General features: G+C 38.6%; 2 protein-coding genes and 1 long non-coding RNA gene across 5 annotated transcripts; 2 read left to right on the plus strand and 1 right to left on the minus strand.

The window, feature by feature from the left end:
• Positions 1-1,258: 1,258 nt before the first annotated feature.
• LOC125253440 lies at positions 1,259-24,640 on the plus strand. Of its 2 annotated transcripts, XM_048167395.1 has the most exons (6): positions 1,259-1,298; positions 11,337-11,371; positions 17,138-18,170; positions 18,475-18,630; positions 20,517-20,609; positions 23,516-24,640. In XM_048167395.1, exons 3-6 carry the CDS (start codon positions 17,145-17,147, stop codon positions 23,840-23,842), a joined length of 1,602 nt encoding a protein of 533 aa, XP_048023352.1. In that variant the 5' UTR covers positions 1,259-1,298; positions 11,337-11,371; positions 17,138-17,144; the 3' UTR covers positions 23,843-24,640. The 2 variants fall into 2 exon arrangements, with proteins under 2 accessions (XP_048023352.1, XP_048023351.1); XM_048167394.1 differs by lacking the exons at positions 1,259-1,298; positions 11,337-11,371 and adding an exon at positions 14,594-16,897.
• Positions 24,641-36,478: 11,838 nt separating this feature from the next.
• On the plus strand, positions 36,479-41,438 carry LOC125253451 (hydroperoxide isomerase ALOXE3-like). The gene is made up of 5 exons (XM_048167410.1): positions 36,479-36,727; positions 37,074-37,195; positions 37,679-37,779; positions 38,219-38,389; positions 41,177-41,438. Exons 1-5 carry the CDS (start codon positions 36,702-36,704, stop codon positions 41,354-41,356), a joined length of 600 nt encoding a protein of 199 aa, XP_048023367.1. The 5' UTR covers positions 36,479-36,701; the 3' UTR covers positions 41,357-41,438.
• A 4,318-nt stretch (positions 41,439-45,756) lies between these two features.
• Positions 45,757-48,159, minus strand: LOC125253463. 2 transcript variants are annotated; one of them, XR_007181452.1, is made up of 4 exons: positions 47,118-48,159; positions 46,826-46,887; positions 46,702-46,749; positions 45,757-46,625 (listed from the first exon to the last, which is right to left on the minus strand). It is a non-coding gene; the product is annotated as an uncharacterized LOC125253463 (long non-coding RNA). The 2 variants fall into 2 exon arrangements; XR_007181451.1 differs by having other exon boundaries at positions 45,757-46,749.
• Positions 48,160-72,089: the final 23,930 nt, after the last annotated feature.

The raw sequence follows: 72,089 nt of genomic DNA on the forward strand, positions 1-72,089 counted from the left end.
TTGACAATTATAACTGACAACTAAGGAAAATCCCGAATTCAGTATCTCAGAAAATTAGAATATTACTTAAGACCAATACAAAGAAAGGATTTTTAGAAATCTTGGCCAACTGAAAGGTATGAACATGAAAAGTATGAGCATGTACAGCACTCAATACTTAGTTGGGGCTCCTTTTGCCTGAATTACTGCAGCAATGCGGCGTGGCATGGAGTCGATCAGTCTGTGGCACTGCTCAGGTGTTATGAGAGCCCAGGTTGCTCTGATAGTGGCCTTCAGCTCTTCTGCATTGTTGGGTCTGGCATATCGCATCTTCCTCTTCACAATACCCCATAGATTTTCTATGCGGTTAAGGTCAGGCGAGTTTGCTGGCCAATTAAGAACAGGTATCCAATTAAGAACAGGGATACCATGGTCCTTAAACCAGGTACTGGTAGCTTTGGCACTGTGTGCAGGTGCAAAGTCCTGTTGGAAAATGAAATCTGCATCTCCATAAAGTTGGTCAGCAGCAGGAAGCATGAAGTGCTCTAAAACTTCCTGGTATACGGCTGCGTTGACCTTGGACCTCAGAAAACACAGTGGACCAACACCAGCAGATGACATGGCAAACCATCACTGACTGTGGAAACTTTACACTGGACCTCAAGCAACGTGGACTGTGTGTCTCTCCTCTCTTCCTCCAGACTCTGGGACCCTGATTTCCAAAGGAAATGCAAAATTTACTTTCATCAGAGAATATAACTTTGGACCACTCAGCAGCATTCCAGTCCTTTTTGTCTTTAGCCCAGACGAGACGCTTCTGACGCTGTCTGTTGTTTAAGACTGGCTTGACACAAGGAATGCGACAGCTGAAACCCATGTCTTGCATACGTCTGTGTGCAGTGGTTCTTGAAGCACTGACTCCAGCTGCAGTCCACTCTTTGTAAATCTCCCCCACATTTTTGAATGGGTTTTGTTTCACAATCACTGAAAAAAATTAATCTGAGTGGATGTAAATGTTAAGTAATTAAAATGCGTGATATCAACAATAAAATGTTAAGTTTGTGTCTTTACATTAATATATCTAGTTTCGTATTAATCTGCATTTGTTCAAAACACAAGACAATGTGTATTTTATTAATTTACAAAATTAATCTAAGTAATCCCAGCCAAGCTTTTTGGGTAAACACGCACAACAAACAATACCTTGTTTTATTTACTCACTCGGTACAAAAAAAAAAAAAAACCCTCCCCCTCCTGTTTCGTTGGTCTGGAAACCCCTTGCATTCTTGACGAAGACGAAGACGCGGGCTGAACTTAAGGTAAGAATAAAGCTAGCAAATTAACAGTTAATGTTACTTGGGTTGGTACATTCTTTAAAGTTTTCAAATTGCTGTACAAAAACTAGGCTTTAAATGTAATTTGAAGATTGTTGTATGTGGATTTTCTAATTAGCATTAGGCCTACCATGTGGTTAGGTGGCTAACTTAGTTGCTTTAACGTAATGGTAGGCCTAATTGAAACTTTGCAAGTGGCAATAAAATAGTTTGTTGTAGTGTAATTTGAAGCTTACATTAGAATGCAGCAATAAAATAAGGCATGTAAGGTAATGTAAGCACGTGGATTTTTAGAACATCCATGATCCATGTATAATGTAGGGTAACGTCGTTTTTTTTCAATCAGGGTCTTATTTTATTCTTTATAAATTTATGTTTTTGTGATTAAGTGACTGATGGGCACAACAATCTTTTAAATCGGCCATTAGGCTATAAAAGACCGCTGCAGTCTGCAGAGACGGAGAGACGAAACAATTAACGGTAGGCCTACGTTAATGGGCAATTGCGTATCTTTAATTTACATCCACAAAACCTGCTTATTTGCCACTGACATGCTCAGATTATTATTCTAAGTGTCTGACAACATTATGGAAAGGATTCCTACGTAGGTCACGGCGGTAAAGTTAGTTTAATGTTTGACATTCGTCAGACATTCGGTTTCATACCCAATTAAACTCTAAGCACATTTCACGTTTTCAGCCCAAACCAACTCAGATATGCATAAACAAATGTCCTTTGCATTGCACAAGGCTTAATTTCACCAAATAAAATATATAATAATTAGCCCTATAAATCAATTAAACAATTTAACTATATGACATTATGATATCAAACTAATGGTAAAATGTTCAGAAAAATATCCCCTTTATTGCACAAGGCTCTGTTTTTGGAATTAGCATTTCACTTATTTTATAATATTTTTTATTTTTATTTAAATGTATACAATACTGTAAATCCATTAAACCACAACACCATTTGACCTGAAAGTATCAAACCAACTGTAAATTACTCAGAATATTATTCTCTATGATGCACAAGGCTTATTTTCCAGAGTAATAATCTGGTATTTTTTATACATCTTATTTTCCAGATTATTAATCTGGTATTTCTCATATACAGTACTAAACCCATTTATATCCATTAAACTACAACACCGTTTGACCTAAAACTGTCAAACCAACTGCAAATTACTCAGATTATTCTTCTCTATGATGCACAAGGCTTGTTTTCTAGATTAATAATCTGATGATTTTATATTCAGATTATAAATCTGGTGTTTCTTATATACAGTACTGTACCCATTTAAATCCATTAAACTACAACACTGTTTGACCTAAAACTGTCAAACCAACTGCAAATTACTCAGAATATTATTCTCTATGATGCACAAGGCTTGTTTTCTAGATTAATAATCTGGTATTTTTTATACGTCTTATTTTCCAGATTATTAATCTGGTGTTTTTTATATACAGTACTGAACCCATTTAAATCCATTAAACTAAAACACTGTTTGGCCTAAAACTGTCAAACCAACTGTAAATTACTCAGAATATTATTCTCTATGATGCACAAGGTTTATTTTCCAGATTAATAATCTGGTATTTTTTATACGTTTTATTTTCCAGATTATTAATCTGGTGTTTCTTATATACAGTACTGTACCCATTTAAATCCATTAAACTACAACACTGTTTGACCTAAAACTGTCAAACCAACTGTAAATTACTCAGAATATTATTCTCTATGATTCACAAGGCTTGTTTTCTAGATTAATAATCTGGTATTTTTTATACGTCTTATTTTCCAGATTATTAATCTGGTGTTTTTTTTTATATACAGTACTGAACCCATTTAAATCCATTAAACTAAAACACTGTTGGGCCTAAAACTATCAAACCAACTCTAAATTACTCAGAATATTATTCTCCATGATGCACAAGGCTTGTTTTCCAGATTAATAATCTGGTGATTTTATATTCAGATTATTAATCTGGTGTTTCTTATATACAGTACTGTACCCATTTAAATCCATTAAACTACAACACCATTTGACCTAAAACTGTCAAACCAACTGTAAATTACTCAGAATATTATTCTCTATGATGCACAAGGCTTGTTTTTCAGATTATTAATCTGGTGTTTTTTATATACAGTACTAAACCCATTTAAATCCATTAAACTAAAACACTGTTGGGCCTAAAACTATCAAACCAACTCTAAATTACTCAGAATATTATTCTCCATGATGCACAAGGCTTGTTTTCCAGATTAATAATCTGGGCATTTTATATTCAGATTATTAATCTGGTGTTTCTTATATACAGTACTGTACCCATTTAAATCAATTAAACTACAACACCATTTGACCTAAAACTGTCAAACCAACTGTAAATTACTCAGAATATTATTCTCTATGATGCACAAGGCTTAATTTCCAGATTAATAATTTGGTATTTTTTTATATGTCTTATTTTCCAGATTATTAATCTGGTATTTCTCATATATAGTACTAAACCCATTTAAACTGCAACACCACTTGGCCTAAAACAGTCAAACCAACTGTAAATTACTTAGAATATTATACTTTATGATGCACAAGGCTTATTTTCCAGATTAATAATCTGGTATTTCTCATATACAGTACTAAACCCATTTAAATCCATTAAACTGCAACACTGTTTGGCCTAAAACTGTCAAACCAACTGTAAATTACTCAGAATATTATTCTTTATGATGCACAAGGATTGTTTTTCAGATTATTAATCTGGTGTTTTTTATATGCATTACTAAACACATTTAAATCCATTAAACTACAACAACGTATGGCCTAAAAGTGTCAAACTAACTGTAAATTACTCAGAATATTATTCTCTATGATGCACAAGTCTTGTTTTCCAGATTATTAATCTGGTGTTTTTTATATACAGTACTAAACCCATTTAAATCCATTAAACTACAACACCGTTTGGCCTAAAACTGTCAAACCAACTGTAAATTACTCAGAATATTATTCTCTATGATGCACAAGGCTTGCAACTCTGTGTTTACCGCATTTGGGGAACATCACACGTGAACCGATGTCTGAAAGCCAAGTATCAAATCTCTCCAATCCTATTGGCCGGCGACAGCCTATGACATCATCATAGCGTGACCCGGAACTATATAAGGAGCACCTAGAGAATCAGTCAGTATCTTATTGTCTTGATAAGACGATAAGATCTGTTCAGCAAGCAGCCCCGAAGCATGGCTAAGCAATGCAGAGTCTAGTTTCCTGTTCTCAGGGAACCATGGTTACATACGTAACCGGAGACATTCCCTTTCGAAAGGGAACTCATCTCTGCGTTTACCGCATTTGGGGAACGATATTCCCACGCCGCCATGCTTGAGGAGAGTGCATGCCAAAGATGGCTAGACAAACGTCAAGCAGTTTCAAAAGAAATGCCAGATAGCAATGCCAGATAGCAACCCTCAGATCACACAAAGGCTGTCAGTGACAGCATCCCTATGGCCAATAGCCCAAGCTGAACCTCAAAGAGGCCTTCCGCAGAGAGCCTACTAAAGCTGCTCCAAGGCTTATGGGACCAAATCTTCCAAAGAAAGACGGTCCCGACCTGGTCTGACAGAGGACAAACTTAGTCTTGGCCAACCCTGTCTGAATACAGAGTCTCAACAATGCATTCTTCAGAGAAGACAGCAAGTGAGAGTGACTGAAAAAAGCAGTAAGTAACTCAAACCTACACGTAGAGACAGGCATCCTGGAGAGCAGAACTCAGCTGAGTGCTATGGACCCTCTTATTGAGGGGAGTATACTCTGCTCAATCCTAGGATCTACTCAGCGCCTGATTATTTGCACTGAGCAGGCTGTGTGCTAAGAAACCCTGATAAAGGGGAGCACAAACCAGTCTGGGGGCTGATCCTCAACGGGAGGCCTCATGGAAGCCTGCAACCAATTATTAGCTTAGGGAACTAAGGACTATACAAGACAACCCTAGCAGGGGAGTATAAAGCTCAACCTAACAGATAGACCATACTGTAGGCACATAATCACGGAGGCCAGAGAGGGGCCTACAACATGACAATAGTTCTACATGGAGTAGAAACTCATACATGTCATTCTGCTTAAGTCACAACCCCAGAAGTGGGAGTGGGAAAATCCAAGGGCGGCCTGTCAAGGCCACTCACCTTGAACACCAATCTTGCTGGGAGCAAGAAATGACTAGAAGACAGCAACAGCAGATAAGACTGTAAAGTGCCCACATAACAGTCCACCTAACACAATCCAACAAGCAGTGTACTCAGAAAAAGCACCTTTTACTCTTTAAAGCAAGAGGAGTACAACATACGCCATCATGATCTAAAGGAGGCCCAAAAATGGGCCTACAACTTCAGACAGACACGTGGCGTCAGCACCTGGTGTAGGTGCAGAGGGTCCTTAACAATCTGGAACACGCAGACAAAGGTACCTTGGATTAAAGGTGTGCTCTCCTGAGCTTAACCTTGTTGCAGATGTTGTTACTGTCTCGCTGGACAGAAATTCTGAACGTAGTGTTTGTTAATGTCTTTTTCCTCACAGGCTAGAGGCTCAGAATGTGGTCGTCTCTGTTGCTGCCTCACAAGCTGTAAACTCAGATCATGGGATATGTTGTTGTATCTCTGGATGAACCAGAGGCTCAGAACGGTGTTGTATCTGTTAGTGTCTCAGCTTCGCAAGCCGGGACTTGGTATATCTGTTAATGTCTATCCCTGTACAGGATAGACTCAGAACAGTGTATCTGTTGTGTCTTTCCCCTTTGAAGGGCAGACTCAGAACTGTGTATCTGTTAATGTCTTTCCCCGTGCAGGACAGAGTCAGAATGGTATATCTGTTAATGTCTCCCTCCTTACAGAGTTAAGACCCAGAACAAGGAGTGTCTGTTGAAAGGGTATCTTTATCCCTTTCCGAAGAGGAGGAGATTGCAATTTGGTGCTTCTCCCTTCGAGTGCTGTGCTTGGCTGCTGGCATCAGAGGGGACACAGAGGGGACACAGTGTGGCCCACACCTCTCTCCCCTGTGGAAATCATTTGCATAAAGCACAAAGTTGGAAGTCTTTACAGTGTCTTTAAAGTTTACCAATGCATTTCTCACTTTCAAAACTACCACCAGAATACATTTGGCAATATTCTAAACAAATAAAGACTAAACATGATGAAAAAAGATTGAACTGTCATTCAATTGTAGATTAACAGCTGAATTTGTGCCAGATGTTGCACTACAAATAGCTGTCACTTAGAATACTTATTTATTTGAATAAGTATGAAATTGATGTGTAGTTTGCATCAGTTCTAAGGTTTTCAAACATCATTTTGAATGGATTTGGATGGATCTTTGTGATTTCTCTTTGTTTCACCTATTGCTGCTAAGGTCTCGTGGAATTTTTATGGCGGTCTGTGGCCAACCTTAGGAGGTAGTCTCTAGATGGGTGAAGGGCAGAAACTGCCTGTGGACCAAAGATAAGTCCTGTCCTTCCTAGGCTTGGTACAAGAGGTCTTCTTCTTGCCCTCTAAGAGAGGTCTTGATGTTGTCCTTACATCTTTATCTGATGGAGTTGGACAGTTTGTTTGTGTTAGTCCACCAAGATCCAATCAAAATGTAGCAAACCTTTGTCTGCTGTTACGGACAGAGTGGGGCCCAGCCATAAACTGGGCCCTGGAATGTGCTGTTCACTACACCAACATGCAACATAGGAGGCCCAGAAGGCCTACAACTCGCAAACACGTGGCATCTGCTAGTGGCAATCATGAACATACCAGCCAACAGGCCATGCACTCAGTAAAAACTCCTAAACTCTTAAAACAAGAGGAGTACACACTCCACCACAATACTCTGAGAGAGGCCTTACCTAGGACCTACTCTTAGCAGAGACGGGGCGTGGCCAGTGGTGGTGATGGGCCATACAAAACCAACACAGAACTATGCCAACATGTAATCTGAAAGGAGGCCTTAATGGGGCCTACAACTTCAACAACACATGGCGCCAGCTAGTGGTTATAAAGGGGATAAAGCTCAAAGGGCTCTAAACCCAACAAACAGTTGTGGGAAACTATCTCAACACAACCTGAGCTAAGTCTGCACATTCCAACAGGCAATGTACAGGAATTTACACAGTTACAGGGGCTGAATGAAATGCTATCATGGTCTAAGGGAGGCCTACAAATGGCCTACTACCTCAAACTAACACGAGCATAGACCTCTGGCAGTGCTAAACTAAGTGAGCAAAACTCATGACCATATACCAACAACACTTGTGAACACAAGCTGCTAAACTAGAAGGAGGCTAAATCCATTAGAGCTAAATAAGAGGAAATAAAGCAAAACTCAACATGCAAACAATGTGAGGTGGCCGATTAAGGCCAACACTAGTCATAAATATTAACTGATGTGACGAGTGCTAACTCAAACTTATTCTAGTTAACACCAGAGGAGAACCTACTCTGTACAATGGTGGCTAAGAGGCGGCCATTTTGTGGCCTGCACAAATATCATTCTAGCCAACCTAATAAACTTTGCCCAAAAAACCCTAACGTTTTCCGACTACATACTCAGGAAAAACCAAGCAGGAACACAAGGTCAATATATTTATACACATAAACATAAACCCAGCTTACCTTCCTGCAGCTCGAAGACCGAAGATTCCTCATTTTCCACATGAAAGGATAGAATCTAGGGTTCTTTTAAGCCTAAAAGAGCCCCTCATTATCAAACCGGAAAAGCGGGCCATCAAAAAAATAATAGCCATAATATTATTAATCTTGAAAAAAAGAAGCCTTGTGCATCATAGAGAATAATATTCTGAGTAATTTACAGTTGGTTTGACAGTTTTAGGCCAAACGGTGTTGTAATTTAATGGATTAATATGGGTTTAGTACTGTTAAAAAAAACAAAAAAAAAACACCAGATTAAAAATCTGGAAAACAAGTCTTGTGCATCACAAAGAATAATATTCTGAGTAATTTACAGTTGGTTTGACAGTTTTAGGTCAAATGGTGTTGTAGTTTAATGGATTTAAATGGGTACAGTACTGTATATAAGAAACACCAGATTAATAATCTGAATATAAAATCACCAGATTATTAATCTGGAAAACAAGCCTTGTGCATCATGGAGAATAATATTCTGAGTAATTTAGAGTTGGTTTGATAGTTTTAGGCCCAACAGTGTTTTAGTTTAATGGATTTAAATGGGTTCAGTATTGTATATAAAAAACACCAGATTAATAATCTGGAAAATAAGACGTATAAAAAATACCAGATTATTAATCTAGAAAACAAGCCTTGTGCATCATAGAGAATAATATTCTGAGTAATTTACAGTTGGTTTGACAGTTTTAGGTCAAACAGTGTTGTAGTTTAAGGGATATAAATGGGTTTAGTACTGTATATGAGAAATACCAGATTATTAATCTGGAAAATAAGCCTTGTGCATCATAGAGAATAATATTCTGAGTAATTTGCAGTTGGTTTGAAAGTTTTAGGCCAAACAGTGTTGTAGTTTAATGGATTTAAATGGGTACAGTACTGTATATAAAAAACACCAGATTAATAATCTGAATATAAAATCACCAGATTATTAATCTGGAAAACAAGCCTTGTGCATCATAGAGAATAATATTCTGAGTAATTTACAGTTGGTTTGACAGTTTTAGGTCAAACGGTGTTGTAGTTTAATGGATATAAATGGGTTTAGTACTGTATATGAGAAATACCATATTATTAATCTGGAAAATAAGCCTTGTGCATCATAGAGAATAATATTCTGAGTAATTTAGAGTTGGTTTGACAGTTTTAGGCCAAACAGTGTTGTAGTTTAATGGATTTAAATGGGTACAGTACTGTATATAAGAAACACCAGATTAATAATCTGAATATAAAATCACCAGATTATTAATCTGGAAAACAAGCCTTGTGCATCATAGAGAATAATATTCTGAGTAATTTACAGTTGGTTTGACAGTTTTAGGTCAAACGGTGTTGTAGTTTAATGGATATAAATGGGTTTAGTACTGTATATGAGAAATACCATATTATTAATCTGGAAAATAAGCCTTGTGCATCATAGAGAATAATATTCTGAGTAATTTAGAGTTGGTTTGACAGTTTTAGGCCAAACAGTGTTGTAGTTTAATGGATTTAAATGGGTACAGTACTGTATATAAGAAACACCAGATTAATAATCTGAATATAAAATCACCAGATTATTAATCTGGAAAACAAGCCTTGTGCATCATGGAGAATAATATTCTGAGTAATTTACAGTTGGTTTGACAGTTTTAGGTCAAACGGTGTTGTAGTTTAATGGATATAAATGGGTTTAGTACTGTATATGAGAAATACCATATTATTAATCTGGAAAATAGCCTTGTACATCATAGAGAATAATATTCTGAGTAATTTAGAGTTGGTTTGACAGTTTTAGGCCAAACAGTGTTGTAGTTTAATGGATTTAAATGGGTACAGTACTGCATATAAGAAACACCAGATTAATAATCTGAATATAAAATCACCAGATTATTAATCTGGAAAACAAGCCTTGTGCATCATGGAGAATAATATTCTGAGTAATTTAGAGTTGGTTTGATAGTTTTAGGCCCAACAGTGTTTTAGTTTAATGGATTTAAATGGGTACAGTACTGTATATAAAAAACACCAGATTAATAATCTGGAAATAAAACGTATAAAAAATACCAGATTATTAATCTAGAAAACAAGCCTTGTGCATCATAGAGAATAATATTCTGAGTAATTTGCAGTTGGTTTGACAGTTTTAGGCCAAACAGTGTTGTAGTTTAATGGATTTAAATATATACAGTACTGTATATAAGAAACACCAGATTAATAATCTGAATATAAAATCACCAGATTATTAATCTGGAAAACAAGCCTTGTGCATCATAGAGAAGAATAATCTGAGTAATTTGCAGTTGGTTTGATACTTTCAGGTCAAATGGTGTTGTGGTTTAATGGATTTACAGTATTGTATACATTTAAATAAAAATAAAAAATATTATAAAATAAGTGAAATGCTAATTCCAAAAACAGAGCCTTGTGCAATAAAGGGGATATTTTTCTGAACATTTTACCATTAGTTTGATATCATAATGTCATATAATTAAATTGTTTAATTGATTTATAGGGCTAATTATTATATATTTTATTTGGTGAAATTAAGCCTTGTGCAATGCAAAGGACATTTGTTTATGCATATCTGAGTTGGTTTGGGCTGAAAACGTGAAATGTGCTTAGAGTTTAATTGGGTATGAAACCGAATGTCTGACGAATGTCAAACGTTAAACTAACTTTACCGCCGTCTGAGGTCGACACGTTTGTTATAGAGTAAATACTTTTTATTTAACCTCTTTAGTTTACGTAGAAAAAATATTGTTTAATATTCACTGCACGTTAAAACATTTACTTGATCGGACTCAAGCTTGGATATTTGGACACTATTTATGATAAAACTAAATTCTTATTTGTGTTCAAATAGATGCAATTGACAGCGTCCGTTAGGACTCGTCCAAACGTGCGCGCATTTGTAGAAATATCGATTTAGTTTTCAAACTATTTCGTCATACAGAATGCATACTCCATGAATTATGCGATCTGAAGAGCTGAAAGAGTGCCCATTAGCGCGCTCTGTCTGTTTCTCTATGTGGTTTGCGTTTGTTAGGACGGTAGTTTTTACGGTCTATGGTTAGAGCGTTTACAGCTGTCAATCATATTACGTGACCATAATCCTGCCTTCTGCATGACGCGGTTCCCTGTACACTTTCTCATCTGAGCTCCGAGGAAAAAAAACACACAAACATTTCATATGAAACTGAAGACAATTAGCTGTCTGATCGGCAGGTCAACTACCTGTAGTGTTTGTGGAGAGAAGAAAATGTGAAACTATTTTTAATTATAGTTATAGTTACATGATTTGCTATGAATTGGGTTTCTTGCATTGGTCAGTTACTAACCATTAACTTATACTGTGTCCTTAACCAGGTGATTCTCCTGACAGTAGGCTACACTGGATAAAGGTATGTAACTTTCAATAAATTATATTTAAATTATTTAATACATTTATTGTAGTGAGGAAACCGGGGGTAAAGTTATAACTCAGTTGGAAGTTTTTTTTTTTTTGCATTTCACAGAGTAAATTTATAGTCCTGTAAAAAAGAAATTGTAAAAAAAAAAAAAAAAGTGACGACTTAACGTGTATGCACCATATGTTGCTGGTTGCTCAAAGTCTGCCATTGCATTAGTTCAGATTGCCATGATAATCTATTTTTGTTGATCCCATGGTTACATACATTAGCTAAAAAATAAAAAATAAAAACTTAAAGGGGTGGTTACATGCGATTTCACTTTTTTAACTTTAGTTAGTAATGTTGCTGCTTGAGCATAAACAGTATCTGCAAAGTTACAGCGCTGAAAGTTCAATGCAAACGGAGATATCGTCTTTTAAAGTTATATTGCCTACAAAAACGGGCAGTTTGGACTACAACGAGCTTCTTCCCGGGTTGGTGACATCATAAACCCTTGCTATTAACATAAACACGCCCCCGGGATCACGCAACAAAGTGGGCGAGGCCATGTGGCGCAGCACAATGAAAGCGGAAGACTTGTTTACACCGAACGCGAGCTGCGTGACGCGACGCATCAAAAGATATAGAACCTGTGATATTTTCTACACTGGATGCGGTGCTGAAGACAGCTTCAAGAATCTACATGAGTTCAATGCTGGATTTACACAAAGGCTTTTACTGAAAGATGAAGCAGTTCCCACTTTAAAAACAGAAGCAGTTGTTTATCGGCCCCAAACTGTAAGCACGTTTTATTGTTTGTCTTTCAAACATAATGTTATAGTTCTGTTGCTATTTTTAATGCATCTAGGACATTGTTTTTGCAACTCGTTTTTGCTAGCCAGTTAGCTAAGTTCTAGTGCAACAAACACCAACAAACTTCTATATTCATAGACAAACAGTTGTTCATGCTATAAATTAAATGATACCTTTACAAAAATGCGACTACTCAGTCATGTATTCGGCTGCAGTAAAGCTTTAATCAGGATAAAACTGTATATTGAAAGCTAACAAACAGCAGTGACAGCATCTAAACACTTTGACACAAATACTAAATGAAATACCATTCATAAACGTCCTTTAAAAGACGCGATTGCAGAGGTTCTGCTTTTTCCTCTTCATCTGGGTCTGATTCGGCTCAATTTGATACAGCAATATTGGCGCTATTATTTACTTTCCACCTAAGCGCGTAATAACGAATGGTAAGGGGCGTGGCGTTTCCGGACGCTTCAGCGAATCACGACACACTGGGCCAGAAACCAACCTGCTAACCAATCTGAGCACATTGCGTATTTCGGAGGGAGTGGCTTCATAGAAGCAGGAAGTCAAACGAGCCGTTCATATGACAGTGGAAACAGAGGTGTAGAATAAAGGTAAAATATATGAAAAATACAGCGTTTTAAAAAAAACGAAGCATTAAGACATGTTAAACTGTGCCCCAAAACACAATCAAGCCTAGAAAAAAACCATGGAACCACCCCTTTAATTAGTTTACTTCCACCATTTTAAAGTCACATCTTTCTATTTAACATTGATGAGGCTGTGATAAAATCAAACTTACCTGATTACCTGTGGAGAAAATAACAAGATACTTACCTGATGAAGCTGTAAGAATGAAAAGAGAATGCAACCAATCTGTATGCTTGCTGTGGAAAAAATATAAGTATGTTTACTTGATGAGGCTGTCGGAAAAACATCTGATCACCTTATCAATGATGGTGTAATTTTAGATTCTCTTCTTTTAATTCGTCAGTTGCATACTCCCCTGAACAATTGTACGGCTCAGAACAACAGGCCTCAATATTGTCATATTTGACCAATCTACTTATGTTCAGTTAGTGCCCCAAAATGACTCTAAGAATATGCTGGGATCTATGTGATGCACAGGCACCATAAATTAATGTAAAAGTCAAGACACTCACACTAGTGCACACACAGTTGCACATAGACATAGTGCACACACAGTTTTGTTTAAAGATGTCATAGGTGTTGAAAGTAATCCTTCTCTGTAAAGTTCACAATCAAAACAAATGACTTGTGGTGACTTGTTAGTTGAATGTTTCTTTAACAAATGTGATTCGAGGGAATTCCAGGATGGACAAGGGCAATCAGTATGTAAACAGGCAAAAAATAGCTGCCGTCTTTCCTTAATTTGTAGTATTGTTTGGTTAAAGGGGTGGTATAATACCCCTTTTTACAAGATGTAAAATAAATCTCTTATGTCCTCAGAGTATGTGAAGTTTTTGCTCAACATACCGCACAGATAATTTTTTATAGCATGTAGTAAAAAAGCTCAGTTTTTGTATGTCCCTTTAAATGCAAATGACCTGCTGCTCCTGGTTGCATGTTCCTGGGGGCAGGATTTATGTAAATTTTAGGGTTAGTGATGTCACCAACCCGAGTGGAAGCCGTTGTAGTCTCTACCAGCCGTTTGTTGTAGTCCTTAAAAATAGATTTCTCTAAAAGAATATATCTCCCTTTGCTTTGAACTTTGAATGTCGTAACTTTGCAGATGTTGTTTATGCTCAAACAGCAACATTACACACTAACTAAAGTTAAAAAAGTGAAATCATAATCAACCATCCCTTTAAGATTACAAATGATTGACCTGATAAATAAATATATATTTTCTCTTTACATTTTTGAGGACAGACAAGCAGACAGAGAGGCAAACACAACTAAATGGAAGCTGTGCTCCTCACCGGTACCAGTATATGACGAATCTCGAAACTGACTTCCACCACCCTCAGAGAGACCACCCAATTTGCTCCTCATTTAGGGTCTGGATGTACTCAGATCTAGCATCTGGATTATATGGGATGGATTTGCAAGATTTGTACCTTTGTTGCCCCTGTTACAAATGAACTTTTGAGACACTACAGATTAAGGCACAACCACAATGAATTTCTTCCCTGTTTACATGCTGATTGCCCTTGCTCCTTCAAAACCTATAGTGCCCTAAAATCACATTTGAGAAGGACACATTCAACAGAAAAATCAACACCAGAAGCACTTTTTTTTTTAACTGTGAACTGTGCACTTCTTTTTTCTCCACTGAGAAGGATTACTTCCGACATCTTGGAGTTCATCTTAGGAAAAATGAAACTGTGCACTGTGTCTTTAAAGACTGATTTTCAGACAAATGTGTATGGAACCTTTGCCTCACACAGATCCCGACAACACGCAACGCATTCTTCGAGTGACTTTCAGGCACAAGCTGTACATAAGCATATAGATCAGTCCAATATTACAGATAATATTGTTGAAGAAGCACATTGTTCTGATGCATACACGTGTTTGGGAGAGGATGACTTTTCAGGAGAGTATGAAACTGAAGAATTGAAAGAGGATGAAATTGAACTAAAATTAGGCCACCTTCTTTTAAAATTACAGAGCATTTACAATGTTCCAAGCAAGTGCATTAATGAAGTTGTATCAGAGCTCCAGTTCATATCCTCTTCATTGTCAGGTCCTGGCATAAAAAAGACTGTAAATGCATGTTTAAGGAAACATGACTGTGTGCTTGATGACACTGTCGTCTCAGATTTAGTCAAACAGTTGAGTGAGTCCAACTCTGTTAGCACAGCTTTAAGAGCTGATGGTCCTCTTGCCACATCTTACAGAAGACAGCAGTTTTTTAAGAAGATTTTTCATGTGGTTGAGCCTGTCGAATTCATTCTGGACAAGAAGGAAGGTCGAACCTTACAATATGTCCCCATTCTTCAGTTATTGTCACAGATATTAAGCGTTAAAGGCATAAAGGAGAAAGCTTTCAACTCTTCATATGCTGCTCATGAGAGTCGGTACGAGTCATTTACTGATGGAACACATTTTAAAGAAAATGCACTTTCATCTACTGAAGACCTAACACTTTCTCTCCTTCTCTACATTGACGATTTTGAAGTGTGCAATCCTCTGGGAACATCCCGAAAAAAGCACAAGATTACTGCAGTGTATTGGGTATTGGCAAATGTTCCACTACAATTTCGTGCAACACTTAAGTCAATTTATTTAGCTGTACTTTGTAAGGCTGTAGATGTAAAGAAGTATGGTTATGAGGCAGTGCTTGAGCCATTGTTAAAAGACATTGTCCAACTGGAAGAAGAAGGACTCTTTATTCCTTTGTTTGGAAAGAAAATCAAAGGCACAATAGTTAGTGTAGTGGCTGACAATTTAGGTGCCCATTCACTCGGTGGATTTTTGGAAAGCTTTTCTGGATCTCATGTCTGCAGGTTTTGTTTGGGAAAGCTGTCTGAGTTTCAGGTAAAAGAAGTGAGGACTGGGGCCTTCCAAGCAAGAACGAAGCAGGAACATTCTTTTCATGTACAAGCAGCTTTAGAAAGTCCCACTGTCACTCCCTGCTTTGGTGTGAAAAGGCAATGTCCCTTAACTAAGAAATTAAAATACTTTGATGTTTTGTCAGGGTATCCCCCAGACTTGCTCCACGACCTATTTGAGGGAATAGTACCTTTGGAGTTGGCTTTGTGCCTTGATCTTCTGATTAAGAAAAAATACTTTACGTTATTTCAACTGAATGGCCTAATCAGCCAGTTCCCCTACAAGTGGACTGACAAATCTGACAGCCCACAGCCTATCCCGCTGAACTTTGCCACCCGGAAAAGCATAGGTGGAAACGCTCATGAAAATTGGAGTTTATTGCGACTGCTCCCCCTTATGATTGGTTTCAAAGTGCCAGAGAGTGAACCTGCATGGCATCTTTTAATGGATCTTAAAGACATTGTTGAGCTCGTGGTTTCTCCATTTCACACAGATGACACAATAAGATTCCTGGACACCAAGATATCTGAACACAGGCATAGATACTTGCAGGTTTTTCCAGAAGCAAGAGTTCTGCCAAAGCACCATTATCTAGAGCATTACCCACAACTATTCAAGGCTTTTGGACCGCTTGTAGCCATGTGGACCATGCGCTTTGAAGCGAAGCATAGCTTTTTCAAGCGAGTTGTTCGACATACCAACTGTTTTCGTAACATTTTACTGTCTCTTGCTGTTAAGCATCAATTCATGCTGGCTTACCATCTGCATGGCACAGATGTACTCAAACCTGCCCTCAGTGTCTCAAATATGTCCACATTGCCTGTCGATGTCCTCAAGGAAAACATACAGGAAGCAGTGCTTAAAAGGTTTCCTGGAGAAACATACATTCAGGTTGCCAATACAGTGACCTGTCATGGCACGACTTACTCAGTGGGAATGATTTTGCCGTATGGATCCACTGGAGGGCTTCCGGATTTTGTTGAGCTAAATCTGATCCTTATTGTGCATGGCCAGCCTGTATTTGCTGTCAAGTGTCTACATTCATGGTACAGTGAACACCTTAGGGCTTTTGAATTGGAATCCACAAGACAAGTGACAGTCTGCGAGCAACTAGAATCGACAGACTCCTATGCCCTTGCAGCTTACACTGTTGGACAAAAGCGATTTGTCACCCTGAAGCGTCATATACCCATACAAGATTAGGTATTTATATACAGTATATATTTGTTTTCGTTTGTTTCTAAATCCTCAATTCACGGTCATTAGTTAAGTGTTTCACATGACTTTCAAACTTCCTGGATCTGAAAAAATGCAAAACTACCCAAAAATGTCACCCAGAGGCCTCCTTTACAAGTGACCCATATCTAAATTAAAATTGTAAACTTTTTGATTCATTGCATGCCTAAATTTAACTTAACCAATTTTTTTTTTTTATAACTACAGAATCATCATGTCTGCCCGACTTCGAGTTATACTGGAAGAAGAAATTCGCAAGCTTTCCTTGCCTTCAGGAATACCGCAGACTCTAGAGGAATTGAAGCATATTGTACAAGAAACATTTGCAATACACCAAGATTTTAGTTTTCAGTTCCAGGACCAAGATTTTAATGGTCAGTTTTTTACTCTCCTTGAAACTAATGAAATAAAGGACAAAGACACCATCAAGGTGGTCCTTGCTGAACCAGTTATCACAGTAACTTTTCAAGATTCTTCTGAGGATCAAGGAGTCCTGGATAGCTTTGATAGCAGTTGCACTGAGTTATTGGAAGATGTTGGTTCCTGCTCCACTGCATCCAGCGATACCACAATTCTGTCTTCTCCAGGTAGCACCTCCTCCCTTCGTTCTGTGCCTTGGCCAGCTCAGTTTGTAATTCCTACCTTTTCTTTTGACACGGAGCTCATTCTTCAAGCAGCAAATGAAGCTAACCTAAAGGAAGGAACCTTACTTTGCAATCCTGCTGTAAAATCCAACATTCTGGACAAACTAGCAGAGAGCATCTTTGTCTACACCGCCTATCCATCAAGTGCACAAAGGGAGCAGGTTGCTGAGGCCCTGGTTATGAAACACCCATGTTTGAGGGACCCAGTATCCTTCAATGGTTTATATAGTTGGCACAACAGCCTGAAGTACAAACTTGGAAATTTCAGAGCAAAGGTGAAACATCTTGGAATACCAGAGCTAAATGTCAACTGTCTCAAGAGAAAGTCAGCTGCAGATAAAACCCCAGCAAAAAACTTAAAAAAAGCAAAGAAATCTGAGGTAAACTATCTCCCGCCTCATCCTCAAGGCGAAACTGATACATCCCTTGAAAAGGAGAGAGTGGAGCTTCTCTATGAGTACAAGAAGAGAGACAACAACAGTGTCATTAATGAGAAGATGGCAAAAACCTTCTCACTGCGTCGTAAAGATGTGATCCAGAAACCAATTATTATTGACTTAAATGCTCGATGGCCTGCCCTGTTTGAGTTTTCCCAGGTATGTAGAACATTTTAATACTTATCTAATTGCCTTTGTAATACCAAGTACTTTGTCCGACAAGGTGGGAGTAGTGTGGAATTTGCTGAAACTAAGCTGCTAACTTAACTAAACTGAAACCATGCACTTAACCCTCATCCGGTGCAGCATCCCTTTCCAGACATCAGGCCACCTAAATGTTGTTCTCAGTGTATTTCTAGGGTTACTTTTTCTAGTTGGTATACTGTTTCTCTTCCCTGTGTCTCTAATTCTTTTCTTTCAGTATCTCATGATGTCTCTCCATCTCTCTTGGTCTCTTTCTCAGATCGAGGAGGAATTCCGGAGGATCACACTGAAGCCACTACAGTCCACATTCTTTGGGAAGTTGGACGAATACACGCCTAAATTGTTGAGACTCTACAGGAGGAAGGGAGGAGCTGTTGGGAAGAAACTTGATGAGACCCTTGAAATCATGAATGAGGCATGTACTTTTAAAATTGTAGCAGTTACTTTAATGTTGTAGCATTCTGATATCTGTACTTAAAGGGTCACACAAAAATTGAATTTCTGTCATTAATTTCTTACCCTCATTTCGTCCAAAACCCTAAGACCTTCTTTCATTTTCGGAACACAAATTAAGATATTTTTGATAAAATCTGAGAATTTTCTGACCCTCCATAGACCGCAACGTCATTGCAACTTTTAAGGTCCAGAAAGGCGGTAAAAACATTGCTAAAATAGTCCATGTGACTCCAGTGGCTCAACCTTAATGCCATGAAGCGGCGAAAATACTTTTTGTGCACACAAAAATAATGACATTATTCAACTATTTCATCTCTTCCATGTCAGTCTCCTATGCTGTTCACGTAGTAAACACAGCGTTGCCTTTCCGTGTTCTACTTAAACGCCGGCTCAGTATTGGCCTCTGGTTGGCCAGCTCCTGCGTCAGCATCACATGCATGCATCATTGTGCTTGCGTGAACAGTGTCGGCCAGTAGTAAGCCGGTGTTGAAGCGCAACTCTGTGTTTACTACATAAACAGCGTAGGAGACTGACACAGTAGAGACAAAATTGTTAAAGTCGTTCTGTTTGTGTTTTTTTGCACACAAATAAAAGTACTCGTCGCTTCATCACATTAAGGTTGAGCCACTGTAGTCACATGAACTACTTTAACGATACTTCCTTTCTGGGCCTAGAAAGTGGTTATGACGTTGCAGTCTATGAAGGGGGTGAGACAGCTCTCAGATTTCAACAGAAATATCTTAATTTGTGTAATCTTACGGGATTAGAACAATATGAGGATGAGTAATTGACAGAATTTTAACTTAAAGGGGTCAGTTCACCCGGAAATGAAAATTCTGTCAGCAATTACTTGCCCTCATGTCGTTCCATACCTGTAAGACATTCGTTCATCTTCAGAACACAAATTAAGATATTATTGATGAAATCTGAGAGCTGTGTCACTCCTCCATAGGCTGATTGGTAATTGCATCTATCAAGGCCCAGAAAGTTGGTAAAGACATCGTTAAAATAGTCCAAGTGACTACAGTGGCTCAACCTTTACTTTATGAAGCGACGAGAATAATTTTTGTGTGAAAAAACACACAAAAATAACGACTTTATTCAACTATTTATTTTCTTCCGTGTGGGCCTCTGACGTGAGTTCATGAGAGCCCCACGACGCATGTGCGAGAACACAGATGACATCCTGACATAGCCGGAAGCGCTTCACTGTCTGTTTACAAGCAGGGTACATACTGTGTATGTAAGCTATTTGAATTCGACATTGATTATGCTTTAGGTCTCGATGTAGTGTATAAAATGGTTCTAAAGTGTTCGAAATCTGCGGACATATTTACAAAGACAGTTTTATGTACAGTGCGCATCTTCCTCTGCTTGTTAACAGACAGTGAAGCGCTTCTAGCTACGAGGTCGTCATCTTCAGCATCTTCTCAGTTCTCGCGCATGCGTCGTGACCCTCTCATGAACTCGCGTCAGAGGCCCACACGGAAGAAATTAAATAGCTGAATAAGGTTGTTATTTTTGTTTGTTTTTTTGCACACAAAAAGCATTATCATCGCTTCATAAAGTTAAGGTTGAACCACTGTAGTTACTTTAGTTAAATAGTTAACTAAACTGTAGTTAAATACTTTGACTAGTTTAACAATGTCTTTACTAACTTTCTGGACCTTGAAAGTGGTCATGATGAGCTCTCAGATTTCATCAAAAATATCTTAATTTGTGTTCCTAAGATGAACGAAAGTCTTACGGGGTTGGAACAACATGAGGGCGAGTAATTAATGACAGAATTTTCATTTTTGGTTAAACTAACCCTTTAATATAATTCCATATTTCATATATTTGTAGGACAACAGCATTGAGTCCAGAAGAGAATCTGTGATCAGAGGCCTCATTCTCTACCTTGGTGAAAAGACAGAGGAATTATTCAATGACTACCAGGTAAAGAAAAATTATATTTCTGCATAGGGCTGGGCGATATATCGCATGCGATTGTCACGCACATTTCGTCAGTAAAGCCGGTTCCCTGATTACCGCTAAATCGCCATCACCTGCTTTCAAATGGAGCGCCTTTTAATAGACAGAGCCGTAGCTCACTGACAAGCCACGCAATATCGGGTTCATTATGGAAGGCGATTCATCTTCGATAATGAACGCGATTTTGCGTGGCTTGCGTGGCCAGGGAACCGGCTTTACTGATGAAATGTGCGTGACAATCGCATGCGATATATCGCCCAGCCCTGTTTCTGCATATATATGTATACTTAAAGGTTTTCAAATGTATTTCTTGATTTATATAGAATGTTTTACACTGGCACTGCACTTATTTATTTATTTATTTATTTATATAATATATATATTAAGGATGTCCCGATACCACTTTGTCACTACCGATGCCGCAGCTTTGGCTTTTTGCCAATACTGATATCAATCCGATATTTTATTTTATTCTTGAACTAATACTACTAATAATAAAATATATGGAAGCACTTTGCTCATTTAGCCACATAGAAACATCTCACTTAAATGGAGAACAAATACATCTCCAGTATATAGTCCACAACAACAATTGATAATGAAAGACCGCCACCCTTTATTCAAAAGACCTTGAGATATGATTGGTAATTGTACCTGAATGAATTTAAAATTAATTTGCTATTTCAGATAAATATATTTGTTTCCTTACAATTTTAATTAACTTTTAACTCTCATCTGAATTATAAATAATTTATTTCTGTATAAAATAATACTACCATTAAAAACACATTTGATTTTCTTTTTTAATCAATGTAGAATGTGTAACTTAAAAATAACCAGATTAGTGCTCTTTTTTTTAGGACAAGAAATGAAAACGAATGCAATATGATGAATGACCAAAAGATGAGATAATTTTTGCTTGTTGTGTGTGTGTGTGTGTGTGTGTGAGTGTGTGAGAGAGAGAGATTTTGGTTGGGTGACAGTTGTAGGGTACATTTTGACAAGAGTTTACAGTTTGACAGAAGCACAATGTTGTGTTTTACACAAATATAAGTAGGCTAAACACTTTGCAGTTTTAATGATGCCCTGTATGAAAAAAAAAAAAAAACCCGGAACAACCAAAACAAATAGGACGCGCGTAAAGCGAGCGTTTGAAGCAAAATAGACGTGCGTTCAGAGCTAAGGCGGATTAGGTGACTATGCGCGTATCTAACAGTAGTTCCGCATTACATTAATTAATGTGCATGTGAGTTTTATTATTTTTTATACTGCGTATTCTCCGTGTAAATCCATACACCGAACTGTGACGCACGTACCGCTTTGGTTCAGTACGAATACATGTACCGTTCCACCCCATGTGTGTGCAGAATTATTAGGCACGTTGATTTTCTGATCATATTTTATTCCCAGGAACATTTTGCCAATTCCAAACCATATTAATCTTAATAAGTACTATTAAATTTGTATTTAATCATTTATAAGTGTTATATAATTGTTCATGACGGCTGGAAATGAAAAAGAATTATATTCAGGTGTGCAGAATTATTAGGCAAGTTTTCTTTTACAGATAAAATAAGTCAAAAAGAGATTTAACTCAGACTTAAAAGTAAAAAGATTAAATCCTCATGAGAAGGATGCAATACTAATGCAATACTAGAGATAGCAGTTAAGGCATGACCAGTGAAATGCTCATTGGGTCAGCAGGGTCAGACAAAAACCGGTGGAGAAGAAAAGACACATGATAACTGCAAATGAATGAAGAATTAAGGTGAAAAATTAAGTGTGAAACCATCAGGAACCCTTTAGTCTCCAGCGCCACCATTTTCCAGAACTGTAGCCTACCTGAAATCTCCAGAAGTGCAAGGTGTCAGGGTGCTCTTCTGGAGACTCCAGGTAGGCTACAGTTCTGGAAAATGGTGGCGCTGGAGACTAAAGGGTTCCTGATGGTTTCACACTTAATTTTTCACCTTAAAGGGATAGTTCGCCCAAAAATGAAAATTTGATGTTTATCTGCTTACCCCCAGCGCATCGAAGATGTAGATGTCTTTGTTTCTTCAGTAGAACACAAATTAAGATTTTTAACTCCAAACGCTGCCTTCTGTCAGTGGTACAATGCAAGTCAGCGGGAACTTGGGCTATAAAAGTAAATAAAACACGACAGACAAATCCAAATGAAACCCTGCGGCTCGTGACGACACATTGATGTCTTAAGACACGAAACGATCGGTTTGTGTGAGAAACCGAACATGTATTTATATAATTTTTTACCTCTAATACACCACTATGTCCAACTGTATTCATCAATCGATTCGTGAGGTCTGATCGCGCTCCGACAACGGCAGTGATGTCTCGCGCATATACTTCAATGAGTGCTAGACATCACTTCCGTTGTCAGAGCGCGATCAGTTAAATCTCTTTTTGGCTTATTTTATCTGTAAAAGAAAACTTGCCTAATAATTCTGCACACCTGAATATAAGGCGTTTTTCATTTCCAGCCTTCATGAACAATTATATATCACTTATAAATGATTAAATACAAAATTAATAGTAGTTAAGTTTAATATGGTTTGGAATTGGCAAAATGTTCCTGGGAATAAAATATGATCAGAAAATCAACGTGCCTAATAATTCTGCACACACTGTTTGTGTGTGTCTCTCTCCACATAAATATTTTTAAATTCACACAAGATTGTTATTGTTTATAAATGTGGGCAAATCCATGTGGGAAAAAAATTGGCTTAAATCACAACACTGCAGCAACCACGTAATCCCACCCAGATTTTTGTTCCGATGGAGAGCAAAGAGCTAAATGCATTCTTCACATCAGCAAACAAAGAAGTAGGTTCAATTCTCTCTGGTTTATTTCACAGGTTTGTGATGATGACGATGCTGCAGCCATCCAAGAGGCCATCACTTCATTTGTACTCAACATCTTTGCGGTCAGCAAAGCCAGGGATGGAGGTCTCGAGAAGAAAGCTGGAATAGCCATTGAGGGAGTAGAGGTCCTTTTTGGCATTCCCAGTGTAGCACATGCTTGCTCCTACCTTATGGGCCTTATTTATGCATTGGAACTAAGCTACCCAAAGAAACTTAAATACACCTTTGAGGTATTTCAGAAGATCTTCCTGGAGCTGGAGGATGTTAACAAAAACATGTCCTCCAAAATCCACGATCTCAAGATCAGCTTACTGGCCTAAAAGCGATACAGACATTGGGTGAAGTTAGAGGGTTTGAGTTAGGTCCCTCTGTTAAAGTTTTACAGTTCAATTTCTCAGGTTCTCCTAATGCACTCTCAATAGTAACTACTATCGCATTTTCATATAGGGACCATGTTTTGTAAGTCTGTTAATGAGCATTTGAAGGAAACATGACTGTGAAGAAGTGAGAAACGCATGAGTCATGGAAAACATTTTGCACAATGTGAATTTATTGTAATTTTATTTTGATAAGCTACTAACCTACCCAAAGAAACTGAAATGTAGGCTTTCCAGAAGATCTTCCTGGAGCTAGAGGACAGGAACCAAAAAATGTTCCCCAAAGTTCATGATCTCATGATCAGCTTACTGGCCTTACATTGTTGAATGTAGAGGGTTTGAGTTAAGTCCCTCTGGTAAAATTTTACTGTTCAATTTCTCAGGTTTTTTTCAATTCTCAAGTTACACTAATCCTGTTTCATATAGGGACCGTGTTTGTGAGTCTGTTAATGTTAAAGGTGCAGTTGAAGGAAAGATGACAGTTAAGAAGTCAGAAACTATATTGCACAATGTGAGTTTTTTTTTAATAGAAACCCAAAGAAACTGAAATGTAGTTTTCTTAGAAGATCTCCATTTTCACACGGGGATCATACATGGGATCATAAATGTGATCATACATGTGCAAGCGTGTTGTTTTAAAGTCTTAAGAGTATGTTACTGTACAGGACTGAAAAACGCAATTTTATAGAAAATATTCTGTAAATGTCTCTGAATCGTTTCTTCTGAAGATAATAAATTTCCTCTAGCACCACAATGAAGCACAATTTTATTGTACACAATGTCTCAACCTGTGAGGTGGATCTATTTTATTATACTTTGTTTTATACTGACCTTGTCAGTTTTTACTATCAAATGGCCAAAATGTCAGCTTTATGTAATGTAATAACTAGATTTCCATATTTGATGAATACATTCTACTGGCATTCTGTTTACAAGTACCAGTGTTGAACTTTTACTATAGTAGTAAAATAATTACATTTACAGTATAATTTGCATTTATACTTTCAGTAGAAATACTCAGTTGATAATTAGAATATCTGTGTACATGTAACTTTAAAATACACAGTAGATCCCACTTGAAATTTGTAATATTGAAATGCAAAAATTAAGTTGGATTCAATCAAAAATACACATTTAGAATTCTTAAAGTTGTGTAGATCACACACACACAAAAATGACTAGATCAATGCTAAAATTAAGTTAACTTAATGTGAAAATTTTATTTCAACAAACAGAAAAATTAAGTAGTTTGTACAAAGACTAGTCTTGTTAGATCTACGTAATAAAATTATGCAAAAGAATTCATTATATTTTTTTAAGTAAATCAAGCATATCATTTTTATCAGTGATCCTCTCCAGGGTGCGGTTATCCCTATTGCTTGTACACTTTTTTCTACCACATCTTTTCCTTCCCTTCGCCTCTCTATTAATGTGCTTGGACACAGAGCTCTGTGAGCAGCCAGCCTCTTTTGCAATGACCTTTTGTGTCTTACCCTCCTTGTGCAAGGTGTCAATGGTCGTCTTTTGGACAACTGTCAAGTCAGCAGTCTTCCCCATGATTGTGTAGCCTACAGAACTAGACTGAGAGAGCATTTAAAGGCCTTTGCAGGTGTTTTGAGTTAATTAGCTGATTAGAGTGTGGCACCAGGTGTCTTCGATATTGAACCTTTTCACAATATTCTAATTTTCTGAGATACTGCATTTAGAATTTTCCTTAGTTGTCAGTTATAATCATCAAAATTAAAAGAAACATTTGAAATATATCTGTCTGTGTGTAATGAATGAATATAATATACAAGTTTCACTTTTTGAATGGAATTAGTGAAATAAATCAACTTTTTGATGATATTCTAATTATATGACCAGCACCTGTAAGAGCCATTATGTCTGCTGTAATTCTGTTTTTTGACCACTGGGTGGAGTGTGGGCCTTAATGAGTATATAGGTAGGCAAAGAGTAAGAAAAAGCAGGTGTGTAATGAGAAGGAAGCACAACATTTGTAAATATGTGATGGCATTCGATGGGATTTTATATGCACTGTGCAGAGGAACTGTGTGATGAATAAATTTGATAAAGGACGATTTATAAAGGTAAATCGTCCTCCAAGTATTTGGAGGACGATTTATCTTGTTTGGATCTCACATGTCAGAAACCACCCTACAATACCTCAAGTGACAAAATGGCTATTTATGTCACTACATGGGCATTTAAGGAAGTGTTGTGGTGGTTTGTTGCTATAGTGTTTTGTTGCGGGAAAAAAACAAACAAACAAAATGCCTTTATCCCTTGAGGAAATTTAGCCCTGTTGTGCCTGTACATAGTCAGCATGGGAAGACTTTAATTCTACTTGAAAATAATGATTCTGTTTCTGGTTTCACATTTTAGATAAGAAGGCTGTTATATATAACAGAACAATTTTATACAAATGACCAGATAAAAGAATTACAGAAGAGAAGCATCCGCGTGCTGCGTGTGCCACATCTGACATAAGAATGTGGTCTAGATGGGTGTGTGTGTGTGTGTGTGTGTGAGTACAATGTGTGTCTGTGGTTGTGTGAGTAAAGAACATGATGCTTCCTGTAAGTCGCTTCTGTGTATGTTTAATATTGTAAGTGTAAATAAACAGTCCCAGATGTTGTTTTATCTTCACAACATGTTTGATATTATTTCGATAAGGTAATACAGCCGGAAGTGATCTCTCGCATGTATATGTCGCACGTCCTGATTTTGCTGAGTTAGATGCATTCCTGGGTCAACATATTTGGTTGATCCTGGAAAAACATTCCAGTCTGAAAATTTAGTCTTAACCCTATTCCTACTGCTAAACCTAACCCTACCCATAAGTTATCCTAAAAATCAGAGGGAAACGATCGATGAATAACACTGATGTAGAAACACCAATTCATGATTTTAAGCCTAAACTTGACATAATCTGTAAACTTGTCCCTCAAATCTGATTGGTTGATTTGAATGTTGTTCCAGGATCAACAAAAATGTTGACCCAGTAACATTTTTAACTTAGCAAAATCAGGTTCTGCTGTATAGGTCAATGAGCGCGAGAGATCACTTAAGGCATCAGAGCACATTCAGACCTCACACACCGGATGCTCATGGCAGTTGGACATAGTGGTGTTTTAGAGGTAAAAAATTATATAAATACTGTTCGGTTTCTCACACAAACCGATCGTTTCGTGTCTTAGGACATCAATATGTCGTCACGAGCCGCAGGGTTTAATTTGGATTTGTCTGTGCATGTTTGTTTTTTTTACTCTTAAAGATGGAATTCCCATTGACTCGCATTATAAGACTAACAGACTGCAACGGTTGGAGTTAAAAATCATCATTTGTGTTCTACTGAAGAAACAAAGTCACCTACATCTTGGATGCCCTGAGGGTAAGCAGATAAACATCAAATTTTCATTTTGGGTGAACTATCTCTTTAAGTCTAGAAGCACCAGAGCTACGGCATTCCCTTTATCTGTTTTTAGTAAAATATTTACAACTTTTAAAAGTGCAGTTTCCGTGCTGTGTTGAGACTTAAAACCCGATTGGAATTTTTCAAGAATATTATTTGACATCAAATGGGACTGCAGCTGGGTCAACACAATTTTCTAAAGAATCTTAGAAAGAAATGGCAAGTTTGATAGAAACAAGATTGGGCCTTTTTTAATAATGGAGTTACTGTAGCTGTTTTTAGGCAGTCAGGAACAACCCCAGTAATTAGACTAGTGTTAAAAATAGTTAACCCTGCTAGAAATTTTACGTTCCCAGAACATTCTCAGAACATCCACTGGTATTAAGGACGTTGTCTAGTAACGTTCCCAGAACGTTCAGAGACGTCACGATGTGGAGTTCTTTTAAGGGTTGGGGGACGTTATTTGGTGGACCTTCAGGGAACATTCAGGAAGTTATGGGAATGTTTAGGGGACTATTACTATAGGACGTTCTGTTAACTTCCCAAATGTCCTCTTTGTAACGTTCTCGCTTGACCATAAAATAACCAAAATAGAACGTCCCCCTACACTCATATCGGGAACCTTATTAAATGACCAACAGAGGACCATGTGGGAACGTTCTGTTAATGTCCCAAATGTCCTCATTGTAACATTCTTATGTGACCATAAAATAACCAAATTGGAACGTCCCCCTAAAGTCATATAAGGAACCTTGAACTGCAGCACTTTCATTACCAAAAGAGGACATTTTAGAAACGTCCTGAATGTTCTGTAAAGGTTTAGAATTTGTGTCACTTTTAGAGAACTTTTAGGCAAAGTTGCACAAGGTCATGAGAATGTCACCTTCTATGTGGGTGTTTTATAGAAAATAATAAAGTTTCACCGTTATGGAGGCGAGCATTTGCTTTAGATGGGCTCTTGATTCTTCATATTTTATCATTAGATTTTCTCTGGCTGCTTTAACACGCTTGTTACATTAAAAAACGCAAGAGAAATTCTGATCATATGAATTTGGTTATTTAGTGATCGTGTTAAAACATGAAGACAGATTAATTCTATCCAGAGAATAAACTTTTGTTAGTCAATTTAGCTCTAATTTTCAATTAAATTTTTTGACACTTTGCCATAAAGTGCGTATTATATGCACGCCAAAACTCATTTTGCCGTATACATTCCACGAGATTACACACTCGTATTATTGATACGCATTTTCGTGTGATCGGGCTTCAAAAAAGTTATGTGCACCCCTGCCCATCATACACAGAGACTCCTTTGCGCGGTCAGTTAATGATATGCTAAAGCCATTAATATTATAAAGCGACGAGAATACTTTTGTGCAGAGTCTTTATTAAACAATATGACGATTGATTTCAAAACACTGCTTCATGAAGCTTCGAAGCTTTACGAATAATTTGTTTTGAATCAGTGGTTCATAGCTCCAAAGTCACATGATTTCAGTAAACGAGGCTTCGTTACATCATAAGTGTTTTGAAACTTCAATAGTTCACGTGACTTTGGCAGTTTGATACGCGCTCTGAACCACTGATTCAAAACAAAAGATTCGTAAAGCTTCGAAGCTTCATGAAGCAGTGTTTTGAAATCTCCCATCACTAGATATTGTTGAAAAAAGTCACTATTTTGTTAATTTTGGTGCACAAAAAGTATTCTTGTCACTTTATAATATTAAGGTAGAAACACTGTAGACACATGAACTGTTTTAAATATGTTTTAGTAGTTTTCTGGGAACTGAAAAAGGGAGTGTTATTGCCGGCGATGCAGGCCTTACGGAACCATCAGATTTTATCAAAAATATCTTAAAAGGTCTTACGGGTGTGGAATGACATGAGGGTGAGTAATTAATGACATAATTTTCATTTTTGGGTGAACTAACCCTTGAAATCCCAATATAAACATACTTTAAAGGTGCCCTCGAATGAAAAATTGAATTTATCTTGGCATAGTCAAATAACAAGAGTTCAGTACATGGAAATGACATACAGTGAGTCTCAAACACCATTGTTTCCTCCTTCTTATATAAATCTCATTTGTTTAAAAGACCTCCGAAGAACAGGCGAATCTCAACATAACACCGACTGTTACGTAACAGTTGGGATCATTAATATGTACGCCCCCAATATTTGCATATGCCAGCCCATGTTCCCAACATTATGAAAGGCATTACACAAGGGCAGCCAGTATTAACGTCTGGATCTGCACAGGTGAATCAACAGACTAGGTAAGCAAGCAAGAACAATAGTGAAAAATGGCAGATGGAGCAATAATAACTGACATGATCCATGACATCATGATATTTTTAGTGATATTTGTAAATTGTCTTTCTAAATGTTTCGTTAGCATGTTGCTAATGTACTGTTAAATGTGGTTAAAGTTACCATTGTTTCTTACTGTATTCACGGAGACAAGAGCCGTCGCTATTTTCATTTTTAAACACTTGCAGTCTGTATAATTCATAAACACAACTTCATTCTTTATAAATCTCTCCAACAGTGTAGCATTAGCCGTTAGCCACGGAGGACAGCCTCAAATTCATTCATAATCAAATGTAAACAATATAACAGTATACAATACTCACATAATCTGACGCATGCATGCAGCATGCATGACGAACACTTTGTAAAGATCCATTTGAGGGTTATATTAGCTGTGTAAACTTTGTTTATGCACTGTTCAAGGCAAGCGCGAGCTCTTGGGGCATGGAGCACGAGAATTAAAGGGCCAGTAGCCCTGAATTGGCTCATTTATAATGATGCCCCAAAATAGGCAGTTAAAAAAATGAATTTAAAAAAATCTATGGGGTATTTTGAGCTGAAACTTCACAGACACATTCAGGAGACACCTTAGACTTATATTACATATTTTTTTAAAAAGTTCTAGGGCACCTTTAAATGCTTTAGAAAAAACAAACAAACAAAAAAAAACAAATCCATCATCTATGTAGGATCTTAGAGAAACATACGTTTTTGAGTTTTGACCATTTTGGCTCCTTTTATACTATTTTTCTTTTCTTATTTTATTGTTCTAAAAACTGTGAGATCTTGTGAGGTGATTGTGTCCTTTCTTTTCATCATTTTGCTTTTGGACTATCGTCTTTCTCAGTGAAAGCTACTACTTTTGAAATACCTTAGGATATAAAAGGATGTACATCTATTGGTCTTTTTAAATTGAAGCTTAAATCTTTTTAAAAAATCTATCCAACTCTGTAAACATTGACATGGTTGCAGTTTAATTAACTTCTTAATAATTTGTTTTATGTATTTATTTTTGCCTCTAATACAGCAGAATATGTGTGTGTGTTTTTTGGAACTGTTTGTGATATTGTACCGGGGCACTGTGGGTGAAAATTAGCTTTGGGTTAAATCCGGTACAATGCATGAAATGGAAACATTTATGTTTAAAATTATACATGGTCCCTTTTCAAATAAATAAAAATATATTGAGAGATTTTTTTTTTTTTTTTTATTAACTGAAAAGTAAGGATAGTCCAGATAAAGTACAAGCTCTATATTCAGTACAGTGTGTCTGATTGTAGGATGAAGAGCTGCTGGATTCAGTGCAGCAGGAAGTAGGCAGAGGTGGAGATTCCAGGGGTCAGAAAGTAAAAGTCCTGCCATATTTTTATTCCACCCACTGAAGTATTAATGAGATAAATAAGTGATTAATTGAGTGATGATTGAGCATTATTGAAGACACCTGATGATAACAAGCAGAATCACCAAAGGAGAAAATCACAATTTTTAAGTTACCATCATCGAGGTCAGGGTTTGTTTTAGTTGAGCTCTTGACCCTTGCCTTTTTAGTATTAGATTTTGTTTGGGCAGATTTAACTGCATTAAAACCAACCAGACAAGCAAAGTTAAAAGATGATCAGGTGTTGGTTATGTTTTCTCAAAATCATTATTTGATCTGAATCACTGAGCTCATTTAGAGCCCAATCTCTGAGTTAGTTTTACATTATTGATTACAGCAGCACTGTGATTCTGCAGAAGATCAGCTTATACAATACAGAATTTTTTTTTTTAAAAAGTTGTCCTTATCACAAAAAAAAAAACTTCTTTTAGGCACACACAAACATCAAGTATCAGCCTGTGAATCTCAACAACGGTGACAAGCAACATATTCTGATCAACAGATCAACTCTGAACATTAGAAAACAAGCTACTAAAAAGTCACAGAAAAATAGCAAAATTTTAATAGTGAGAATAAATGAAATTACTAAAATAATTAAGCTCATAATTTATTCATGCAGCAATGCATGATGGGAGCCATGGATGAATTTTGATTGGTGGCTCCCAGAATGCACTGCAACATGCTTTATGATGGCCACCACTGTTGAGATTCACAGGATGATTCTTGATGTCTGTGTGTTTAAATGAGCTCTGCTTTTTTTTTTTTTTTTTTAAATCAGAACTCTAAAAAAAAAAAAAAAAAAAAATGTATTGTAAAAGCTGATCTTGTGCTGTAGAATCACAGTTCTGTTGTAATCAATAATGTAAATCTAACTCAGAGATTGGGCTCTAAATGAGTTCAGTGATTCAGACCAAATAATGTTTATGTAAAAACATAACCAACAACACCTGATCATCTTTTAACTTTGCTTGTCTGTTTGGTTTTAATGCAGTTAAAACTGCCCAAACAAAATCTAATATTAAAAAGTCAAGGATCAAGAGCTCAACTAAAACAAACCCTGACCTCGATGATGGTAACTTAAAAATTGTGATTTTCTCCTTTGGTGATTCTGCTTGTTATCATCAGGTGTCTTCAATAATGGTCAATCATCACTCAATTAATCACTTATTTATCTCATTAATGCTTCAGTGGGTGGAATAAAAATATGGCAGGACTTTTACTTTCTGACCCCTGGAATCTCCACCTCTGGAAGTAGGAGAGCAGAGAACAGCAGAGGAACAGGAAGCTCTGGGAGACACTCTGAGCACCGTTACACAGGCTCCCCTCACAACATGAGAAGCTCCCAAGATTAAGACTATCTGCTGCTTCTGCTACAGTATCACAGACGGATTTAGAAATGCAGCCTTTTTTAAAAAATGTCTGGCCATCAATATCCGCTGATGAAAAGAATCAAATGTTTAAAATTAATGATGGACATAAAAAAAAGAAAACATCAATCTTCATCCTTTTCCAGTTTGTTTTTTTACCTGTAGATGTAATGCAGTGGTCTTCAGTCCCTGAACAGCTCACAGTGTTTGAGCAGCTCTGATCATCACAATAAAAACATTTCTTTCCATTGGGGACAGTAGTGCTGGGAGGATCTACAGGAGGAAAAGTATTATTTGATTTTCTCTACTTTCTGTATTTTCTGTAAAATATCTAATGAAACAGCACTCCTTTAGCTGCTCCATTCAATCAGATCATGACAGACAAGATGCACCCTGTTTTATTTCCTGATTGAATGTCATTTGGAAGTAAAATGAGTGTTGACTTTAAATAAGTCATTTGCACATGATCATTGAAGGACAATACCTGGAGCATCTTGGAGGTTACACTCGTCTGTGTCACAGCAGGAATAAGTCTTTGAACTGCCTAAGTTCATGGTCCCATTTTGACATGCAGGAACACAACCTTTAATCTTCATTTTTGAACTAATGTCACCTAAAAAAACATGAATGATACACGAAAGACCAATTAAATACAATTAAATACGTAACATTACTAAGAGAAAACAAATTAAATATCAGAAATCTATGCAGAAGATTTAAGATTTAGTTAAATAAAACAGTACATTTAAATCATATTGGACTTACCAATTTGTGTAACTGTTAAACTCAAGCACCGAGTAGATTCACTGGGACATGTTTTTACCGTTTGTCCCACACAAGAACCCGTCAGATTTATGCATGCATAGCAGTTGAGAGAGTGTCCTTTAGTAATGAAACAGAGAAAAAGGCATCAGTGATCTGTTATTATTCTCAGTAACATCACAAACACTATTTGTCTTTGTACCTGCAGTGAAAAGAATGAAGAGGAGAAAAACTGAGATTTGCAGATCCATCTTTGATCAGGAGGAGAATGAAATAACTTCTGTTTCAGTGTCCATTTTATATCTTATAAAAAGGGGAGGGTCTTCATGAGAAAATGTGTGCTTGTGCATGTGGGTCCATAAAATGAAAGCCAGTGCTGTTTGGACCCAAACATTCTTTAAAATATGTTTTTATATTCTGTAGAAGAAAGAAAATCACACATCAGTACATATAGATTTAGTTATTACCTATTCTGTGGTATGTGAAGTTATTGAGAAACCAAGACTTTTCTGTGAGCTTTTCACTTAAATATACTTTATTGTTGCTACATTAAGCTAGTGTTTCCCAACCATGTTCCTGCTGGAGGCACACCGACTGTTACGCTTCCAGGAACAGGGTGGGAAACAAGTTCACGAGTGCCAGACGAGTCTGGGGTGTGTTTCCCCGAAAGCATCATTAGCCAAATATGGTCGCAAGTTCCGTCGTTATCAGCACAGTTCAACGAGTCAGTGATTCATGAAACCATGGTTCTAATCAGAGGTGGAAAGTCCAGGGGTCAGAAAGTAAATGTCCTGCCATATTTTTTTTTCCACCCATTGAAGCGGTGTTAAAGTTAATGAGCTAAATAAGTGATTAATTGAGTGATTATTGAGCATTATTGAAGACACCTGATGATAACAAGCAGAATCACCAAAGGAGAAAAATCACAATTTTTAAGACACCATCACAGAGGTCAAGGTTTGCTTTAGTTGGGCTCTTGACCCTTCACTCTTTAATATTAGAACTTGTTTGGGCTGCTGTAACTGAGTTATAACAGCCAGACAAGCAAAGAAAAGATGGTCAGGTAATGTTGGTTATGTTTTCACATAATCATTATTTAATCTGAATCACTGAACTCATTTAGAGCCCAATCTCTGAGTTAGGTTTACATTATTGATTACAGCATCACTGAGATTCTACAGCACAAGATCAGCTTTATCAATAAAATAAGAATTTTTTAAAAAGTTGTTCTGATCAAAAAAAGAAAAATTTGTCTTCCAGGCACACACAGACATCAAGAATCAGCCTGTGAATCTCAACAACGGTGGCAAGCAACATATTCTGATCAACAGATCAACTGTGAACATTAAAAAACAAGCTACTAAAAAGTCACAGAAAAACAGCAACATTTAAATAGTGAGAATAAAGAAAATTACTAAGACAATTCATCTCATAATTTATTCATGCAGCAATGCATGATGGGAGCTGTGGATGAATTTTGATTGGTGGCACCCAGAATGCATTGCAACATGCTTTATTATTCTCACCACTGTTGAGATTCACAGACTGATTCTTGATATCTGTGTGTCTAAATAAGAGCCTTTTTTTTTCTAAGAACTTTTCATGAAACCTTTGAATTATTTTGAAGAAAACTGGATCTTGTGCTGTAGAATCTCAGTGATGCTGTAATGAATAATGTAAACCTAACTCAGAGATTGGGCTCTAAATGAGTTCAGTGATTCAGAGCAACTAATGATTATGTGATAACATAACCAGCGTTATCTGACCATCTTTTCTCTTTGCTTGTCTGGCTGTTATAACTCAGCTACAGCAGCTCAAACAAGTTCTAATATTAAAAAGGGTCAAGAGCCCAACTAAAGCAAACCATGACCTCTGTGATGGTGTCTTAAAAATTGTGATTTTCTCCTTTGGTGATTCTGCTTGTTATCATCAGGTGTCTTCAATAATGCTCAATCATCACTCAATTAATCACTTAATTATCTCATTAACTTTAACACTGCTTCAGTGGGTGGAAAAAAAAATATGGCAGGACTTTTACTTTCTGACCCCTGGACTTTCCACCTCTGGTTCTAATAAACATTCGCAAACAGCATCGCAAAGTTATGTGTTTGGAAAAACAGCTCTCGTGAAGTGGTCCTTATATTGAGCAAAATAAGCATGCTGACTTTCACTACAATCTATATATTTTACTTCAAATACACAAATGTAATTTACGTCTTTCAGTTTGTCAAGAGATTTAAAGCACAGTTTTCGAAGTGTGTGTATCTGCGTATACGTGCTCTAGTAAGAACGAGCCAATGCTTCAATCTGGAAATAAAGTAAATAACCGAGAAAAACGAAATTAGTCCCCAGATGCCATGTCCGTCAAAACATCTTAATTCGATCTCAAACTGACTCATAAACAGTCGTGATTAGCTAGTGAATTTCTTCAGCGATGCATCATAACCTACTATGTCTTAGTACGTCAAACTAGCCTGGGTGCCAGCCCGAACCCCGCCCACAACATTTTTTGGACGGGAAGTTCGGTCTGGACTCGATCCATTGTGAGTAATTATGCTCGGCTCCCAGAAGGCCGAGCCAATCAAATTGCCAGGGCGGGCTTAATCGATGATGGACAGGCTATCTGCGGTTACATAACCACCACGTCATCAAAGAGCGCTTGGGTTGAATTGGTTTTCACCAACGATGACTGCAGCTGGAGAAGTAAGATGTTTAGATTCCGCTATCACGTCTGTAATAAAAGAAATCGACAGCGCATTAATTTTAAAAGACGAACAAAGAACCGCAATCAAGGCATTTGTCGATGGGAAAGATGTGTTTGCCGTCCTTCCAACGGGATTCGGCAAAAGTTTAAGTACAAGTTCAACATACGTCACTTACTGCGTTGCTCTGATTGGTTGTAGGTCTATCCAATTGAGTGCAGAGGTTTTTTTTTTACTGGTTCGGTTAAGACACGCCCCATAATTCAAGTGCAATGGAGCAGTATCAGACTCACATTCTGCCTAGAATATGAGTATGACGAAGTCAGGCTAACGTCAAACCCCTGGCTGCCAGGAAACCAGCGGGAAGAGAAGTCTCAGGTTGCAAGGAAGGACGGGAAGAGGAGGAGAGAAAACAAGGGGGAAAAGCAGAAAGAAAAAAAAAGACAAAAGTACAAGGCTGCAGAAGAATGCTAGAGAATAATCATTTTCCCGCCGGAACGCGCTCCTTCAGTTGGACTGAGTGGCAGAAGAACCTGCTGCATGACTGGATTTAATTAAATAGCATTGTTAAAGAGGCACTAGAGGTTCAAACTTCAATTATCATCCAATACACATTTTTGTTGAATCCAGCAAATTTCTCCTCACAATGCCGTTTGTGGTGCCAGATCTTTGTTTATAGCCCTTAAACTAACTTTATGTCATGTGTCTTTTCTCCATTAACTAGTATGCAGGAATAGGTGGAGAGTCATTGGCAACGTTGCTGAAGCGTGCTACCGCCTCCCTGACCTATAGCGCCCTCTGTCTTCCTGATAACATCTCTGAGAGAGGCCTGGAGAATGTACCCCACTACTACTACAGAGATGATGGGATGAAACTGTGGAACATCATCAACAAGTATGACTACCGGTGGAGTTAATCTAGTGTTTTTTTAATAGGCTTTATGCTTTCTACTCTCCAACTATGTGTATGTGTGTGTTACTTAAGACATCCAGGTTTTAGGGCTGAACTAATACGTCCTGGTGCACTTTCTGATTCATATTTCAACAAATACAGTGTCAGTTATACAGGTTCATGAGTTTAATAGTCAGTAAGCACATGCTGTACTGTGTTGCAAGTCCCTTTGAATAAATTCCAGCTTAAGAAATAAATGCAAAGCAATTCAAAAAAAAAAAAAAAAAGAAAAGAAAAAAGGTAAGCTATAAATATGTAAACCTGAAACATCTGACTGTGTTGCTTACAGGTTTGTTGCGGCTTTCTTGTCACACTACTATCAATGTGATGCACACATGCAGAAGGACACAGAGCTGCAGCAATGGATCAGTGAGATATTCACCAATGGCTTCCTGGGAAGAGATGGCTCAGGTGTGTTATTTACCTTTACATTTATTAATTTGGCAGATGCTTTTTTTCCAAAGCGCCTTAGAAGTGAGGAATACAACAAGCGATGAGATATAGACTCAAGAAGTGTTCACAATACAACTTTCAGCATAAGCTACAATAGGCAGAGATTAAAGGAAATGAAATGGGCTAGACCAATGAGTATGCATTTCCAAAGGAACTGTTGCCATATCAGGACATTTAATCCAACAAAGGTTTCCTTTTCTTTTTTGTGATCATCTCAGTATTTGCACTGCATAGCATAGACATGTTTGAGGCACAACCTCTTTTGTAAACCCCACTGTAATTAACTAGAACATTGTCATTGACTAGAACTGAACCAGGTCAACAGTCAAAAGTAGTTTGTAGTTTATGGCTCAACTCTCCATTTCAGTGTGTGTGCGCACGCATGTATAAACATCCCAAATTGAGTTCCTCACAGAAACAGCCTTTCATTCTACTTCACAGGAATACCATCATCTCTTCAGACTGTGACAGAGCTCGTCAAGTTTGTCACCATGGTGATCTTCACTGCGTCAGCCCAACATGCCGCTCTAAACAATGGACAGGTGAGTTAGTACAAGTCAATTCACTTCCAGTCACACAGAGCCATTAAAGCTGCAGTCCCTGATCCTAATCCCATACGCCTTTTCTCAAATCCAGCGTATTGCTCCATACATTCCTCTAGCTGTCCATTCAGTGTCCGAGCTCAAAAAACCCTCTGCTATCCTGGCTCCTTGAATGAGTAACAAACAGGAGCATGAAGGGGAGGGGTTTCAGTTGATTGGCTATTGAGCTCAACAGATTTGTGGACTTTTAACTCTTGTCTGTTATTTACATTACCTCAAGATACTTCAACCCCCTGGAGCAGGTATTCCACAAAGCCAAGAAAAACCTGTCCATATCCACTTTTCATGGCCTAAGTGATGTTAATTATGTGTTCTTATTATTCTTTGTGAATATTTGGCTTACATGTCATAATTTTTCACCACTTCGTTTCCCCCCCAGTTTGACTTTGGCGGCTGGATGCCTAACTTCCCCAGTGCCCTCAGAAAGCCCCCTCCCAAGGAGAAAGGCCAGACCACTGAGGACACGATCCTGGAGACCCTTCCTGATGTGAGCACGACAGTGAATATAATGGCTGTCCTGAGACTGCTGACCCAGGATTCTGCAGACCAAGTGAGTTTGTACATCATCAGAGCAAATGTTCTTGTGTATGGCATGATATTATTCTGGATGTCAATGTCTTACTTACACTGCTTTGCATTACCTTACCGTTACATTACAAAGGACATTTAGCAAACTGTGAGCATAGTGTTGCAGTGGACTCTTGCAGAATATTAGTGTGCTGTCATCAGTGCTTCCCACACATAGACTTTACTTGGGCGGGCCGCCCAGGAAAAATAACGGCCGCCCAAGTATACTGGAGACACATTTTTGCTTTTATTATATTTATCTCTTATACTTTTAATATCCGCCCAAGATAATGAAACCATCCGTGATCGATTAACTAGTCGTTTCGTACCTGCTCATTATGTTATGTGTGCGTCAGAACTGTTTACTCCCGCTGACATTCCCATGTGCGCTGCATTTTGCAAAGTCACTAAGGGGGCGCTGTTGCGTGTTCTATTTTTTTTTACAGCCTATGGTTCTACAGGCTCGCGCAAAACTGCTTCAAAGTGATTCTCAATCAGTGAAAAGTGCAGATTTATGCCAAGCGATTGCTCATGAACTGAAGTTGATGAATTATTACAATGTCTACTTCATGGCCTTTATATAAAACATTTTATACGGTTGTAAGAATCTGAAGGAATAGACATTTCAAAATAAGAGTCCCGGTGTATTTCGAGCTTGTTTATAATTAAAAGTCACACGCTAAGTTTTTTTCTTTTACTTTTGGGCATTATTGGTATTTTGGTTACACAATAAATTGTATTTAATTTGATTTCCATTTAATTCATAGTAAATTACTGTAGTCTCGGAGCCCCAAAGGAACAGGAAAAAAAAAAAGAAAAGAAATTTTACTGGTGGTGGAAAAAAATTTGATGGGAGGAATTTTTTTTTCATTTTTGCGTTCCCTCGCAAAGATTTGCGTTCCCTCGCAAAGATGTTTTGCGTTCCCTCGCAAAGATTGCGTTCCTCGCAAAGATGTTTTGCGTTCCCTCGCATATAATCGTTCCCTTGCTGTGATCGGACAAACACTCCTCTTTATTCCCGCTGGCTACAGTAGTGTTTCAGTTATAACATACGTTAATAATGCACACAAATAGCGCGGCTATAGAGTTTGAACTTGTTGGACTCAAAAATGAAGAAATGCAGTCAGTGCTTATGTCAAGCATTCAGTTGGCAATATATTCACAGATTCGAGCTTCCCGGATTAGATCGTGAAAACGTTGTTAAAAACACAAATAAGCTACTTCCAATCATAGAACCTAGCAAAGCTAAAACCCATTTTCCTCAAATGGTTTTAAAAAATTGGTCTCTATGAGCAGGCCGGAGATACACGCCTGAAGGGACCGTCTGAAATGCAAACCCAACACTTAGTAAAAAAAAAAAAAAAAATGCATAACGTTTATGATTATTAATTATTAAATAAAATAATATAATAATAACTTAACTGTTATTATAAAAATTAAATAAATTGTAATGCATCAAATCCATAAGCCATTATCATGCAAAAGCTGTTGTATGTAAGCTGTGTACCAACATATTTGTGTAAAGAAGGCCTAAGTGCTACTTGCCAAACTAAGTGTTGTAGTACCTATAACCAGCAGGAGAGCAGTGATGTATGAACTGAATTTGGTGCCATACAGTATGTTACAGTGAAGTTATTGAGTATTTTTCTATATAAAATGAGCAAAAGGGTTTCGGGTTTTGCACTTTTCAGACGGTCCCTTCAGGCGTGTATCTCCGCCGCCTGCTCATAGAGACCAATTTATTAAAAACACATTTGAGGAAAATTGGGTTGTTGTAGCTTGTTGTCTAGGCTACTATGATTGGAAGTAGCTGCATTTGTGTTTTAACAACGTTTAGCTCACGAGTTATTAATCCGGGAAGCTCGAATCTGTGATTATTACCAACCGAACTGCTTGACATAAGCACTGACTGCATTCATTTTTGAGTCCAACAAGTTCAAACTCTGAGCCGCGCATTATTTGTGTGCTTATTAACGTATGTTACTAACTAAAACACTACTGCCAGCCAGCGGGACATAAAGAGGAAGTGTTTGTCTGAGCTCACAGAGGAACGATTTAACTTTGCAGGGAACCAAAACATCTTTGGTGGGAACGCAAAACATCTTTGCGAGGGAACCACTTTGCGAGGGAACAAAACATCTTTGCGAGGGAACGCAATCTTTGCGAGGGAACGCAATCTTTGCGAGGGAACGCAAAAGATTTGAAAAAAAAAATAATTCCTCCCATCCCAAATTTTTTTTCCACCACCAAGTAAAATTTCCTTCCTTCCCATTTTTTTTTTTCTACCACCATGTCCCTTTAGGGGCTCCGTAGTAGTCTCCCCCACAGGAAGAAAAGACTAAGAACATTATTTGACACATATATTATTCATTTTATAAATTTTACTAGTAAAATCTGTGTCCCATTCACTGAATGAGATAATATATGACAGCAAAGAAAACATAGGAAAAGGAGAACCATTTAAATGCTGTAATTTTGCATAATTTACAATGCATAATAATAGTATGTAATTAAATGTAATAGTATGCTATGTAATTCAAATTAAATAAAAAATAAAATAAATAATGATAAAAACATTATTTGTTTGTCACATGTAGTAGACCATTTTTGTGCTGTGGGTAATAGGAGGATTTTTCACCTGGCTACCACCGCAAGTATATTTCAAACCTGTGGGAAGCACTGTGTCATACACGGCATGTTAAACATTGATATAAGCATGTTTAATATCAACATGATATTTACGATTACAATCTTGTTACCCTGTCCATAGTACCCTCTGGGACATTTCCCAGAAAATCTGCATGATGAAGAGGTCCTCTGCAAGCTCATTGAAGAGTTTCAGAAGGATCTGAGGAAGTTGTCGGATCTCATCGAGGAGCGGAACAAGAATTTGGAGCTTCCCTACACCTATCTGAACCCCAAAAATGTGGACAACAGTGTAGCCATTTGAAAGGAGACAGAATTCTTTCTTACCGTGTTTGTATTTCTATTTATAACTTTGTCAATAAAAATAAAGACCAAAGCAAAAATAACTCAAAGTGAGATCATGGATATTTCCTTAAATAATGTGAAAGGCACTGCTTGCATTTAAGTTGTGGGTTCTGAGATAAAAGTTTTTACTACTGTGCTGCAGTGTTAATTTCGTCAACCAAAAATTTATGAAATATGTTCGCCGACGACCTTTATTTCCATGACTAAAGCCCGGGATATGCCGCATGATTTGTGGCTGTCCCAAACGAAAGATTGCCATCGTGAAACAATCATGGTGATTTCTGTGATCGTGGCTCTGAATCGGTGGTCCTATGTAGTATAGTGAGAGAGGTTCAAAGACGGCCATTTCCCAGTCTTGCAACACATAGCCTACAATCATTTTCTGACAGTGTCATAAATTCAGCATGATCATCGTACAGTGTGTTTGGCTGGTCAGTAGACGTAGGTCGTATAGCAGCAATGAAAATGTGACATGAAATCAACGCGACATGGTGCTAAAACTGAAAACTGCTTACCTCAAGCTCTTTTCCCTTCTTTTGCCGCTTCCTTTTTATTTTCAGCACACATAAAATTACAACTGCTGAAGTGTGATTCTACAGTGTTTTGTTTACCAGTAGCTCATGCTGATGATGTTTTACAACACAATGCAATATTGTTGATGAGACTGCAACGTGGCTAAAAGACTAAAAACTGTGATTTCAAAAGAGATTTTGGTATTGTCGAATAAAGGAGCCAAAAATTTACAGACTGTTTTTATGAGCGTTCATGTTTACGGTTCCCAGATTTCCAGAATTTAAACCCCCCAATCTGAGCTTTTCTGTTAAAAGAACACGTTTTACTTAATCTTTGCTATCTGGCAATCCCGCACACGCTCTGTCTACACTGTGTTTTCAGATCATCTGCGCTTCTTCCTCAGATAAGTAAGATTAAGTTTTACGAACATCATTTGAGATTTTGTACTTGAAGTGTCATTCAGTCGGTCTATATTCCACTCCTCGTTTGCTGATTAAATCTGCGACCAAAGTGCAGGCTGATATCCAACAGTGGTGACTGACGTACGACAAAATGCTGAGTTTTGCCGTTCATTTTATTCTACTCCACCTTAAAATAACATTAAAACTGGCCATGTATTTCTAGCAGGTAAAATCCCGTAAATACACGACATTCAATCAAATTACCTAATTTTTCGCGGTCAAAACTGACTGCACCCACATAAGCCAGCAAATCGTGCTACATTAAGTGCTGTTCTCGACAATAAGTGGTTAGCACTTACTAGCATGAAGAACAAATATAGACACAGACTGTATAGAGATTCAAAGGGGCTCTGCGTAGGAATGACACCCAGTATACAAATCAACATAACATGAAACAAAGTTTTATTCAAACTTATTGATCTAACAATCATGTATTTAAAGTCCTGCTGCCATCTCAACACAGCTGTGCCAATTCTGCTGCTGAAACCCTTCATCCTGCTTCATGCTGCTCTTCTCAATGGGGACAACGTTGATCTAGAGGATGAAGAAGATGATGATAATGATGGACCCCTGAACCCCTCAACCTTGAAGCAAGAGTGGGAGAAGATGTGCGGGACAATCTGGCTGCAGCAAACATTCATGTGCTCTCCATCAGCATGATTAAACTGTTTGAAAATTCATGTTTTCATAGCTCTCTCCATTTATTCCTGAAATCTGAGCTGCTGAAGACAAGGTGGATTCATTTTGTTTTCCAAGGAAATAATCCCTCAACTCTACCGAAATTCATCTACACGAATCATTTCACACTGGACAGCTTTGTGAACAAATGTCAATACAAAGGATAATACAAAACATACAGCCTCCAGAGTTATGGAATTATATTTGTCTCAATAAAACTGAACATAACTGAACATATCAAAAATATGCCATTACAAAAGAAGAAAAACAATGAAAATTTAAAAAAATGAACTTAGTTGCATAAATTTAAGCTCTTCAATTATGCTTCATTCTTTGTTAATGTTTTTCTAAGATTCATTTTTGCAAATCGTGGATTCTGAAAACATTGCCACAGGTTTCACTTACAGTTCACAGTTTTTCGTTTGCTGTTTTGGCACAAACCTCTCATGGAGGTGGGCTTAACAGTGCTCTACTCTGATTGGATAGTGAACTTTTGATGAATAGGTGCTCTCTGACCTGGAAGTACAGATGTCACACAGTGGCGCGCATATTGGAAAGCTCTCGCGGGGATTTGTGTGCAATACCTTGTGCTTCGTATTACTAAATATGTAAATAATATTTGACCTTTGATCATCTCAGTCTGTAAAGATGAGCTCTCAGCAGAGACACGGAAGCAGCATCATCTTTCTCAGCTTGTCCTTCAAAGCAGCTTGAAGTAAGTTCGTGTTACTGAAGAAACCAATAACATCGATAAAAGTTTTATTCATGTACAGTGTGCAACAGTTCTGGCTTTATTTGACATTTGTTTAAAAACTTGATAAAGTTTTATTGATTAAAAACTTATGTATATCATGATACCATGTATAGATATAAACAAATTAACTGGAGAGGAAGAGCGAAAGAGAAAAGAGGATGATTGGTTTAAATATCATAAAGGATTTGTTTTTTTTACCTGTAGGAACAAGTGCAAGAAGACATTTTACAGCATATGCTGACAAAGTTTAGCTTGATTATTCGGATTTAAACTTTAGATTTGGATTACTTCCTGGATCCGGCAATTACTGCATTAAATCATGTCAACATCCCAGAAGCTTTATTTAGAGGTCTACAGGAGCTAATCAATATAATTCATGTAAATGTAAGTTCTGAAGAAACTTCATCAACTGCATCTGATATCAGTGAAAAATTTGCTTGACACTCTTGAGGCATACCAGTGCCTCAAGTGCACAAAGTTTCACTGCCCACTTTGTCCAAAGGACAAAATAAAATTTGAGGGGTGCTTCCAGGCAACAGGTCATCTTCAGTCACATTTATCCTGAGTGGTACTACATGGCTGTAAGTAGACAAAATCATTTTTATTACATGCTACATAAACTATGTATTGACAAAAGGTAATTTTTGTTCTCATTTTATAATTAATATTTATTTTAGGTTTCAAAATATGTAAATGCAACCTCTTGTGTCACAAAGCTGCACATTACCATTGTTGTTACTATGGCAAACCAATAATACGTCGGACAGACTTGGAAAAACACGTCCTTAGACACAGCACAAATATAAGTGCAGAAAGACAGTTAACCAGGACAATCCGAAGACATGATCAACAACCATCTACTGTGACTAGAGCAACAGGGCTCCATAAATCCAGCATGGTTGAAAAACAGCAGCACATTTGCAGACCATTGGCCATGGCCTGTGAACTGGGGCCCGTTCTTCATACGTCGCTAACTCAGTTAGCTGGATTTGATTGTTGACGATTTGGCATGATCTTGGATCGTTTGGTTCTTCGAAGCTCATCCTAGGCTTGCTGTCATAGCAACAGGTCCGTAAGCTCAAACCTGCTCGGGAGCAGGCTTATTTCATGTAAACAGGATTAGATTGAGGCTTTATAAGCGGAGGAGATAGGGAAGTCTGTCGCAGCCATGTCTTGTCCGTTTTTACGCGAGCAACCTGTTGCGGAAGGTGCGAGAATAATTCGCAGAGCTTTACAAATTAATCGGGTATTGCGGGATAGACAGGATCCTTTAGCCCAGCGCGAAAGTGTAATTGTTGAGAGATACCGTTTTTCTCATGAGGGTGTCATTTACATCATTAATTTGTTGGAACCACACATTAAGTGTTCAACACGGAGGAGTCGGGCTTTGACAACTGTACAGACTGTGTGCATTGCCCTGAGATTCTTTGCGAGTGGCACTTTCCTTTATACTATTGGAGACGCAGAGAACTTAGTGAAAAGTGCTGTCTGTCGTGCCATTCGCAAAGTTTACCTGGCACTCAAGCAGTTTTTAGGGGTTTTTGTGGTATTCCCAAGCCACTTAAGACCCCAGGTTGTAAAGCAGAATTTTTTCGCTATTGCAGGTACATTTATAATTGTTAATGACATGCAATCATGACCATGCCAAAAAGTATGACTAACAGTATGTGTCATTCAGGCTTCCCTAACGTGATTGGTGCCATAGACTGCACACACATCCCCATCAAGGCCCCACCTGGCCCAAATGAAGGAGATTTTGTGAACCGAAAGGGGGTTCACAGTGTAAATGTGCAGGTAAGTTACTATTACAATTTATAATATTCCAGATTAGTAATTTATTACATTAAAAAAAAGGAATGAAATCAAAAAGTATGCAGTTGACTGACTAAAATCTCACAGATGGTGTGTGACTCTATGTTCCATATTACAAATGTGGAAGTAAAATGGCCAGGATCAGTGCATGACTCAAGAATTTTCAGAGAGTCACATTTATGCACATTATTTGAACGTGGTAAGGGAACATAAATGTCAAGCTCACAGTATTACACACACACTTATGCTGAGCCTAACAAAACTGCATTTTTCCATTATACAGGGGCTATGCCTGCAGGCAGTATTTTATGACGCCCTTCCCTGACCCAAACCCTGGACCACAAACCCGTTACAATGCAGCTCTAGCCAGGACAAGGGCACGCATTGAAATGACCTTTGGGCAACTAAAGGAAAGATTTCAGTGTCTGAAAAGTCTGAGGGTTGCACCTGACAGGGCCTGTGACATTATTGTTGCATGTGCCATATTGCATAACATCGCCACTATCAGAAAGGAGAGGATCCCTGTGGTGGGGGTGCAGCCTGATGATGACCTCCAGCCAGTGCACTTGGACCAACCTAGTGGCAGAGCTGCACGGGACAGAATTGTGGAACACCATTTTTGAATGTGTAATAAGAGACGACAAATATGCTTAGTTCCCGGAGTTTTATTTAAACAATTCTTTATAAAGAAAAGCCAGCAAGTCATCTTTTGCCTGCAATTAGAGATAGTAGTATTGGTGACTTAGTAGTATTGGTCAATTTCTCCTCTTAATTTGCGTTTTTTCAGCTCAAAATACTAAATTTTTTGTTGAAGATGCTGTTTATAGAGGGAACGGATGTCACCCTGTCATTTTGTAAAAGAAAAAAAAAGAAAAAAAAGGTCAAAACATGCCTCATGCAACAAAAGTAAAAAGTAAAAGTACAACACTGTCCACCTCTGTATTAGTTCTTTGTGCAGACTCTTCTGCAAGCCTTTCTGTAGGCCTTTCTCTAGGTGTGGACTCCTGCAACTCAAATTGCAGACAGAAAGAATAGGTACACAAGTAGGCTATATACAAATTAGTGTAAAGGTATTTATGCACTTACAGGTTCTTCCTCCAAAGGACAGTCTTCTGAGAGGGTTTCTTCACTGTCCTGTGCAATGGAAATAAATGGGTATTACAGAGTGTTGCACTTTCTTTATGCAAGTTAGAAAAAGTACACAACTTACTGCATATGCTTCAGCCACCACTTGCATGGGAACAGGTAAAAGTGTTGGTGTATTATGTAAAACTGCAAAAAAGAGGGGGGGGGGGGTTGTCATTACAATTAACTACACTGTAAAAAATATAATGTGATCAATAACTCATGGCAACATATTTTGTATTAACTAAAAGTTTAGAAGTTTTCACTTTCACAAAGAGTTGAAATTACTGTACCAGTCATTTGGATTATACTTCATTTAATGCAGCAACAAATAATTTTACAGTGTACTAAGAGAATTGAAAGCTCATTTAGCCTACCAGTAATGAAGGTGTTGCTGGTACTGGTCCCTGTCTTTGGGTCTGAGGAAGAGCTGCCCCCAGGGATGCCCTCCACAATGGTTCGGTTTTCATTCAATCCAAGGGCCAGCTCCTCTGCTGGGGTATATTGTGGTGGTGCAGGACCACCACCTGTTTTTTTTTTTTTCAGCCTTTTTCTTGGTGGCTGTTATAAATAGACAAACACATCATTTAACAGTGGCTTTTAAAAAGAAGGAAAAAAAAGTGGCTTTTTAAAATAAAGACAGTATGAATGAAAGGCTACCATTTTGTAGAATATTCTTGTATTTCACTTTTACTTGTTCCCATGTTCTAGTGGGTCCAGTGGTGGCTCTGACATTAAAGAAAGTAAATATTAAATTATTAAAATGCAAAAACACATACTGTAGAAAATGATAGAAACATCTACTATGGACAGCACTTACGCATTTAATTTGTCTGCTACTTTTTGCCAGCCCTCTCTCCTGGCTTTTGCAGACTTTGAGGTGTTCCCTGTCGTTTTAATTAACGACTCAAATTCGGCATAACCTTCCATTAAAAGCTCTTGTTCTGCTTGGGAGAAAAATTGGGCACGTTCTTTGGCCATGCTGAACAGCCAATAGCAGCATTGCTGATCAATGTTTCTACTATCGATACATACCCCTTTTAAGCCAACACATGAACGCGCAATTATCTCAGATAACTCAATCCAGCGATACTAATCATACACAACAGGTGTGTTCGAAGAACCCAATTAGCCGGATCATGATTAGCACGATGATATCATCTTGGATGTGTCATTTGATCTCAGATGTAATAAACGACGTACGAAGAACGGGCCCCTGAGGTGTAAAGAGTACCTGAAAACCATGCTTGAATTAAAGTACAGATATCTTATCTGCCTCGTCTCCCAAATCAAACACCTGTGATTCACAACTAACTGCTAATGCGCTTGCATTTATGTAAAGTAGCCTTGTTGGCAAGTTTGGGTGAGTAAAGGCAAACATACAAGACATAGTACCTACAATGCCTTCTTTATAGCAGAAACTGCTGCAGAAATATTAGGTGCCATGCAAAATGTAATGCAAGTATTGGAGTAAAACATACATTTACTTGTTTACTTGTGTCAAGTAAAGAGTAAAAATTGCTAATATCTTAATACAAAGTATCCAAAAAGATACTTAAGTACAGTAACTAACTGCATTTACTCAAATACTTTACACCACTGGGAAATAGTTCCACAGACAGTCTCCATAAATGGCAGATTTAAAGAAAATTACTGTCGTTTGGCAAATAAATAAATAAATTATGGACGGTTACAAACACATTACCAATCATGTAGGCTTTAAACATAAAGCTTATGTTTAAATGTTTTTCCACTTGCGTGAGCAACGTAATATATAAATTAAAAGTATTAGTTCATACAGGGTTCCCACGGGTCGTGGAATTTTAAAATTTCTATTCCACACATTGAAAGTCAGGAAATTTTATATTTTTTTTGTCCGAGTCATGGAATATCAGGGATTTTTGCATTTTTGAGTTTTTCCATTTGTCAAAATGTATTCTATACCATATTAAACTGAACTTGGACAAGATGTCAATACTGTGTTACTAATTGTGGGTAGCTGTGGCCTACATATTTTGCATGGGGTATTTGAAAAGGGTGCAGATGCCTCAAACTGGAATGTAGACCAGTTCTTAAGTAATGCTTATTGGCTACTGAAAGATTTCCCTGCCTGAGGAGAGGATTATGCTAAAGCTGTCGCACAAACATCTCCTTTTATGCCACTCAAATTCTGTAAAACAAGATGGGTAGAGAATGTCCCAGTTATAGAGAGAATGATCAATATATTGACGAACTTGAAGAAATATGTGAATGCAGTAGAGACAGGCAAATTCCCTAACCCTGGAACTAAATCCTATATTACTGTCAAAGAAAGGTGCAGAGACACCTTTGTTGCCTGCAAAGGTTGCACCTTTCTTGAATATATATCAAACAGACAGGCCTATGATTCCTTTTCTGGCTGCTGATCTTTCTAATGTTATCAGGTCAATTATGGATCATTTTATCAAGCCTGATATGATTGGTAATGCAAACACAGTATTATAACTGATGTCAATAGATGTCACAGACAAAACACTCATTCATGCAACTAAAGTTCATGTGGGGTTCTCTGCAGACAGAATGCTGAAGGAACTGGTGTCATCACAGAAGATCATTGAGAAGAGAGTGTTGGAGTTCAGAATGGATTGCAGAAAGTGCTTACTGACACTTGCAGGGAAATTACAAGAAAAATCTCCACTTGTGTGCAGCATGGATTGCCTAGATCCAGGGAGGATGGCAAGCAATAAAGATTCATTAATGCATCAACAAGTTGAAAAAAATCCTCAAGATGAAAATGAGTGTGATGATATTCTCAAACAGTACAGGAAGTTCATCAATAAGACTGCAGAAGAGAAGGGCAGATTTCACTGACTTCAATCCTGTCACAGGTCAGGTAGATACCCTATTCTATAAAAAGTCAAGAGAAAAGGTGTACGAAACAATGTGGAATGTTGTGGCACTCCTCCTAATGCTTTTGCATGGAAATGCAACCGTGGAGCGAGGTTTTTCAGTCAATAAACAAATCGAGGTTGAAAACATGAAGGAAAGTGTGAATCATTTGAGGTCAGTTGGGGAATTGATAACTTTGTGGTAAATAAGGCCTTCAGTCTGCATCCTTGTCAAGACAGTGATACATCTTTCATCTCAAGGAACAGAAAAGACTTAAAGGAGTAGAAAAACTAAACATGAAAAGGAGATTGATGAGCTGAAGAAAAAGAGAGCACGCCTCAGCTATTGAGAAATCTTCTGATGACCTTGCATTAAAGACAGAAAGTGTAGGCAATCTTACATTGATTGCTCAGTCAAACAGTCTAACACGGTCTGCAAAAACTAAATGTGAAGAATGAACTTGATCACAAACAGAAAATCCTTGTGTTAAACCCCTGAAAACAATTAATTTCTGTAGAAATAGTTCAGAAAAATATCAAAGTCCATTTAACAAATAAAAGAAAAAAATAGTATGTATGTGTTTAAGTTAGATTTGTAATAAAACAACTGTGAATAAGTAAATAAAGTTTACTTATAAACAGTAAAAAAATACTGTTTGTGACCGTTTTTTTGTCTGCTCAGTGCTCTGTTCATTATAGGTCATGGAAATTCAGCTTTTTAGTTTGTGAAAGTCAAGGAAAAGTCAGGGAATTTGACATTTGGCTTAGAGTGGGAACCCTGTTTACATATATATAACGTAATGAATTTAATAAAACATTTAAACGTGACATCTATGAAATAGTGTATACAAAGAGAATCACAATGCTGACAAGCCATGTTCAGTAACAACTATTGGATTTAAACTAAAAATAAGTAAATGTTGTTTGTGTTAAACAGATCAGTTGTGCACTGCAAACCTGGCATCTGTGAAAGCACAATAGCACGTGCTGCTCCTGCGTCATACTGCATGTATAAGGCATGACGATGGTGCATATCTGTTCTCCTCTGCTGGCCTTCCTGCATTGTTAACCAATGTTTCATTTTGACAAAAATAATATCCAAAGCTTAAAACCTAAAGAATTACCTACGTGCAGACGCGTCACAATAGGGCAGGCAATTACCTGGGATCCCACATTTTGAGGCACCAAGCCCAAGGGCTGATCATTTAAACCTCCTTAGTTGTGGCTGTCCTCTCTTGTTTCACTGGTTATGTTTTTGCCGCTTCGCCTCAGCCACCTTTTTCAAACTGGCATAGAGCTTAGGTAGAAAATGCATTATTTGATTTAACATGAAGAGGATTATCTGTCTGGCATAGCCACTCGCTCTGACATAAATGTTCGCTATTAGGCGCATATTCAAGGGCAAATTCCAAACTGCATTTTTGAGCCCTTGAAGAGCACTTTAAGAAAAGGACGCCATTAGTGTTTCAAACGAAAGTGAACAACTGAATCCCTTTACTAAGAGCCTATTTAGTGAAGGGTACATGCAGTGGTCACTGAGAGGAAGTAATCTTATCATTTATGGTCATGTGACCCAGCAAATACTAGTGATTCTTTTTTAAGCTTAGATGATGGAAGAGTTGGGGTGTGACAGTATGGGATTTTTTTCTTACTGTGGTGAAGAAGCAACAAATTACACGGTTTGGTGGTTCACCTGGATGAAGACACCAATCGCAACCAAATTTCCCATTAAACTGAAGGGAATTTTTCAGCTGCATCACAAGCACTAGTGAGAAAAATGCTCGAGAAGTAGCAGGTGCTTTTGTGACAGGATTTTGCCCAGTAAAGCCCTTTGTGGAAAGCATCTCAGCTTCCTCAATGACAGGAGTGAACAATGTAGTCATATTTGGTAATGACCTTCCAAACCATAATGCCATGCAAAGAACATGTTTTTTCTGCTTTCGGGTGGAAATTCATTGACAGCACATTGTAAAGACCAGATAGAATACCCCAATTATTTGAAAACTGGAACACCATCACAATTCCAAAGTAAATTTAGATCTGTCTCACTTATGTTGTTTTCAAGCATTGTTTTCCGCATTTCACTGCCATCGAAAATGTCAGAGACCGCATCATCACTGTGATTGTGGGACCTTCCAAGCTTTGAAAAAATGTCATTGTTTTCCAAGGGATCTTTTATTTGTGATGCCAGTGGTAAATAAATAAAGAAGTTTCCATTTTTTTTGCAAGTAGTCAAATCATACTTGTATTGGCAATCAGTATTCTTACACACACCCTCCCCAGTTTCTCCAATGTACTCAGTACAAGATGGACAATAGAAATGTAATTCCATTTTAACATGCACACCTGATGAGTTTGCTCAAACAGATAGGGAGTATGGGGTGCTATACCAGGCATCAGTTCATTAAGAAGTGTAAGGAGATCTTGAAGAGTTGCTCCTGTAATCTTGTGGCGGAGAACAAATGCTGTGATCATCAGATTTGCCTGTCATCTACACTTTTCTAGGGGAATAAAATTAGATTCATCATCTATGATATCCTAAATTGGCATTATAACAATAACTCAGCACCTAGACAGCAGATAGATTTTAAATAACAAGTAAGGTTGTAACCTAGGGAGTCCACTGGAGGCGAGCGTTGTGAAAACCCAAGTGCAGTTTATTAAGAGTACAAACAAAGAGTAAAATACAAACTTGAACAAAAACAGAGACGTGGCTTGACATGACTTGACTAAACGACTCACCGACAGCAGGTAACATTTACAATACATGACAAAGGAACATGGGGAAGACAATGGCTATAAATACAAGTACTGATAGAACACATGACTAGGACAACCAATGGGGTAGTGACACAAGGAACAAGAGAACCAATAACAGAACAGAACTGAAAACCACAGGACCAAAAACAACCAATGAGAACATGACACATGGACTAAGGGAGAACCTGAGGATCAAGGGAAGCATGACAAAAACAAGCAACATGAAACAAACTACAAAATAAAAGACATGAAAACCAAGACATGAACACAAAACCAAAACACCCGTGACAGATCCCCTCTCTAAGGGCAGCTCCTGATGCCCAACATGAAACAAAAACTATAGTTCAGGAGGGTGGTCTTGGGGGAGGGATGGTGGGCCAGGCCCATGCAGGGGAATAGGAGGACCTGGGCATGGAAGAGGCAGGCCTGGACCGTAGAACGTGGGAGGACCTGGGCCGTGGAGCGTGGGGTCCCGGTGCACTGGAGGACCTGGGCCATGGTTAGGTGGTGTACCAAGCTCTGCAGCCACAGGACCTTGGAACCTATAACCCCACCCCCCATAAAAAATACTTAGGGAAAACTAGGGCAGGATTTATGAGGGGGGGGGGCTCTGGCATGGGATGGCGAGGCTCTGGCGTGGCATGACGAGGCTCTGGCGTGGCAGCCATGGCATGGCGAGGCTCTGGCGTGGCAGCTGTGGCATGACGAGATTCTGGTGTGGCATGACGCTGGCATGGCGGCCATCTCGGGGCGAGACACTGGCATGGCGGCCTCGAGGGCGAAATGGCCGGCGTGCCTGAGTGCGAAGCGGCCGGCTCGAGACGAGACACTGGCGTGGCATAAATAATTCCAGACATGAATGTTGGGGTATGGAGACAGTCTAATGTGGAAGGTACTGTGGGATTGTGGGGCTCCTCATCCACAATTCCCACAGTGAAGGAAGACCCACTTAACAGTAGAGCATAGTCCATATAATGTTCCAATGACCAGTGGATATTCCCTCCAGGTAGTCTGGCACGGACAAGTTAATTCAGACCATAGTGAAAAATGTCCTTTAGGGCAACATCATTGAAATTTACCTGGTGGCAGAGTTCACAAAAGTCCTGGACGTAGTCTTTAATGGTGCGATGGCCTTGGCGAAGATTCAAGAGTGCAACTGCTGGGTTCATGGTGAGGTCATGTATTCTGTAACCTAGGGAGTCTACTGGAGGCGAGCGTAGTGAGAACCCAAGTGCAGTTTATTATCAGAGTACAATCAAAGAGTAAAATACAAACGTGAACAAAAACAGAGACGTGGCTTGACGTGGCTTGACATGACTTGACTTGACTAAACGACTCACCGACAGCAGGTAACATTTACAATACATGACGTGGACCAGCAGCCACACTTACTGCCCAAAGTGTCGGGCTGATGATTTGGAGGACTGCATCCACGAAGTGACTGGACTGACTGAAGCCCTGGCAACACTGGAAAAGCTATTCTTGTATCATGTCTTCTACTATGGTGGCCACAAACGTTGGTCTGTTTATACAGTTCTATACCATTGTGTTTTAAATTAATGTTATGAATTGCAGTGTTACATTATGGCATTAAGTAAAGAGTTCATGAATTGTTATGATTGTTATACTAGAATTTGACATTAAAAGAGAGAAGTTCTGAACAAACTTTGATATTTATTCAACCGCAGTTGAATAAACTGCAGCTTAGATTTGATAGCATACAGATGGTCTTACAAAACATCTTAACATGCATTCAATTAAACACATACTAAGGGTTTAATGTCACCCACCTGTGTATATTTATCTCACAAATGCCTCTCTGTAACATTTATAAATTAAAACAGTGCCTCCTGAAAAGTCCCTGGTCATTGTTAACCACTTTATCAAAAAGAAGAGACATGTCTGGGAAGCTCTCTCCAAAAGCTGCACTGCATGACATCTATCTTCCTCTGATGAAAATGGCTCAGATCCAAATGCAGACACCCAAGAAAGGGAGGATCCCAACTCCTGCTCATAGATATTTGCTGCCTCTGAAGCACTTGGGAGCAGCTCCATGGAAATTCTTGCCAGACAACCACTAGCTGCAAGTTGGTTTGGTATCCCTCTTCCTAAAATGTCATGTAGGTAAGTAATCTTTTTTTGTTTTTCCTGTCTTGTCATTTGATGCAGCGTCTGAGCACTGTAGTGTCCCGCTGTGCTCTGTGCCTTCACGCTACAACTCCTGTGCTAGTTTTCATTCCTTTCCAGTGAATGAAGAGATCAGGAAAAAATGGATTTTAAACATTAGAAGGATCAACTTCCAAATCACAAAACACACAAAGGTATGCAGTGTACATTTCAAACCAGATGATTTTGTGGAAGGAACAAGTAGGAGGCGTCTGAAAAAAAGATGCTGTCCCTTTAGTATTTGAGTGGAACCGTGAATGCCAAATGCAGTCGCCGAGGTTAAAGCTGCTGTAGGTAACTTTTGTAAAAATGTATTTTTTACATATTTGTTAAACCTGTCATTATATCCTGACAGTAGAATATGAGACAGATAATCTGAAAAAAATCAAGCTCCTCTGGCTCCTCCCAGTGGTCCTATTGCCATTTGCAGAAATACACCGCTCCCGGTAAGAAACCACCAATCAGAGCCAGGAGGAGTGTCTTAGCAGTTGTCAATCAAGCTCGTGTGCGCGCTGATCACACCCCTGTCATGCACAGCGCGTACAGGCGTTCAACTTCAAGATTACCGGGGTGTCGCAGCTTTGCTTATGGCGGACAAACAATCCAAACTGCCTATCCCTCGAGTGGCACCTTCCTCTTCTCCCTGCCCGTTGACTCTTCGAAAGTCGCTGTGGGTGTGAATTCCTCGTCGGAGCCCATTGACTCCAGTTGTCAAAACTCTAGCCGCATAACATACAGGTAAAATGTCACGCACTGTGCAAAGCAACTATTGAAACCTACTAATTCTTACCGGGAGCGGTGTATTTCTGCAAATGGTAATAGGACCACTGGGAGGAGCCAGAGGAGCTTGATTTTTTCACAGATTATCTGTCTCATATTCTACTGTCAGGATATAATGACAGGTTTAACAAATATGTAAAAAATAAATTTTTACAAAAGTTACCTACAGCAAGTGTTTGGGAACGACGAGATCGACCACTGCTACCGGACTCTGATATGGAGGAAAACGCAATGGAAATTGATCGTGGACATGATTATTGGTCAGTTCCGGAGTCTGCAAGCTCTAGGACTTATCACTATGTGAAAATTAGGAGTTGAAGAGAGAGATAGAAGATCTGCGGAAACAGCTAAAGCAGGTCAAGGTGAACAGCCGCTTTGGCCTCCAGAGATTTGGGGTCTCCGATGAGGATATTCACTTTTACACAAGGTAAAACCATTTTGTGATTATTATTTGCTATGTAAGCCATTAGCACAATGGTAAAGTGTTTTTCAGTTATTGTTGTTTAGTTTTTAGCTCACATACCTCTCAAATTTCTGAATAGGGTTTTACCATCCATCATTGAACATGTTCTGAATGTCTTTATAATCAAGGATCATACAAGTATCATACTAATGCCTCGTTTCCACTGAGCGGTACGGTTCGGTTCGGTTCGGTACAGTTCGGTACGGTTCGGAGCGGTACACCTTGAGGCTTGCGTTTCCACCGCAAACAGTACCCTTACTTGATAGGCGTGGTGTAGCTGGAAAATAGTGATCGACGTCATTCTCGCGCGAAGAAGAAAACGATATAGTAAACAACAATGGAGGACATACTACATCAAATCTTGTTCTTGCTTATCGGCTTGAGGCTGTCTGTCACAAGAAGAAGACGAGCTTTGCTTGCTGCACGTCAACATTAGGCGTTTCAGAATACCAAGATCGCAAAGTTCAGACGTCCATGCAGCAGCACCTACCAGCAAGCGGAGGAGAAAACCCGCGTAATTTCAAAACTATTTTACTGTGTCATGAAATGTAGTTTTAAAAGTTTTTCAGGCGAGAATGTAGTTGTTTAAATCTCAAATCTGTGGTTAATTTATAAAGATAGCGCCTATTTGAAAATTTGATATGACGTTGTTGGAGTTGTGAGATCCAGGCGATCACCGGGCGCTCGGTGCTCATGTACCCAGCCGAGAGCAGCTGTACCTCGGCTAGTCCTTCTGACATTCGCCGCTGGCTCTGATGTCTCTGTAGTGGTTAAAAACAAGATATTATTCATCTTGTGTATAACGGGCAATCTTTGGTCTCATTAATTTATAATTTGTTAACGGGCAAATCGTTTTGGCTGAGGGGAAAGTGAAGTTTTATAACTTTATATATTTATTTAACTTTACCGTTGTAGTGCGCTGTACGTTTGACTGAATTGTTTGCTTGTCTTTATTTCTTATTGTATAACTTCTCATATTTTATTTATAATGGTTATTATTGATAATTAAAACTGACGTTTAACAAAAAGAGAAGGTTGTTTTGTCTTATTTCATTTTATTATAGGCTACATACAGTGAAGATAATCAGAGTACAATATGCACATATTGCCTGAACCACACATTAATAGGTTTCATATTTTTTAAATAAAAACGAAAAGAGGCAGGGTTGTGTTTTATATTTTGTTTTGTTATATAGCCTACATGAAGTGAAGATAATTAATGCACGCGTTGCCTGAACAACATTTGTGTGGCGCCTCTTGTGTTGTCATTCCCCTTGTAGCACGCGCAAGTGACGATTCTCTGTCAACCAATCAACGTTCTGCAGAGTGTAGCTCCACCCTTTTGGTACGGTACTGTTGTGCTTGGTACCCCAACGAAAGGGTCCCAAAAAAGTGGTACGGTACGGTTCGGAATTAGGGTACCATTCACAACTTTTGACAATGGAAACGGCAAAAATTGCGTACCGAACCGTACCGCTCAGTGGAAACGAGCCATAAATGAGGGGTGGGTGTGTGCAAAGTCAGTGTAGTTTCATTATCTGAGAATCAGATTAAGACTGTAGTAACTTACCTAATTATTGTACCATTGTCACAGACATGTCAGGTTCCACCATCCACCAATCCCAGCGCACTCAATCCCCAGAGTACTAATCACCACCACCTGCACATCATCAGCACCGCAATCACCCGCACTACAAAAGACTCACACTCACACACACTCTTCGTCTGGTCTCGTTTGCACTTCACTTACCTGAATCCTTACCTTAAGGACTCCAGCAATCTTACCTGTCTCCAGCGTTCCTCATGTGCAGTCCCATCTGTGTGTGAGTGTTCCCTGTCTCCAATCTCAAGCGTCAGCTCTGTTCTCCAACCCTGCGATCACAAAAGGACAGTGTTACCTCTCTGCTTACTCATCACCATTCATCTCTATTCACTCACCTGCCACTGCTGTTTGACTCTGTTGAGGTCAATAAACACCACTGTTTGTTTTACTCCTGCCTCCATGCCTTCTGTACTGTAACAACCATGTGTTAATGTTTAAAAATAAATAATTTATTTCTTTGCAGATTTGCAACCTATAAACACATGATGGCCTTCTGGGAACAGATTGAGCCACACAGGATGATTCGTGTCACCAGATCCAAACTCACCAGGGAGACTGGGTTATATGTGAAGACTCGGGCACTTCCTGCAATCGATGAATTCTTCCTCTTCATGATGCACCTTGCCTTAAGCCTCAAGCAGAAAGACCTGGCTCATCGCTTCTCCATGTCCATCAGACTACAGTGAGCCGCATCATAACCACTTGGGCAAACTTCCTCTATTTTCTTTTAGGTTCTGTGCAAATTTGGTTGCCGAAAGAGAGAGTATGAGCCTACCTGCCAGAGGAATTTGAGAATTTCCGAGACACCCAGGTTATCCTGGACTGTACCGAGCTCCGCTGCCAAACGCCTTCGTCTCTGCTATTACAGAGTGAGGTCTTTTCCAGCTACAAATCTCACTGCACTTTTAAGGCTTTGATAGGAATGGCACCTCATGGTGCAGTAACTTTTGTCTCTGGACTGTATGCGGGGTCAATCAGTGACCGGGAGCTGTTCAAGCAATCGGGTATCATCAATGTCCTTACTCCTGACATGGCCATAATGGTGAACGAGGGCTTCTTAATTGACAATCTGTGTTACGACCCCTGGCTCAAGGTAAGCAACAAAAACAAGGGACACACACAAACCAAATATTAAGCTCAAGAAGATGTTTATTTACTACTAAATTAAGGTAACATTAAATAATAAAAAGAAAACAATCAAAGGATGTCACAATGTTTCTGTGTCATCAGTAACGTCAATGTGTAAAGCAGAGTGCATGGTTGGAAATGTAATGTAATGTTGAGGCATAAATGCAGAAAACAAATCAAACAAAACAGTCCAAAAGCCAAAGTTCCCAAAGCTCTCCTTGGCTCAACTGGAGATCTCTTTTTAAAGGAGTGCCTGAAGCACTGGTCACAGGTGAATCCAATAGATTGCTAATTTGTGGGAACAGGTACCAAGCAGCAATACCCGAGACCAACAGCAGAAGTCGTCACACCTGGTACCATGCAAAATCCACAGGCCTGCTTTTGTGACCAAGGGCACACAAATGTCTACTGGAGAGGTGAGACACACTCAGTCTGTTTCCAGGCTCAGGGTGTGTGAAGGAACACAAGTTGTTTGACACAGTCATCCCCTTGTCTATTACTTGTAGCATTAATTAACTGTTTGCAGTGTCATGTCAGAATGGGCTACTTGTCAAGGCATGGGCCCAGTGAGTCTACACAGTGTCATTCTTGTCTGTCTTTATTATTTGGCACATTGAATTGTAAATGTAAACTGTTTTAATATTAGGTAAATCAGACATTCAGGTACAAGAACTACTACAGAAGATCGAAGGAATGATGATGGGAAATGATGGGAGATTTATCATGGAACGAATGAAGATGAGCAACAACAAATTAATAGTCAGTTGTAGGTTGTTTTATTGTTATGTTGTAAATGACAATAATAGAAAGAAACATGGCAGTTTGTCACAATGACCTTAAGGGAAGAATCCACACAGTCTGTTTTAACAATGATTTGATCATTCTGTTGTAGTTTCAGGAGAAGATTCAGATTTTTCAAGCAGACACTAAGCAACCACCAAACTGTCCTGCCACTTATTGTGGCTGTAAGGAAACTACTTTGTTTCTCAGCACATAAAGATGAACTACTTATCGTGATTTCAATCTGCAGTGATGTGGTTTCTCCACTGCATGGATCTTCATGTGTATTTTCAGCTGATTTTTAAAAGAGAAACTCTTTCCACACTGATCACACGTGTGTGGCTTCTCTCTGCTGTGGATCCTCTCGTGTGTTTTCAGATTTGATGAATCACTGAATCTCTTGTTACACTGTGAACACTTGTAAGGTTTTTCTCCAGTGTGGATCCTTTCATGTGTTTTCAGAGATGATGAATCACTGAATCTCTTGTCACATTGTGAACACTTGTAAGGTTTTTCTCCAGTGTGGATCTTCTCATGTGTTTTCAGATATGATGACTGATTAAATCTCTTGTCACAGTGTGAACACTTGTAAGGTTTTTCTCCAGTGTGGATCCTTTCATGTGTTTTTAGAGATGATGAATCACTGAATCTCTTGTCACACTGTGAACACTTGTGAGGTTTTTCTCCAGTGTGAATTCTCTGGTGCACTTTTAAATACTTTAATGTAGTAAAAGTCTTCTCACACTCAAAACACATGTACTCTCTCACACCAGTGTGTATTTTCTCATGTTTATTTAAATAATACAGCAGTGAAAAACTCTTTCCACACACAGAACATGAATGTGGCTTCTCCTTTGTATGAACTGTCAGATGTTTCTTCAGGTTTGTTGCCCAGAGAAACGTTTTGCTGCATTCATGACATTCGAACTGCTTCTCTCTGGTGTGAACTGCACTGTGAATCTTAAGACTTTGTTTTGATGTAAAACTCTTCCCACACTGATCACATGTGAACGGCTTCTCTCCTGTATGAATTCTCATGTGTTCCTTAAGATTTCCTTTTTGTGTGCAGTTCTTCCCACAATGATCACATGTGAACGGCTTCTCTCCGGTGTGGATCCTCATGTGTGCTTTAAGGTTTGATGATTGACTGTAGCTCTTCCCACACTGATCACATGTGAACGGCTTCTCTCCAGTATGAACTCTCATGTGAATCTCAAGATGTTGTTTCTTTGAGAAACTCTTTCCACACTGAGTGCAGGTTGTAGATTTCTTGTCTCTTCTTTTATTTAGAAATGTCTTTTTAGTCTTTAAGTGACTCAAAGATTTTTCTCCAGGTTTGTCATAATGTTCCTCCTTTTCACTCTCCTCCTTCACTTCCATCAGCTCTAAAATGAAAGAAAAAGTTAATTTTCAGTATATTAATGTAATTCAAAATGAGGATTATGAAGTGAAAGAACTTAAAAGTGAACCTTCATGTACTGAAGTAGACAACTGCTATGAAATATACTGATCACTTTGATGTCTTTTTATATATTTATTATGTCCCTGAAACAATTATTATATTTAAAACATTATTTTGACAAATCAAAAGTTTCTGTAGTGAGAATTATTAAATATGTTGATGAATCACAATTATTGACATATTTTGACACCAACTTCTATATTTTATGAAAAATACAAATTTATCAATAACTATAAATCATATTTTGCTTAAGTCAAGCTTAAAAACCTGTCAGCCATTCTGGAAAGTGAATTTACTTGATATAGTTTGGTGTTTTCTGATATTACTGTTTTTTTTTTTATTTTGAAACATGTCTCAAATTTTGGTTACATTGTTGCAAATTTTGAACCAGATATAAAATAAATGTAAAATAATATGTATTCTGACCTGATGTTGACAATCAATATGAACATTTTTCAAATCTCACTTTACTGACCATTTGTTTAATATTAGATTAACTGCATATCTAGATATTGGTGTCACATTGTGAGAAATAACAGTAGTCTTTAATTAAAGCAGTTTGTAGGATTTTCTCATATATCCTGACTCCAATAATCAGTTTCTATCAGCAAACACTCAGAATAAAGTGAGATGTTCTGAATGTTGATAGTCTGAGGATCATCAATATTAACAGAGAAACTGCTGAAAACACTCTTTATTTCATGTCAATAGTTCCTGTTTTCACCTCATTTATTATGCTGATGTCTTCAGATCTGCTGTAAATTGACACTTAAAGATTATTTCATTGCTGTCAACAGACTGAGGGGATTTGTGGACCTCAAATATACAATTATTTTTGTCTTTGTGCTTTTAACTGACTTTCTTACAGTTCTTTACTACTTTTCTAGATATCTGTCAATATTTTAATGGAGAAACAGAATGAAGTTCTGAATTACCATAAGATGCTTTACGTTAGACAGGTATACATGCTTAATGCATTTAGTTTATGGGTGAAATGCAAAAAGGCTTAATATGGCACAAAAATAATTAATTAAAAAAGAAAAAAAAAGTAATTTGAAACATTAAAAGACATTTATTTTAGTGGGTTTTCTATGTAAAATCGCTTTTGTACATTTCATTTGATGCAGACACTACAGTTTGATATCTGGACTTTAACCCTATATAAACAAACTCATTAACTGATTTTTTTTTTTTTTTTTTGGCAGATATGGGGTGTATTCCGGAAAGCAGGGTTAATTTACTGTCACATATACCCTGAACTCTCAGTTGATTAACCCAAACTTTGCTTAGTAAGTTCAGCCAACCCCGAGTATATTCCCGGTTAACACACTAGACCAGGGCTATTCAATTGGTGGCCCTCGTGCCACATGCGTCCCCGAAGCAACCACCAAGTGGCCCTGCGTAGTCTAGCAACACACAAACAATGCAGAGCGTGCCGGTAGTAGCTTAGATTACTATCAATATGACTTTCTCAACAGTGAAGCCTAGATTACTATCAATATGACTTTCTCAACAGTGAAACGTAAAATTGCCAATGAAATACAGTGAAGGAGGGATAGGTGGAATTGCGCTGAATGACACACAACAGAAGCGGTCTCTCTCTCGCACACGATCAGTTCTCCTTGCGAATGAACAGGCAAATACATGTGTACACAGATGTCTAAATATCCATCGTAAGGAGTATCTCACGTGAATACAGTCGGTTACGGCTTAAGAGGACGTAAACAGGTGGGCAATAACTGGATATGCGTCAGTTACGTCCATGCATTCAGCAGCAATATTAAATAGGCCTGTATGTCATTAATGTTAATCAAACAACAAAAGATGTTATATAAATGTAGGCTATATGTTTAATAAAGCTACTGTATCTGAAAAAAGATTATTTTTAATTTACTATTGTTTTTGTAATTTGCTTTTTTGTTCTTTTATATAGTCTAACACAAATAACTTATAAAATGTCTCATATTAGCCCATAATCATATTGTCTACCTCTTGCCCAACTGTACATACAGGCGCACCGTTAGCACGGGGTACAGGGGGGTCAGGACCCCTGCAGTTTGGAAAAGACAGAAATCGACCCCCGCACTTTTGATAAGGGCTGCTTCAATCAGTCACAATATATCACCTTTTAGCTTAGGATATTTTCTTTCAAATGAGACCATTTTCACGTTTCCAGCAGATGTTTCCAGTCTACAGGCCGCATTCGCTTACCAAAGCGATGTGCTCAAGGAGTTCAGAGACCAACTGGCTAAAGCCCAAGCAGCTAACGACTACCTCACTGAACATTTACAATCGCCTATGCCCAGGAAGGTAAGCTTTGCTTTACCTGAGAAATTTAACGGTTCTGCGGATCAATGTAAAGGCTTTCTCCGGCAAGTCGACATCTATTTCATGCATCAGGGATGTGACTTTGATTCTGATGAAAAGAAATGTGCATTTCTCATGTCTGTATTGACTGGTAAAGCGATTGAGTGGGCCGCGGCTTTCTGGGAATATGATCCTTTGTTTCGTACATCCTATACATATTTTGTGAAACAACTCAAGGAAGTAATTGAGTATCCAGCAGGTGGCAAGGATGTTTCGACTCGTCTCATTCAGTTAACCCAGGGCCGCAGAACAGCCGGAGAGTACGCCATTGAATTCAGAACACTCGCTGCACAAAGTGGCTGGAATTACGTTTCTCTCAAAGCCATGTTTCAACGCAGTCTAAACCTCCAACTACAGACTGAACTGGCATGTAAAGGTGAGGATCTCTCTTTTTCTGACTATGTAACATTGGCCATCAAGATTGACAATCTCATGCGGAGTAATCAGGCCCATTTCAAGCCATTGTTTCAGGGAAACCTGCCCACCCAGTCAGTTTCCAGCCCTATCCAGTCTAATGACCAGGCTAATCCTGAACCTATGCAACTAGGAGTCACCAAGCTATCCAGTGAAGAGAGATCACGACGGCTCGTCAATAATCTGTGCTTTTACTGCGGGGAAGCAGGCCACTGCAACTCATCATGTCCACTCAAAGCCCGGAGGAGCACCATTGAACACAACCGGGTGAGTGTTGATAACCTCTTGCTTCCTACCACAAAATCACTCATGACATTGGTACAGATTTCTACTGATAGTGAATCCTTTGAATTTACAGCGCTGATAGACTCTGGTTCAGCCCTCAACTTGATCCACCAAGACCTCATCACGGCATTCAAGATTCCTACTCAAGCCTGCAACCCTCCACTTAAGGTCAACGCTGTCAACAATAAGCCCATCGGTAAAGGTATCACTCAGCAAACTCTGCCCATGCAACTCAAAGTCGGACTGTTCCATCAAGAAATGATCACATTCTACATCATCAACTCTCCACGTCATGAAATCATCCTTGGATATCCCTGGTTAACTGTTCACGACCCAGTCATCTCCTGGCTCCATGGTGAGATCACCATGGTGGTCACCATTTTGTTTCTCCCACTGTTTAACTCACAAAATCCTGAAACCATATCTATCCATGAGCATCGAAAGCCCTGAGTGTAAACCTGTAACCATCCCGTCATGCTACCAGGACCTCCAGGAGGTTTTCAGTAAAACCAAGGCAACACTACTACCACCTCATCATCCTTGGGATTGTGCGATTGACCTCCTACCCAACGCTATGCCACCTAAGAATAAGATTTATCCCCTGTCACGTCCTGAGAGTCAAGCTATGGAGGAGTACATCGAAGAGGCCCTCAGTTCTGGTTTCATCCGCCCATCTACTTCTCCAGCAGCTGCAGGTTTTTTCTTTGTGGAGATGAAAGATGGAGGACTTCGGCCTTGCATCGACTACAGAGGTTTGAATCAAGTTACAGTTAAATTCTGCTATCCACTACCATTAGTTCCTGCAGCACACTTGAACAGTTACGTGAGGCCAAGATTTACACCAAGCTCAACCTCAGAAGTGCATATAACCTCATTAGGATCAAGGAGGGTGATGAGTGGAAAACTGCCTTCCTGACCACTAGGGGGCACTATGAATACCGGGTTATGCCGTATGGCCTGTCCAATGCACCTGCTTTCTTCCAATCCTTCATTAACGAGATCTTCCGGGACATCATGAACAAGTACGTGGTCGCCTACATTGATGACATCCTGATATATTCCAAGACCAAAGAGGAGCATAAGAGTCACGTCAGGACCGTACTTAACAGGCTACTAAAACATCAACTCTACGTCAAGGCTGAAAAGTGTGAATTTCATGTGCAGCGAACATCATTCCTGGGGTACAACGTCAGCCATCAAGGTGTGGAGATGGATAACTCTAAAATCACAGCAGTCACTGAATGGCCACAACCCAACACAGTCAAAGAAATTCAACGTTTCCTGGGATTCGCCAACTTCTACCGGAGGTTCATCCACAACTACAGCCAGATAGCTGCACCCATGATGTCCCTGCTCAAAGGTAAACCATCACGACTCAAATGGACTGATCAAGCCACTCAAGCTTTCACTAATCTAAAAAACAGTTTTACAACGACTCCTATACTAAAACATCCAGACCCAAACCTACTGTTCATTGTTGAAGTAGATGCTTCAGATTGTGGGATAGGAGCAGTTCTTTCTCAGCGACACGGACAACCAGGCACGCTGTTTCCATGTGCCTACTTCTCACGCAAGCTCACAGATGCAGAACACAACTACGATGTTGGAAACAAGGAACTTCTTGCCATTAAAGCAGCTATAGAAGAGTGGAGACATTGGCTAGAGGGTTCCATCCATCCCTTTCAAATCATCACAGATCACAAGAACCTCGAGTACATCAAGAGCGCCAGCAGTTACATGGGACTTAATGGAAGAGATCCAACGTGAACAACAAAATGACCCCACATCACCTGGCTGTCCACCCAACAAGCACTACATTCCTGCAAGTCTTCGAATCCAAGTATTGCAATGGGTCCATACCTCGCTATACTCAGGCCATCCTGGTATCTCACGAACCCTTCATCTAACCCAGAATTCATTTTGGTGGCCATCCATGGTTAAGGACGTGGCCAACTATGTAAAGTCTTGCTCTGTCTGCGCTCAATCCAAGACACCCAAAGAGTTACCATCCGGTCTGTTGCAACCCCTGCCTATCCCTCAAAGGCCTTGGTCACACCTCTCCATTGACTTCATCACTGACCTTCCTCCCTCGAATGGATTTACAACCATCTTGGTTATCATCGATCGGTTCTCCAAAGCATGCTGATTAATCCCACTGAAGGGTCTTCCCACAGCCATGGAAACCGCTCAAGCTATGTTCCATCATGTCTTTCGTACCTTTGGAATACCTGAAGACATCGTGTCTGACAGAGGAACCCAATTCACGTCTCAAGTATGGAAGGCATTTTGTAAACAACTGGACATAAACGTGAGTCTAACTTCTGGTTATCACCGACGGGCAGGTTGAGAGATTGAATCAGGAGATTGGCAGGTATCTCAGGTCATACTGTGGTTGTGAACAGTATCGCTGGTCAGAGTTTCTACCATGGGCAGAGTATGCGCAGAACTCTTTGAGGCATTCCTCCACTGGACTTACACCATTCCAATGTGTGCTAGGATACCAACCCCCCATGTTCCCGTGGTCTGGTGAACCTTCCCTAGTACCTGCAGTCGATGACTGGAATCGACAGGAATCCGGAAATCCAGGCCAACCATCGACGACGCCCACATCCTCCCTACCAACCTGGACAAAGGGTCTGGCTCTCGACGCAGGACCTGAAACTGTGGCTGCCCAGCAGGAAGCTCAGCCCGAGGTATGTAGGCCCATTGAAAATTTTAAAACAGATTAACAGCTAACAGCTAACTACCGTGTCTCTCCATCTTTCCATGTCTCTTTCCCAAACTGGTCCACCCGGATGCTGACCCCAACGTCGAGAATCGTGAGTCACTGCCACCGCTAGATATTGATGGAACTCCAGCGTATGCGGTAAGGGAGTTGTTGGACTCCAGACGGAGAAGGGCTCAGCTCCAATACTTGGTGGACTGGGAGGGGTACGGACCAGAGGAGAGATCTTCGGTAGCCGCCCACGACATCCTGGATCCATCATTAACGGAGGAATTCCACCGAGCCAGACCCGACCGTCCAGCACCACGACCACAGGGACGTCCCCGTCGAGCGCCAGGAGTCGCTCCTGGGGGGGGGGGGGATTCTGTAACGCCACGCCAGCAGAGGGAGCCCTCGCCTGAGTACTGACTGAGTGCCGCTCCCTCTGCTTCACCTGTCACTTCCTGTTTGGTGGACATTTAAGCATGGCCATTGCCATTGATACCTTGCAAAGTATTGCCAGTTTACCTGCCTTACCGAGTGTTTCTACCATTGTCTGTTTGCCATTCTGATCACGACCATTGCCTGTTTGACCTGTTTTTGCCTTTTGGATTTCCCTTCTTTTTTGTTGCCAGGATTGGACTGCCTCACTGTGTTTGAATCTCTGCCTGGATTAAAAAAAAAAACGGAGTGGGTGGATTTTTATCACTATAGGGTGGTTGTGTACACACACTGCCAACACACATTTATGTCCAAACACCATGCAAAAGTGAATTTTGCATAATAGGTCCCCTTTAATAACTCAATAAACGCGTTTGCTTTATGAGACGAGCTTAATCAACAAGCCCAAATACGCTTATAATGAGTGACCATGGCAACACAGACCGTGCTCTGTGTGAAACAGGCTTACAGAAGCATAAACACGACGCCTCCGTCGAATGTAACGTTAGTGTGTTAAATTTGTGAAAATAACAAGTGTTTTGTCACTTTAATATTACTTTGGTCACGATAACGGATACCAAACACGAGAGACGCCAGAACGTCGCTATGGTTTCCAAGCTGTCAATCATTGCATTTTCAAGAGTGAGTCATGTTCTCTACACACATGTAGGCCTAATGATAATTTAGTGGATTCACTCCCACATTTAAATGCGGTTGTCACTCCTGAAACTTACAGTGTGTACGTGGCTGTGCGCAAACATAGATCAAAAGGAACAGAGGGCTCAGATTCTGATGGCACCTCTGAAGAAGAAGAGGAGCTCTGAAGATATGTGATTCAAATGATAGATAGATGAAATGTTTGCACTTTCTGTGCATATTTTGTTCTATGCATTGTACTTTATATGCGTTTTTCATGCCAACAATGTTAATAAAAATGATCAAATGCATTCAGTGGCACTCATAATTTCTTTTATTTTCACCAGAAAAAAAAATTGGCTAGTGGAAATTCTGATTGACTGGTAACTTTAGAAAGTTACCAGCCACATTGGCTGGTGATCAAAAAAGTTAATTTAGAACCCTGATGGCATCTATAGAGATATCTGAAAGCGAAATGAAAGTGATTGTTGACTCGACCAGCAATGCAGAGGGGAGGACACACAAGAGGAAACCTGCGCATTTAATTGGAGTATACTGTAATACTGCATTTACAATGCTTATCAATGGCGTGCACTTTGATATCGAAAGTGAAAGTGATATCTAATACAAAAGAAACACCTAGTTGATAATCAATTTGTGTTAAAACAGTCGATCTGGCGCTGGGATGTGTTCTTTTTGAAATCATGTTAAGTGCTCGTTGCCGCTGTTATCAGAGTTCTCCGTGCTCGTGCTCACTGCGCAGACTTCACACGGACGAGCGCTTCAATTCTCTCTATTCGTTACGTTGAAATCACAAAACAAAATACGCATAAACGTGTCCCTGCTCTTGATATACAATCAGTGATGAACATCTTTTGTTTTAATGAGAAAAAAAAATCATACGTTTGGATTAGAACCCAGAACCTCTTGTACGCTAAACGAAAATGCTGCCACTAGTCCATCAATCCAATCCAATCCAATCCACTTTATTTATATAGCACATTTAACAAACAACAGTTTCCAAAGTGCTGCACAAAATAAAAAATAAATAAATAAATAAATACTCTATTAAACTTCACCAGCCTCCATTCAAACAATAAAAACTAGTAAAATTGAATGAGCAATACAAGAAACAGTCTATAGTCAATAGTGGATCCGTCTACTTATTTATTAACTAATATACATACTCTCGAGATTGATGACATATTGTAATATAGCAGATGTAAGGAAAAAAAACTACCATATTAATTTTAATATCATATTATTATTGTAATAATACAAGTACAACACCCACACACCCCCCTCCCGGATCGCAGCTTGGTCCCCCCCACTTTAAAAATGTCTCCTGCACCCCATGTACATACCAGCTGATATACAATGTAGTCTTGATTTGGGTGGTAAATCTGCATTTAAAAGTTTGAAAGGGTTTTAAATCTTCTAAATCAAGTAAAATGACTCAAAATAAAGTAATTTAAGTATAACAAAGTCAACGTTTAATCATATAAAATGTAATTTACCAACATCAAAATGGTGGCCAGTGAAAATGCTGAGTGGCTAGTAATTTGGAAAACCACTAGCCACAGTGGCAGGTGAGCAAAAAAGTTCATGTCAAGCCCTGATTGCATCTTACAACAAGAGCTGTGCAAACTGATCAATGTTAAAAGAGAAACAATGAATAAATCTTATGTTTTTCAATAAATTTGTTTGTGTTGGTTTTAAAGTTTTGCCGCTGAAATGACTGGCACAGCTAACCTTCTTGGTTTGAAAATCTGGCCCAACTGAATTTGTAATGGAATAGCCCTGCGCTGGACATTCTCAACAGAGCGACGAATCGATGATTCACCATGGAAACAAATGCTAAGAAAAAGCACGCCATTCTACTTCATTCTTCTTCTTTTGTTTAATGGCGATTTACATAACCTACTTGGTGCTGATGTTGATGCAAGAAAAAAAGACTGTGCTGTCTGCTATGGCTAACTAGTTCGACGGTGTATTTAGTCAGACCCTAAGCAGAGCTGAAGAAGGCATCAGTCCATTGGAGCAGATGGATATGTATGAAAGAGAAGCTACGCTACCAGCTGACGAAAACCCTCTCAGTTGGTGGCAAAAACTGTGCGGTATGTTTGTTTCCACATATTACGCAGCTGGCAAAGACATTGACCATACCTGCCACATCGGTCAGAGGTGCGTTTCCCAAAGCGAATTATGGTCGCAAGTTCCGTCGTTATCAAGAGAGTTCAGTAGGACTTACGGCCATAGTTGACTAACAATGTTTTCGGGAAACACACCCCAGAGCTGAGCGCGTGTTTTCATCAGATGGAAACATTGTCAAAAAAAAAAAAGAAGTGTTTTGATGTGTAGTCCGCGGATTGTTTCTGAATGGCAGGTCGCTAATTTGTGTTCATGTAACATTAGTAGACAAACATTACGCTAACATTACACTACAAACATTACGCTGTCTGTTGAAGAGTGTTTACTCAGGTTAGTGATGTACTTACAGTTTTTATGCACTTTTTGTTACCTTTCATGCACATTAATGACATCTTTTATTTAAAACAGTTGTTTAAAAAAAAAAGTGAATGTCATTTCATTTCAATAAAATATGCGATGCTTGATTTGATGTGTATTTGCTTATTGTGCTCGCTAGCGCTCTCTTGTGGCCATAGTAGACAATAAAGTACTCTTTTCCTCTAACATTAAGTATTGCCTTTAGAATTTGAATATAATTCGAATTTTTCAAATATTTCAGAAAGAATTTCGAATTTAGCTTTTCAGCCATTTTCTTTTGACAGCCCTACTCTGAATCGGTGGTCTTATGTCGTACAGTGAGAGAGGTTCAAAGATGGCCTTTTTCCTGGTCTTGTTACCAAAGATAGCCTACAGTAATTTTCTGACAGCATCATAAATTCAGCATGATCATCTCTCATTGTGTTTGCTGCTACGACCAACGTCTACTGACCAGCCAATGAAAATGCGACATGAAATCAATGCGACATGGAGCTAAAATGATTTTCAAAATAAAATTATAGACGATTAGAGGAGCAGTAATTTATAAATTAGCAAGCAACAAGCACATTTTCATATTCATAAGGCGTCTTCAGACCTTTATTTTGAAATGGCAATGAACATGAAAAATCATTAAAGACTGGTTGAGACATGTTTGTTTTCATGCCAGGAGTTCAAAACATCCATTAAATTTTTGGAGAAAAAAAAGGTCTGAAAATGTTTTTAATAGAAAAAAAAAAAAATACATTTATGATTGTGGCAGCAATCTATAACCCACATACATGTTGTTTTTATGTTTATTAAAAGGCTGAATTCATATAAAATTCTGCCAAACTTCCCAAACTACTTCTATATAGGATGTCTACTTCATATATTTTATGAAATTATGGAAATATATGCTTCAGATCACTCAAACCATATATTGAAATGGTGGTGCTCAGTAATGGAGCTTGGGTGTCATCTAGTGAAGAAGTGTGGTACTGCGTCCAAACAAAATCGTACTGAAAGCTCTTTTTTGAGATCAACCTGAAATTTGAAACACAACTTTTCAAGATTTTTGGCTTTAATTTCCTTGCAGTTTTAGATTAAATCTTGTTTAAAACATTTTTTTTTATAATATATTGTATTTTTGCATTTTCATAAACAAACTTCTATAACTTTTATTCTGATTCACTTACATGAGGTTATTTCCAGAGTTGGGTATAACGCGTTACTGTAGTCTAATTACTCCTGATAACGCAGTAATGTAACGCATTACATTTTAAATTTATGTAATTTGATTACAGTTACTGATGTTACTTGCGTTACAAGAAAAAAAATATTAGGTAAAGTGCATTTCTAAAGAAATCACGTGTGGCGCGGATGCGTCATTATGAATCACCGGAGAACTCGTGGAGGAGGATACCCGCTCCCAAGACGAGAGCGGTCCAACCTCATCTAAACAAGCTAAATTTGTTGTTTAGGTGATTTGTTCAGGATCGGGCTTCTGAACAATACTGTTTTCAAATGTTATTATAAATGTTTTCAGCGATTTTTTCCTGTCTTTAATGCAGTTACATACAAACATAAGCTACCACACACATACATGCTACACACAGCAAGGAATGTTTAAGCTGTGTCCGAAACCGCTCACTCGTTCTCCGATTCACTAATCCCCATATAGTGTATTTGAGTGCACTATATCTGCAAAGAGCGAAGTGAGTAAATACGGACACTGACGTAGCCTATAGGCTAACTGTGCGTCGGAGAGCTGGAGCTATCACAGAAACGACTCAACACGTGATAAAATTACTTTTATCATACATGTCACTTCATAAAATATTAATAACAATCTTAATGACTTTTGTAATCATACATACCATACCTGCCAGCTTTGTAGTTTAATCGATTGTATGGTTTGTCATGCTTAATATGTATTCATAATCATTAAATACTATAAAAAAAAACTGCAAAGAAAAATAAACATTAACAAGTGTACAATATTTCAT

This window comes from Megalobrama amblycephala, linkage group LG18 (genome assembly GCF_018812025.1).
Source record: "Megalobrama amblycephala isolate DHTTF-2021 linkage group LG18, ASM1881202v1, whole genome shotgun sequence".
Lineage (NCBI taxonomy): Eukaryota > Metazoa > Chordata > Actinopteri > Cypriniformes > Xenocyprididae > Megalobrama > Megalobrama amblycephala.

Bases quoted from the DNA above. Each gene is read 5' to 3' on its own strand.
- LOC125253440 (XM_048167395.1), top strand. From the start codon at position 17,145: ATGTCTGCCCGACTTCGAGTTATACTGGAAGAAGAAATTCGCAAGCTT. The intron at 18,631-20,516 runs GCATGTACTTTT...ATATATTTGTAG, and splicing joins CCCTTGAAATCATGAATGAG to GACAACAGCATTGAGTCCAG. The intron at 20,610-23,515 runs GTAAAGAAAAAT...TTTATTTCACAG, and splicing joins AATTATTCAATGACTACCAG to GTTTGTGATGATGACGATGC.
- LOC125253451 (XM_048167410.1), top strand. From the start codon at position 36,702: ATGAAACTGTGGAACATCATCAACAA. The intron at 36,728-37,073 runs GTATGACTACCG...TGTTGCTTACAG, and splicing joins CTGTGGAACATCATCAACAA to GTTTGTTGCGGCTTTCTTGT. The intron at 37,196-37,678 runs GTGTGTTATTTA...TCTACTTCACAG, and splicing joins CCTGGGAAGAGATGGCTCAG to GAATACCATCATCTCTTCAG.